The following is a 68,804-nucleotide window of genomic DNA, read 5'->3' as shown; positions in this document are numbered from 1 at the left end:
AGAGCGACCACATCAGGCAGTAAAAAGCAGACAGAGACAGTGGGGAGAAAAACAGCATGATGACACCTGGAAGAAGAAAAAGTGCAGACACTCAATTTCTAGAAAGCTGTCTTCTATGCTTTCTACCCTCTGCTCTCCCGTCCCCACCCTCCCATTCTTTATTTTTCACCCACAGTGCCTAAGAAACAAAAAGAGACAGGAGCCCTGTCTTCAAGTTCAGTTTGATAGAGATAGGTAAGTAACTAAAGAAGTATAGCCCAATGCAGTCTCAGGTTCCATTGTGTCAAATTCACATCAGAAGTTCCAGCCAAGAATAAATCTGAATTGCCTTTGTTAGGGAAAACAAAACAAGACAAAAACCGAAAAACTCTTGTTAGGAAAAAAAAACTTCCTCATTGTTTTAAATTTAACATGTGATAATGACCAATGCAATATGGTATGTATGCAGAAAAGAGTTTACATGCAGGCCCGAGACTGTTATCCTCAGAAAGGCCTTCTTGCAAGGCTGGCCCTTGGCTGATGGCTGGAAACTTGAATAGTAAACAGTTCCCCAGACCAACATAAAACTTTCCCCAACTGATAAGAGTGTCTCACTGTTCCTGGACTGTCCATATAAGCACAGTGGTAACACCTGCTTTCCTTCTGGGAGTCTGGAATTTTCGTATGTGGTAGGCACAGGGTGCTGACGTGACCATCCCCCAGTAAAATCTTGGGCACTGAGTCTCTGATCAGTTTCCCTGGTAGACAACACTTTATTGTATTATCACAATTCAGTGCTGAGGAATTAAGTGCATCTCGTGTGACTCTACTGGGAGAGGACTCTCTGAAGCTTGCACCTGGTTTCCCCTGAACTTTGTCCCATGCACCTTTTCCCTTTGCTGAGTTTGCTTTGTATCCTTTTGCGGAAATCAATCTTAGCCACGAGTACAACAACAAGCTGAGTCCTGTGAGTCTTCTCAGAGGTGGTCTTGGGGACTCCCAACACAATTTGCCTCTCAGATTCGCCACCAAAAGACAAAAGAGCACTCACGTTTGTGGAATATCTATTTTGCACTAGACATTCTGCTAGATATGTATATATATATATATTTTTTTTTTTGAGACGGAGTCTCGCTCTGTCACCCAGGCTGGAGTGCAGTGGCCGGATCTCAGCTCACTGCAAGCTCCGCCTCCCGGGTTCACGCCATTCTCCTGCCTCAGCCTCCCAAGTAGCTGGGACTACAGGTGCCCGCCACCTCGCCTGGCTAGTTTTTTGTATTTCTTAATAGAGACGGGGTTTCACCGTGTTAGCCAGGATGGTCTCGATCTCCTGACCTCGTGATCCGCCCGTCTCGGCCTCCCAAAGTGCTGGGATTACAGGCTTGAGCCACCGCGCCCGGCCTAGATATGTATATTTTTTTCATTTACACTTCACAATAATCCCGTGGTTTAGAACTAAGTCTGTTTTTCATAAGAAGAAACAGAAGTAACCCATGCAAGGTCCTGATTCAAACCCACTTCTGTTTGACTCTTAAAAACTAGACACACTGCCTCAGGGAGCTCAAACAGAGGACAAAGAGAGTATGAGCCAATGGTATTTCCATGGGAATGATCACCATGTATCCTGTAAGAGAAATCAGAACATATGATCTGATAGAAGACCGCTTCTAGGAGTAAGAAGCAGTTAACGATACGCATGGGCATTTTGGAATACTGCATTTCAAGAATAGTCATTGATCTGTTGAGACAAAAAGACAATCGTGAAAACCAGAGTTGTCTTGGAAAGTACCTGCCCAGTGCGTTGGCTCATGCCTGTAATCTCAGCACTTTGGGCGGCCAAGGCAGGAGGATTGCTTGAGTCCAGGAATTTGAGATCAGCCTGGACAAAAGAGTGAGACCCCGTCTCTACCGTATATATATGATACTGGGGTACTCTCTGTAAAAAAAAAAAAAAAAAAAAAAAAAAAAGAGTATATCCTAAGGTCTCAGAGTGCTGGTCACAGGCCAGTTCTCAGACGTACGAAGCTCTGTGGGGTAGAAGGGATCTCAGTCTAAGAAGGCGACTGGCTGCACTCCAAATAAAAGGAATGTCCACAGCAGCCATTTTGAAATCTACCCAGTAGGGCTCTGGTATTAACTGTTGTCAAAATCTGTAAGGTGCAGTTTCCTCCTTTACTCACACAGCAGGATAATCTGAGGAAGGCTGAGGCCAAGTATGTGGTTTACTTTGAGACAAGGGGGATCAGTAGTATCCACAGGAGTGAAGAACACTAAGAAATACTACTGTTATGAGATAGGAGAAGGGGAGGTGGAGGAGAAGAACGAGGCTAGAAATGGACACATCTGTACCAAAGGATTTATATTTATTATCTCATTTAATCTCAGTAATCCTGCAAAGTAGGGATTAGTGGCTTCGTTTTACAGATGAAGAAAATTGAGCTCAAAACAGTGAGGTATTAGCCCAAGTTCATACAACTAATATGTGCTAGAGTTAGAGCTTGGGCTCAGGTCTTCCTGAGAAGCTTCCAAACCCAGAAGCTTCTCACCACCGTTCTGCCTCTGCCACCTAAGGCGTAGGAGGAGCCAGCTCCTGGAACTTGGATAGGGCTGTTGGTGCTAATGTTACAAAAGGTATAAACCTTAAGAGAAAGGTCAGGATGAAACCGAAGACCCTATAAACTAGAGTGGACTCACACGGGAATAAAGGAAGGAACTCTGTATCCCCATAGATGTTTGTCTTGTTTACAGGAGCACATTTTAAGAGAAGAAAAGCTGATATTCCTTGAAGGAAGCCCTAAATCAGGGGAAGCTCTAGGGAGACTTCTGCAAGGTGCCAGTGTGACCAGGAACTCAGGGCCTGGAACCCAGTGCTCAGTTACTTCAACCCCAACCCTAAGAGTCATCCATGTCTCCTCCTCCTTCCTCAATGTCAATTCTATTTCCAACATTTATCTCAAATCCATTCACTTCTCTTTATCTCCACTGCCACCATCACCTCTCATCTGAACAAAAAGTTTGTTTTCCTACTTACATTCTCAGGCCTACAATCTATTCTTCACATTGCAGTCAAAGTGATCATTGAAAACTGCTGCTCCAGCCATGCCAGTTCCCTGCATAAATCCCTTTAGAAGGTCCTCATTTGCCTTTGGTCTCAAATCCCAAATCCTGCCAGGTCTGCTCACCTCATGGCCTCAGTCTTCGCCACTGGCTGTCTCAGCAAGTTTCAGCCACATTGCTCCACTAATGTGTCCAGCCCCTGTGGCCTCAAAGCCATCACAACTGTTCCTCTTCCTGAACCTCCTGAACCTCCCCATCCCCACCTGGCCACTCCTCTTGTAGGTCTCACTTAAATGACACCTGCTTAAGGATCCTTTCCTTCCCTTCAGATCATCCCAGCCTGAAGTAGGTCACCCTCTGACACTCTCTCAGAGCACCATGCACTTGCATAATACATACAGTAAAACTATGTTTCTAGTTATTTCTGCCATCATTTGTTTGGTATCTGTCTCCCCTGTGATCAGGCTCTAGATTCAGAGGCAGGGACTGTTTGCCTAGTTTACCAATTTGATTTCCAGTACCTGGCACACGGGGGGTGCTTCCTAAATCTCTTTTGAACTTATTAACATTTAGCAAATAGATACTGAGCACCTACCATGTGATTGACACACTTCTAGGCACTGGGGATTATATTAATAGCATGAATAAAAGAGAGTCCTCTATTGGGGGGTTGGTTTAGTGTTTATAGACAATAAGAAAACTAGAAAGTATGTCAGATGATCATCAGTTCTATGGGGAAAAATAAAGCAGAACAAGGGAGATAGAAAAATGCTGGGGTGAGGTACAGTGGCAATAAGCAACAGTGATAACAAACGGGCCATAGTGACATTTTCACTCACCTCCCATGTAAACCAATTTTTTCCAGTTCTCAGACTCCAGGATTTTGTCATATGGATAGTAGCTCTGGTCCATCATGAAGAGAATCATGAGTGAGGCCATGCAGCAGAGGATGAACCTGTTGCCTTTGGTCAGAAGAGAGGTGGAAGCCAAGATGCAGGAAGCATAGGGGCAGGGTAGACCCTTGTATGTGGAGGGGACTCCTGCCGGGAAGAACACTGGAGATTAGCTGCTTCCCTGTGCTCTAAAGATACCAAAATGACGCAGGCCCCTCTCTCTTTGGGTATTCCCCTACCCAGGATACAATATTCCCTTAAACCCAAAGGCAGTGGCAGGCTGAAAATCATTTATTCACAAAGATGATGCATGGGTTTTACATTGGGTTTCCAAGGGAAAGCAGACAGCCAGCTAGGACCAGGGTGTGCCCTGGCTCCTAGGAAGTCTCTGCTTTGAGACCTGCTAGTCTAAGTCCTGTGCTGTATCTGCTCTCCCTCACTTTGTGACCTTAGGCAAGACAATTTCTCTCACTGGAGCATGGTTTCTCCATCTGTTTTCAGGAACTAGAATATACCTCCAGTTCTAGTCCAAGAATCAGTGTGCTCCATCCAAATGTCACAGGTCATGCATTGAGAAAGAGGTACAGCTGCTCCAAGAAACAAAAGCCCTTGCCTCCCAGCCCAGGGCTCTGCCAATGCAGCCTGCAGCCTTCAATGAGCATGAGGCATGGGGCATGCAAGGAGGAAGGAAGAGGAGCTCCAAAAAAGGAGTCAGTAACTGCACCCCAGGCTTCTGGCATCCGACAGCTCCCCGTTCTGTGCTCCCCTGCCCTCTGTTCTAAGGCAACCTTGGTTCCACTCACCAGGTGAATAAAAGCACAAATGGAAAGAAGCAGCTGACACATAGATGATGGCCAGGATCCCACTCAGAAGTCCATCCACGCCTAGGAGCAGAGCAGAGGCCAGGCCGAAGGTGGTGAAGACGGCAAAGTCATTCAGCTCAGCTCCTGCCCCAGAGGGCCCAAAGTTAGAAGAACTTATACTCCCATGTCTTGCACCTTAGTCCCCCTCTAGTAGGGGAGCTGGGGTAGTGACAAGAGGGGTCCTGAGGTCCCAGAAAGCAACAGCTGCTCCCCTGGGGGGCAGTCTGTAGATCAAAGGCCAGGATTTCCTCCTGGCTCTGCTTTGTTTTGGCCAGTGGCCCTGGGCAAGTATTTCCCTCTCAGATCTTAGTTTTCCTATCCCTTAACATGCAAGGGTTGGGCTACAATCAGATACAAACTGATAAGCTATGGGACTTTTTTCAAGCTAAATCTTACATGGAAGCATTTTACTGTATTTTAAACCAGCTGCTCTGCTGGTTTAATTTTCATCTCCTCTCTGCCAACCTCCTCTCACCCCACCCCTACCCACTTCCACTCCAATACCTGGATGGGTCCAGAACAGGGAAGCAGGGCAGATGAGAAAACTGAAAGCCAGGACAAGGACTGCCCAAAGGTCGATAAGTGAGCCAGCAGAGGAGCTGGAGCTGGACTGCGGGGCTCTTGAACTCCTGCTCCAGGGCTGCTGCTGCTGCTCTCGGGGGGGTGTGAACAGGGGTGGATGCCTGATGAAGGCCTGCGGGATGTTAAGAGGATGGACGAAGGGGTGACCCCAGATGGATGCTACTGGGGACAAGGATTAGGGGCCTGGGGCCTGAACTCACCCCATTTGGAGCAGATGTTGATGTGGCTGGTCATTGCCCTGACTGCCATGTCCAACAGGAAGCTGACAAGGAGCATCCAGGAGGCATAGTGGCATTTCCTAAAGTGCAGGCCAGCAAGCCCGAATGGGGAAGCACTTTCGCAGTCTCCACTGGAGACTCTCCCCCGCCCCCCATTAGTATATTAGTATACACTAATATACTTCCTACATACCTCCCACACTTGCACACACACACACACATCCCTTCATGTCCCCCACACTCACATCCTTTCTGATATATGCTGCTTTTCACACCACACATGCACACACACACGCCTACATCCCTCACAAACTCAATCTACAGTCTTAAAGGGGTGCCCCAAATCCCCTAGAACATCACTGAGATCCCTTCCAACTCTAACTTCCAGGCATTTTTGATGGCACAGGGGACCTAGGTTCTAGCCCAGCCTCTGCCACCATCTCTCTATGAATTATTAGCTAAATCACTACCCCATCTCTAGGCTTGTTCCCCCATCTGTAAAATGAGGAGTGTGTGCTAAATGATTTGTTTAATAGATACAAACATATTCAGATGACCTGTTTCTCCTTGTGTGAGTTTTGGTAACTTATGTCTTTTTTTTTTTTTTTTTTTTTTTGAGACAGAGTCTAGCTCTGTTGCCCAGGCTGGAGTGCAGTGGTGTGATCTCGGCTCACTGCAAGCTCTGCATCCAGGGTTCACGCCATTCTCTTGCCTCAGCCTCCCAAATAGCTGGGACTACAGGTGCCCGCCACCACACCCGGCTAATTTTTTTGTATTTTTAGTAGAGACAGGGTTTCACCATGTTAGCCAGGATGGCCTCGATCTCCTGACCTCGTGATCCACCCGCCTCGGTCTCCTAAAGTGCTGCGATTACAGGCGTGAGCCACCGCGCCTGGCAACTTATGTCTTTTAAGGGATTGATTATTTTCAGCTACGATATCAAATTTGTGGGCAGAGGCTTGTTCATAGCATTCCTTTATTATACTTTTAATGTCTGTGGAATCAGTAGTAATGACCCTTGTTTTATTTCTGATATTGGTAATTTCTGTCTTTTCATTTTTTTAACTTGGTTAGCTTGGCTAGAGGTTTATCGATTTTATTGATCTCAAAGAACCAGCTTTTGGTTTCATTGATTTTTCTCTATTAATTTCTTGTTTTCAATTTCTTTGATTGCCACTCTAATTTTTATTTTATTTTTTGAGATGGAGTCCCTCTGCTGCCCAGGCTGGAATGCAGTGGTGTGATCTCCGCTCACTGCAACCTCTGCCTCTCAGGTTCGAGCGATTCTCCTGCCTCAGCCTCCCAAGTAGCTGGGATTACAGGTATGTGCCACCACACCCGGCTAATTTTTGTATTTTTAGTAGAGATGGTGTTTCACCATGTTGGCCAGGCTGGTCTTGAACTCCTGACCTCAAGTGATCCACCTGCTTCAGCTTCCCAAAGTGCTGGAACTACAGGCATGAGCCACTGCACCCGGCCTAATTTTTACTTTTTACTTTTTATGCTTACTTTGGATTTAGTTTGCTTTTCTTTTTCTAGTTTCCTAAGGTTAAAGCTTAAATTATGGATTTTAAATCTTTCTTTTTTGAATGTATGCATTCAATGAAATAAATTTCCCTCAAAGCAAAGCACTGCTTTCCCTGCATCCTATAAGCTTTGATAAATCGTGTTTTCATTTTTTTAGTTCAAAACATTTTTAATGTTTCGTGAGACTTCTTTTATCCATGTGTCATTTAGAAGTGTGTTGTTTAATCTCCATATATTTCAGGATTTTTCAGCTATCTTTCTGTTATTGACTTCTAGTTCATTTCCATGTGGGCTGAGAGTATGCTTCTTTTAAATTTGTTAAGGTATGTTTTTATGGCCCAGAATGTGATCTGTCCAAGTGAGCTGGAGAAGAATGTGTACTCTGCATGGTTGGATGAAGTACTCTATAGATGTCCATTTTATCCAGGTGACCAATGGTGTTGCTGACTTCAACTATGTCTTTGCTGATTTTCTGCCTGCTGGATCTGTCAGTTTCTGATAGAGGGGTGTGGAAATCTCCAACCTTGATAGTGGACTCATCAACTGTCCTTGCAGTTCTATTAGTTTTTGTCTCATGTATTTTGATGCTTTAAATTATTTCCATGAGCTCTTTCAGATCCCACATTCTTGATTCTGTGCCTCCATCCAGCACCTGTCCCCAGGTCCCTCTAAAAGCTGCCACCACAGCTCCAAGCAAACCTGCCCTGAGAGGCCCGTTCTCAAGTCTGCACCCGGATTGCAATGCTTAGGCAGCCCAGAAGAAGCAAAGGGCCTGACCTAGACCTCAGCTGTCTCCAAACAACCACAGCATTTCCTTTGTTTAGACCCAGTCCTATGTATCTAAAGGGGACTGAAGCTAAATAAAAATACTCAGGGCACCATTATGGCAAAAAAACAACACTCCCAGATAATTAGGCTGAACTAAGAAGATAAAGTTTTCTGGGCTGGGCACAGTGGCTCACGTTTGTAATCCCAGCACTTTGGGAGGCCTAGGCAGGTGGATCACTTGAGCCCAGGTGTTTGAGACCAGCCTGGGCAATATAGTGAGACCTCATCTCTAAAAAAAACAAACAAAAAAAAAAGTTTCTTTAAAAAAGATATTTTCTGCTGTAGGTGTGCCCTACTTTATTATAGTCGAAAAACCAAGACTTTAGAGAATCACAAAAATTTCCAGCTGCAAGGGAGCTTAAACATCATCAGGTAAAGTCATCTTATTTTATGGATGAGAAACAAATCCAAAGAGAAGTCACTTGCTGATGGTTATAGACAATCGAGTAGATTAGGAGGATGTTACCTGCATCATAAAGGATTTATCTTTAAAGGACTGATATCCCAAAAACATTGAAATGGGATTCAACTTACAGAAATAGAATTTGCTTTCAACATTTTGGGGGAACATATGCATGTCTCAGACCTTCCAGAACAGTGCTAATTTCAAATATTCTGCCAGGTCGTATGATCTAAGAATTAGAAAATATGAACTGTGGCCTACCCAAAGATTGTATAAAGGCCACCAGAACAGAATCTCTTGACTTTCTCATAAAAACCATTCTAGACTGCCACAGCTGGAATGAACTGGTAGAGTCTGGGATCTTGGCTCTTTGACTCCTAAGCCACTGCACTTTCCCCGGGTACACTGTGGATTCCTGTGCCTCAGTGCCTGCTCTCTAGACTCTCCCTCTCCTTCCCTCATGCCATTGGCTCCAGCTCTTGGCTAAGAGCTCGCTGGGCCCCAGACCTACCTGCTGAAGCTGAAGATGATGGAGAAGAGCCCCAGGACCATGTTGGCCAGAGATAAGGCATTGGTAACATCCTTCCAGGAAACCTCATTTATCTGGGAATGGCTCTGGTCATGGCTCAGGAAGAAACTGGTACCCTTACCTGGGGCCCAAGAGAGAGGGGCAAAGGGTTCCCAAGGTCAAGGAGTCCCAGAAGAGGTTCCCAGGGACCTGTTCCACTAGACCTCATCCCAAAATGGCACCCTCCCTACATTCGGTTTCACTGGCTGGACTAGACTAAGGGAGACAGGAGGTAGATGAAGGAGACTCAGGAGATGAAGACAAAGGTGCTGAGGATCCAGCGTCTTGGAAAAGCTCAATAGCAGAGTGGGTGAACCAACACAAGCATAGTTTCCACTCCCTCTCTGGCTGCACCTTTGCCCTGCAGCGCAGACATCCCTCCAGTCCATATGCCGACCATCCTGGAGCCCCATGGCCCAGAATGCAGGGGATATGGGCCTTTCTCCCATCTGAGAGGTGGGCCCTTGTCACTGACCAAGGGTTGGCCTGAGAGAGAAGTAGTGCCAGGAAGTCCTGTTGTCCCACAGTTCAAGCTCACTCCTCCTGAAGCACAGGGCTGCAGCCGAGGTGCCTTAAGGTCCTGGGTCTGACAGGCCCCAATCAAAACAGCAGGCCTACTTCCCACAAGGGAAGAGATGACAGATTAAAAATGAATGTGTAGCCGGACACGGTGGCTCATGCCTGTAATCCCAACACTTTGGGAGGCCAAGGCAGGTGGATCACCTGAGGCCAGAAATTCGAGACCAGCCTGGCCAACATGTTGAAACCCCGTCTCTACTAAAAATACAAAAATTAGCTGAGTATGGTGGTGCATGCCTGTAATCCCAGCTACTCAGCTTGAACCTGGGAGGCAGAGATTGCAGTGAGCCGAGATCACACCACTGCACTCCAGCCTGGGTGACCGAGCAAGACTCTGTCTCAAAAAAAAAAAAAAAAAAAAAAAAAGAATGTGTACAACACTGAATAGTTCACAAAGATCGTTTCACCATGTTCTCATTCCCGTGTCTGCTTCTCAGAGCCTGACAACCTCAGGAGATAGTGCTAGAATTCTCCCCTATTTTATGAATGAGGAAACTACGGTTAAAAGAAAGGACGGTATTTGCTCAAAGTCACACAGTAAGTAGAACCAAATCCCATCTGATTCTAAATCTGGTGTTTCTTCTGCTGGAGGCATAGATTTTAGCAGGAGGAGGTATATGGGATGTGGCAGGGAGGGAGCTCGATGGCCAGGTCTGCGAGACAGCAGCAGCCTCCCTGTGTGTGCGGCACCGTCCAGCCTAGGTCCCACAGCGCTCCCAGTCTCTCCCAGTCTCTCCCACAACAGGGAATTGGCTGGCCCTGCCCATCTTCACAGCCTGTCTTATCTCTGCTTTTACTCTAAGACCACATTTGTACACCTTACACATAATCTGCTTGTGCAACTGAGTCTCTTGGAGAAAGAGCCCCATTCCTCCTCAAAACTGAGAAGCCCCACTGGTTGGGGCAAATGTATCAGCCACAAATGTATCACACTGGTTGGGGCAAATGTATCAGCCACAAATAGATCCTGCACTTGAGTAAAATAAACAAGCTTCAAGGTGTTCCCAGATCTGTCTTCTCATTTAATCCTCACCCATTTCAGAGGTGAGGATTAATCTCACCTCTAGCTCTGCCTCCATCCAGCCCCTCTGTTCAGCCCCAGGCCCATCTGGTCTGGACAAAAGCTGAGACAAACCGTGGTCCTTTCTCATTAACCCGCCACAAAGATGCCAGCAGCTGGGAGGGCTGACTTGGAGTTTGGGACTAGAGTTTATCAGGACAGCACTGCTGGGCTCACTGCCTCAGTGGGCCAGCCTCACTCACCAAAGGGGATCAGTAGCTACATGGCCAGAGCCATTGGGATTCCTAAGACCTTCTTATGCCAGAGTCCCTCCAAACCTACGACAGGAAGCAATGCAAGCCAGGGAAATCTGGGAGGGGAAGGGGACAAAGGACTTGCTGCATACTCCCTCCCCGTGAACCTGCTGTAGTGGTCTCTCCTGGGTCTCTGGGATGACCCCAGCGAGATCAAACATCCCAGTGTCTGCTGCTCAGAGTCAGCAGGTGCCCAGGGTCTGTCTACCAGCTGTCAAGCATTGCTGCTGCCTCTGTGCTACTTCACAGCTGGTTAATTTTTAATTAATGGTCAATTGTCTAGTATATTATCTCTTTCGTTATCTCCTCCATTCACAAACCACTTTCACATTTAGGATTTCCACTGGCCCTGTGAGCACTGTCAGGCAAGGGTTCTAATCCCTACTTTCCAGGTAAAGCAAGGAAGACTCAGATGGGAACAACCTAGCTCAGGGTCACACCAGAAGTGGCAGAACAAAACTTACAATTTTGCCTTAAGTGTTCTTTCCCCTGTGCTCTGCTGTCTACCAACCAATAGGACTGAGCATTGTATTGGTTATATGCTGTGCCTGAGTTGGGTGCTGGTAGAAACCTTGGTCCCTGCCATCACAGAGTTTACAACCTATCCAAGGAAACGAGTCTTTTGCATACATGTGGAGACTTAGACTCTATTCATAGTGGTACCTTATCTTACAGATGGGGAAACTGAGGTTCAGGAGAGTTAAGTGACTTGTCCAGTAAATGGTGGAGCCAGGATTTGATTTGGGTCTCCTCTTTCCCAATTAAATGCTGTTTGCAGCAGAATGCACAAGTCCCAGGCGTGAAAGGATGTGGAACTGAGAATAAGGGCTATAGAAGACAACAGAAATAAGGAACCACCCGCCATTCATTCAGCAAATGTTTGGCCAGGGGCAAGATGTGGTGCCTGGTGCTTGGGACACAGAGAAGATTAAGACCAAAGGACACAGTTTAGCCACAGTACCTAACCCTGCACAGAAAAGAGGCGACCAGGCTACTAAGGGAGCACCGAAAAGGGGCTCAGCCTGCCAGGAGGTGAGAAGGCTCCCAGGAGGGGTGAGGGCTGAGGCTTGGCATAGCACCAGACTGCAGGTGATGTGGTCACTCCCCAGCTTTTTGAATGCCCTCAGGATGGAGTCCAACTCCTGTGTTTGGTATGCCAGCTCTGCTCAGCTCTCCCAGCTTCCTCTCAGTCCTCCCCACCCTTCTCAGACCCTCTCTTTGGTCTTGGGTTGGGTAGTGCTCCTCTTTGGGAAGCCCCTCTGACATCCCCCACCCCGCCCCGAGCATGTTAGGTGTCCCTCATCTGTATGGTTTCATCTTCTTGTGCTTACCATGTGATACTTGGCACTCTGTTTTGGCAGAGTTTTGGCACTGCCTACCCTGGGGTTCCTATAGGGGATGCAATTTGAGTGCTGGCCGAGGTCCCTGTGCCCAGTATGAGACCTGACAATAGAAGTTGTTCTGTGTTTGTTAAATTAACATCACAGGTCACTCTGGTGCTTCCCTGAGGCCCTCTGGTTGCACCAAATTTATTGACCCCCCATCTAACCCTGCCCAATGTGGCCTCCAAGAAGCCTTCTCAGATGAACGCCCAACAGTCCAGCCCCTTCCACATACCCAGCAACTACCCAGTTCTTATGATCTTCTACTTACTCATTTTTTAAAATGCTGTTTATTTATTGCTGATGGCTGCTCTGTGTCAGGCCTTGTGTAGGGGGGGATGGGGAGAAGAACAAGAGCCAGGCTGCACCCTCCAGCAACTCAGAGTCTGGTAGAGGAGGCAGCTGTGTGTAGGGACAAGTGTAATGTTGGACAAGGGGATGTGCCAGCTGTTGTGGAGAGACTAAGTCTGGGGTGGGGCAGAGGAAGGTTCCACTCCTGTGGTGACATTTTTCAGGGTCTCTAAGGATGAACAAAGAATTAGGAGGGGCATTCTTGGCCCAGGGAATGAGCCGCAGGTGCGGAAGCACGATGAGGAGCCTGGATCCCTGGATCCTGGAAGAGAGGGGTGACCAGAGGTGACACTGGCAGGTAGGCTGCAGGGGGTGGTCGTGCAGACGTGACCTTGAGTGGCAGCCCGTGGCGGGCACTGTGCTGTTCAGTAAGGGAGCAGAGTCTTGGTCAGACACCGGCAGGGAGCGCAGGGTGGCTTTGAGGGGACAAACTACAGAAAAGGAAACCGGCCAGGAGACGGGAGGGGGTGAAGGGGGGAGAGGGGCGGGGCGGGGGGAGCGTGGACGTGAGGAGGAGAAAAGCAGAGCTGTGACAGTGGGGCTGGAGAGGAGGGGAGAGTTGAGTATGGCTCTGAGGTTTCTAACTGAGTGGTGGGGCGGCGCCTCCGCGGAGTGAAATCATCCAGGCGGACTCTCCAGCAGGTGACACACGTGGCAGACACGGCAACACCGCTCATGCCAGTTCCAGACCCTCTCCCCTCCCAGCCCCCGCTCCTTTCCTGGAGGCTGGAAACCGTCCCCGGCCTCTGGGGACGGGACGTGGTCCCCTGGCCCACTCTGGCTGTCCCAAGGCTGCCCAGGCCGGGCTCCAGCCGCTACCACACCGGGAAGATGGAGCTGGGCTGCTCGCCAACAGCACCCGGGCAGCGGCGCTTCTTGTCCCTTCCACGCGGCCGCGGAGGCTCACCTGGGGGCTCACCCTGGGGACAAGGCATTCCTACATGAGATGGGGGTCCGCCCTTCTGCCCCGTTTCCTGTGCGGTGGAGGGGGCCAGCCCTGAAGAGGAGAGCCTCTTGCTCCCACCCTGGCTCTTAGCTCACAATCCCCAGAGCAGGGGAGGGGTTGCGGGTCTGTAGTCAGGGAGAAGGGCCTCAGTTTCCAGGGGAGCCCAGGTCTTGTTGTAGGGGCGGTGGGGAATGGAGGAGTCCCGGGGGAGGGGACGTCTTCTCTACCTGAGTGAGGCTGGGAAGGCTTCATGGTGGAGACAGCGGCCCCGGCGCGTGGGCCTGGAGTGGGGCGGGAAGTGCGCTGGGGAGGCGAGGCTGTGCCGGGACGCTGGGCCCAGCCTCTGCGGGGCCCCTAGAGGGTAAGCTCCATGCGGGCAGGGCTGCTTGTACGTTTGCTTCGCTGCTGTTCGCTGTGCCTATAAGAAGGGCATAGGCACATAGGAATACTATTTGGATGAATGACAAGCTAAGGAATTTGCACTCAATTCCTGAAGAAAAGTTTTTAAGTAGGAAGGTGACATGGTCAGGTTATTTCAGGAAGACTAACCTGGCAGCCATTGCGGAGGAAGGATCTGCAATCCTGCAGGCCAGGAGGCAGATGAGCAACAGACGGGATTGGAAGAAGGAGCCCCCTCAGGAGCCCATGTGAGATGGACTCCCAGGGGTGAGAGCGGCGAGAGGGAGGGGATAAGAGCTTCTCAGAGGTGACTATCTTTGGCAGTTAGGCTGACAGAGTGTTACACAAAGAAACTTTTTGGTATTGGGTAAGGATTTCAGGCACCGGTTCTCAGATACGGCCCCATCCTCACCAGCCCACCGGAAGCAACACTAGAGCAGGGATCACTGTGAGGACCCCACAGGAGAATATAAAAGGGCAAGGGAGCTAGGAGGTCAAGTGACACTTTGCCTCTCCTTGCAGCCAGCCTGGGAAAGAGGAGTGTAAGACCGAGCATGTTCTGAGGGGAACACCAGGCAGCAAGTACTGGGCTACATGTTGTACAGACATTCTCATCATCTCACTGGAACTTGTCCGCTACCCTGAGGTTAGTGTTAGCATTCCCATTCTACAGAAGAGGAAATAGGGGATCAGACAGCTGATTCTACTGGAGAATACACCATTAATAATTAGTGGAGCCGAGACCTGAAAACAGCGATACCAAAGTCAGACCTAGGGTGTGTGAGAAACCGGGCGGAGGCGACAAAAGGTGTGCTACACACCCCAGCCTGAGTCAGGCCAGCTTCCTTTGATCATCTATGTGTTTCTCTTCATTGCTCCCTGCCATGTGGCCCATTAAAGTGGCAAATTAGCCTGGCGCGGTGGCTCACGCCTATAATCCCAGCACTTTGGGAGGCTGAGGCGGGCAGATCACGAGATCAGATCAAGACCATCCTAGCCAACATGGTGAAACCCCCCCTCTACTAGAAATTAAAAAAAAAAAAATTAGCCAGGCGTGGTGGTGCATGCCTGTAGTCCCAGCTACTTGGGAGGCTGAGGCAGGAGAATTGCTTGAACCCAGGAGGCGGAGGCTGCAGTGAGCCGAGATTGCATCACTGCACTCTAGCCTGGGCGACAAAGCGAGATTCCATCTGGAAAAAAAAAAAAAAGAGTGGCAAATTAAAAATTGTAGCATAATGATTATACCAGCTTACCTTTAAACCAAGTTTACATTCCAGCGCTAACACTTACCAGATGTATAAATGTGAACAAGTTACTTTTTCTGAACCTGTTTCCTAATCTGTAAAATGGGATTGTTGTCAGAATTAAATGAGATTATATGCTTGGCACAGAGTAGAAGCTCAATTATTAGCATTATTAATCTAAGGATATGATCATATATCTATTAGCCTGGACATCCCCAAAGTTTCCTTCAGGAGAGGGGAAGGAAGCAGGGTAGCTGAGAAAGATACCCCCTACCAGAAGTTTCTAGCTTTCCTCATTCTGGATCTCACAGGAAGTACAGAACAGGAACAGTAAGTTAGGCTACTTACACTTGTGCTAATACGGTAGCCAGCAGCCACAAGTGGCTACTGAACACTTGAAAGGTGGCTAGTCCGAATTGAGATGTGCTGTAAGTATAAAATACACACCAAAGTTTGAATACTTAGTTTAAAAAAGAATGTAAAATAATTTTTTTTTAGTAAATTGTTGAAATGCTAATAGTTTGGATATGCTGGGTTAGATAAAATGTATTTTATTTATTTATTGAGACAGGGTCTCACTCTGTCAGGTTGGAATGCAGTGACATGATCATAGCTCAAAGCAGCCTTGACCATGGTGGCCAGGCTGGTCTCAAACTCCTGACCTCAAGTGATCTCCCTGCCTTGGCCTCCCAAAGTGCTGGGATGACAGGCATGAGCTACCATGCCTGGCCCACTTACTTATTCATTGTTAAGAGTATTTATCATGCGCCAGGCACTATTTTAGATGCTAGAAACAGCAGTAAACAAGACAGACAGTCTCTGTCCTCACAGAACTTATAACCACAGAACTTATAAACAGAAGCAAAACACACATCATTTCTGGTTGTGCTAAGTGGTGTGGAAAACAAAGCAGAATCAGAACCACTTTAATGTGAGAAGGGTTGGTATTTCTGATAGGGTAATCAGGGAAGTGGTATTTCAGCAAGGACCTAAAGGATGAGAAGACACAAACCTGCAAAGATCTTGGAGGCAATGCTCCAAACAGATGAGACAGCAAATGCCAATGAGCAGCAATGAGCTTGATGTGTGGGAAGAACAGCAAGGTCAGCAAAGCAGGAACATGCTGAGTCCTGAGAGTGGCAGATCACATAGAATCTAGGGAAGAAATGAGAAACTCTGGGATTTTTTTTTTTAACAGAGGTGCAATCTGGTTTGTAGTTTTAAAAGATGATGTTGACAATCTCTGTGGAAGCAGGGAGACAAGTTAGGAGATTACTGCATTGTCCAGGCTGGACATGATGGTGGCTTGGACTAAGGGGGAAAGGGGTGAGGTGAAGAGAAGCAGTCACATTTGGGATACATTTTGAAGGCAGAGCTGGGACTGCTGACTGGTATGAGGAGAACAAGAAGAATCAAGAATGACTTGGGTTCTTGGCTGCTACAACAATGTGAGACAGGTGCTGATGGAAAGAGAGAGGCCTGGTGGTGAAACAGGTTTTGGGGATGAACTCAAGAGTTTAGATTTGGACACATTAAATTTGTAATGACTACAAGTCAAGTGGAGACAGCAAGTAAGGCTGTTGGACAAACAAGTGTGCATGAAACTTGGGGACTGATGAGGGCTGTAGGTATGTATGCGAGTCAGTAGTGTGTGGACAGCATTTAAAGCCTGGGGAATGGATTAGACCACTTAGTAGAGATAAAGAGGAGAGGGCCACAGACTTGGCCTCAGAATGTAGATGTCAGGAAGAGGAGGATCAGGACACAGAAAAGGTACAGTCAGTGAAGTAGAGAAAAGCAGGAGATGATAATACTACAAATGAGTATGAAAAAAAAAGCTTTCAAGTACGGACTGCTCCACTCAATCAAATGCTGTTTAAGACTACAGAAATGAAATTTTTCCAGGCACGTTGTAGCTCCTTCCTCCCAAGCTCCAGCTCCTTAAAGGAATGAATGAACCCTATCTTCTGATGGGGGTTCTATATCCAGGCTTTAATGCCAGAGATATGGGCTCAATTGCTTGTAAGTTGTATAAGTTGTATGACCTTAAATAAGTTACTTAACTTCTCTACACCTTGATATACATCCTCTACATACCTATCACTAAACGCCCAAGTGAACTACTCCGGTAGTGTCTCACATAAACATCTCATTCTGCTTAAGGCCAGGAATTTGAGACTAGCCTGGGCAACATGGTGAGTCCTCATCTCTATAAAAAATTTTTTTAATTAGCTGGACGTATTGGTGCATACCTGTATTTCTAGCTACTTGGGAGGCTAAGGCAGAAGGATCGCTTGAGCCCAGGGGTTCAAGGCTGCAGTAAGCTATGATTGAGCCAGTGCTCTCCAGCCTGAGTAACACAGTGAGACTGTCTCAAAAACAAAAACAAAAACAAAAACAAAAAAACCTTACTTTATCACTTTTGTGATTTAACTTCTTTATACCTCTATACCGAGATCCCTTATGACTGTCTTAATTGGCCCAAACAGGATTAAGGTTATGGTCAGACTCAAACAGGACTGTGTCTGAATCTGACCTCTACCACTTCCCATCTGTATAACCATGGGCCAGTTTCAGAATCTCTGAGATGCTCCTGCTCTGTAACATAAGAATACTATATACCTCATCGATGGTGGGTTATGTGAAGATTAAAAGAGATAATGGATACACTTAGCAGAATAAAGGCTCACTAGACAGTACTTATCATCTTTGTATCTGTAACACTAATACTCTTCATGTTTGTGGACTGATAACTTGAGAAAGTAAGATACAAGCCAGCTCTCCTTTCCTCCTTCCAGAGCACTAGGGTGGAGAAAGGGAGCTATAGTCAACTGTTACTCACACCCAGTAACTTTGGAAGGGCCAACTAGGTGGACTATCAATATCACAGAATATCACTGATTATTCTGGAAAATAACAGGGATGTCCTCCTCCTCCTGCAAATTTTGTTGAGTGGATCCCCACTATTCAATGCACACACTCAAGCCAGAAATGCTTGAATTCAAGCATCATCTAAGAGTCTTTCCTCTCATCCCTCTGACATTTTATTAACAAGATGGCAATTGATTGTACTTTCAATGTGCCATGCTTCATCAAATGTAAGATGCTATCTGTTTTGATCTTTTTATGTAGCTCTAAGAAAGAAAAAATGCCACTTAAACTGTGACATGCCACTGACTTTTAGAAGTGTCCAGGTTTGAGATACCAAAATGTGGGGGGAAAAAGTACACCTTGCAATTGGTGAAATATAGGCCCTCTCATTCTACCACTGCTTAGTTCAGACTCCCATCATCCCTTGCCTTGATTAGGGATGGAAGCTCCTGTCTTCCCTCTACCCAGCCTCTGCTGCCAAAATGATGTTTCTAATGGCCAATATTACCAACCTACCCAAATCCTTCCATTAGTTCTTCTCCCATAGCCCCCAGTCCATATTCTCCTGTTTAACTGGCTGCAATTCCTCACATGTCGTATCACTTCTAGTCAATGTCCCTTCCATGTTATTTTTTGTCTGGAATGTTTTTTCCTTCCCCTCTTCATCTATCTCCTAGCTTTTAGACACAAGGATTTTCTAGCCGGGACATATCTCACTCCACCCCTCCTTGTGGCCAGGACTGCTTTGGTTGATATGGCTTAAATGGATGTCCCTTTCTGCATTCACAAATGAACTCCATCCAAAAATGAACCCTACCCCAACCCCCAAGAGACAAACTTCCTATGAAAGGGCAATTGGAGCCTCCAGAAAGTTCTAATTTGTATGGTTTTCAACACCAAGCAAGCATCAGCTCCTCCAAGAGTCTTCCCAAATTCTCCAAGCTCAATAAGGAACCCCTCCCCGGAGCTCCATAATATTCCACACGTACTTCTATCACACCCCTTCTTAGAGCATCTTGGAGTTGTAAACTTGTTTCCTTCCCTACCATACTGTGAGCTCCTTGGAAATAGTGATTTCTTATTCAGCTCTATTATTCCCCAGAACCTGGAACCTAGAAGGTACTTCATACTAATGAAATTATCAGGTGAACGGATGGATGGGTAAATGAAAAGTGATTACTGTATATAATCACTGGGTCCTAGTTTCCCATTCTCAGGTGCCCCAAATCACCTCACATTGCCACTAGCCCTTCCCAAGTGTGGTAACTGGCTTAACCAGGAAAGAGCAATGACACCCCTTGGTGGTCAGTGCAGGGAGTACATCTTACTGAACAAAAGGAAGTTTCTCTCTTTTCAATCACTGCTGTCCCGCTCTTGAGGTTAGGAAATGTCAAGAGTGAGGGAGATTTGCATCTTCAAATGATCAAGCTGATGACTGCATGCAGAATGGATTGGAGAGGGTATAGAGGAGGAAGCAGGGATCCCAGCTGGGAGGCTGACTTTAAAGTTAGAGTTGAGAGTGAAGTGCAGATCTGTGACTTTGACACCATCACACTTAACCACTTTGTAATATTGCCTTTTTTACCTAGAACTTTTCTTTCTTCTTCTCAACTGAGCCCTGTGGCAGATAGATTCTAGGATCTGTTCAATGATTCAGTGATGTCTGCCTTCTGGTATACATGCCTTTGTATAACTCCCTCCCTTGAATATGGGCTGGCCTAGTGACTTGCTTCCAACCAAGAGATTACAGCAAAGCTGATGAAATGTCACTTCTGTGATCAGACTACATGAGACTGTAACTTCCATCTGGCTAGCAGACTCTAATCCTTGCTTACTTTGCTTAAGAAAGCTGCCATGTTGTAGAGGCTCGTGTGGCAAGAAGTGAGGGCAACCTCCAGCCAACAGTCAGCTAGTGGAATCCCTGAAGCCAGCAACCCTTGAGGGTTGTCAACAAGCCTGATGCGGTGGCTCAAGCACCAGCACTTTGGGAGGCTGAGGCAGGTGGATCATGAGGTCAAGAGATCGAGACCTTCTGGCCAACATGGTGAAACCCTGTCTCTACTAAAAATAAAAAAATTAGCTGGGCATGGTGGCGTGTGCTTGTAATCCCAGCTATTTGGCAGGAGAATCGCTTGAACCAGGAGGCAGAGGTTGCGGTAAGGTGAGATTGAGCCACTACACTCAGGCCTGGCAGCACAGTGAGACTCTGTCTCAAAAAACAAAATAAAACAAAAAAAAAAAAGAAAAGAAATTCTGCTAACAATATAAGTGAGCTTGGGAGCAGATCCTCCCCCAGTCAGGCCTTCAAATGAGAACAGCCCTGACCAATAACTTGATTTCAGCCTTACAGGGTTTCAGAGAAACCATGAAGCAGAGGACCCAATGAAATGGTGCCTGAACTCCTAACCTATAAGCTCTGAAATAAATGGGTGTTGCTTTAAACCATTAAGTTTGTAGTAATTTGTTTATCTGATAACTAATGAAGTACCTATTCAAAATTGTCATCATCATGCAGGTGAGAACCTTCTGAAAACCTGGGAAACTTTCTGTAGTCAGACTCCACTGTACCACTAATGTCTCTTCCCTCCGACTCTGCAGCACCCCAGCAAAAGACCTCTGCAGCTGAGTCCAAAGAACATTCCCATGTGAACCGAGCGACCAAGTGTCATCTGAGTGAGCTTGTTAGATTCTAGCCCCATCCTGTGTGAGGCCTTAGGTGGACCATTTACAGCTCACAAGAAATGCAGTTTATGAGGAGAGACCATGAATAATGGGGGGCAGGGTATTACCAAGCAGATCAGCATAAGGAACATCCATTCCCAGAGAGAAACTTGGGCTATTGTCAGTTCAAGGACATATCTCTCCGTCCTTTTACAGCATATTGCAATAGATTATAGCCATGCTAAATCATCCATAAACGAGCTAATTCCACCGAACAGACAGGAAAGAAGGTAGAGTCCTACAACAGCCTAGTCGGAATAAGAACTACAGTAATTTTGCCAAAGGCCCTTAAGTTCTTGAATAATTCTTGTCAAAATGAATTTCAATCTGAGTTAACTCAGTCAACAATTTGGCTGTTTTTCTTGTTTCTCACTCTACTGCCATACTCTCTTCCACAGTATTTTTAAGTAGCCATTTAAATGGGTTTGTTCTGCTGCAGGTGGCTGAGCCTGGGAGCTCCTCCTTGGGAGACTACACAATGGATTCTATAATGATTAGTGGCAGCATCCAACGTCTCTTCCAAGTCTAAAATTTGTGAGTTTCAAAGTTGACTCTCCCCAAACCTGGCCTTTGCTGCTGCCTCAGATTCTCATTCACTCTAGCAAGGCAGAGAGAGCAAAAGGGGCAAGACAAGCCTCATCAACAGCACAGAAATCCCAGAATCACACACTCTCTGGTCCAGCAAAGCCAAGTGGTTTTTTTTTTTTGGGGGGGGGGGGGGTTTAATCACCCTCCATTACCCAACATTCTCATTCCCAGATGAATTTTAAACTGGAGTTGCACCAACTGTGAGACAGCCTCAACCCCAATGTTAAATACTACCAGTTACTAAAAAAAAAAAAAAAAAAAAGACTGAAAACAGTTCTCTCTGGAAAACGATCCACCAACCTTTTTATGGGAAGAAGAACGTCTTCTCTAACACTTTAACTTAAGGGAAGAAGTGATGGAGAGGAAGAAGGAAAGTACATTGGCCAATACTCTGAAACTGACTGACTTGGGTATCTGTGGTCCAGAGAGGATCCCGAAAGACAGTGTGACTCTGTCTCAGTGATTATTACCATCCCAATTAAAAGTCAAAATGACAGCATTTACATTCACACAGGGTCTCTTTCCAGGAAGTTTGTGATTCACCTACATGTCCTCAATTCTCAAGATAACAATGGGGTCAACAAGGAGGTGACAGCCAGGTCCTGTGAGAGCTGTTTGTCAGAGCCCACTCTCAGTGAGTCAGTCCCTGGAAGTTGGGTTCAGTGCATGGAGGCAGGGCCACTGACTGGCTTAGCAACTTGTCCATCATGCCGATTTTAGCATCTTGCTTCTCAATGTCCTCATACGGAGTCCAGGACAAGTCATGCTGTAGCTTGTAGGCACCAAGGAAGTCATGTGGACAACCTGTCCCCCATTCCTAGAGAAGGCAAAGGAGGCAGTTCCCATCAGGGTGGGTTGTGAACAAACTGAGCTCATTTCCTAATTATGCCACAATCTCTTTTTTGGCTTTTCACTTCATACCAGTCAGAACAATCTTTGGAAAGCAGTTACCTTACACATCAGATCCCTCCCTTGAGAAAATGAGTGAAATAATTTAAGCACAGGTATATTTTTTATAGTCATGTCTGGGCTCACATCACCCCCAGTTTTCTAAGAAACCATATACCAATCCACATGTCTACATTTTCACACATATACCAAGAATTTCTCAGAGGCTGGAGTAGATTTTTGGGCAAACAATGTATGTTCTTACCTTTGGAGAAATGATGGAAAAATACTGCTGACCACTCTCCCGTTTATAGAGGTAGTAAATGTTGCCAGGTTTTTTCACCATATTACAAGCTACATGGTGCAGGTCGGCATCTCTGTGAGCATCTTCCAGTACCTATGAATCACAGATATGTAATGAATTAGGTATTGGAGATAACGGGCACCCATATTCAGTGATCATCCCAATTAAAATTTGGAAACCATTCAATGCTTAGGATCTTGGTCCCCAATAGCAATGAATCACTTTTAAGATCCAGATTACTCTGAAGTAACAAAAATTAGACTATGCTGCTATGCTGTAAAAAAGGCTTTAAAAAATTATATTTCAAGCCAGGCACAGTGATTCATGCCTGTAATCCTAGCACTTTGGGAGGCCATGGCAGGCGGATCACTTGAGCTCAGGAGACCAGCTTGGGCAACATGGCAAAACCCTGTCTCTACTAAAAATACAAAAAATTAGCCAGGTGTGGTGGCATATGCCTGTACTCCCAACTACTTGGGAGGCTGAGGCAAGAGGATCACTTGAGCCCAGGGGGCAGAGGTTACAGTGAGCCGAGACTGCACCACTGCAGTCCAGCCTGGGTGATACAGTGATACCCTATCTTAAAAAAAAAAAAAAAAAGGTATTTCAAAATGTTGAGCAATAATGACTCCAGGTAATTTTTAAGTTTCTTTCCTATTTTTCTGTGCTAAGTACATTTCTTTTATAAATGAAAACATATTCCCCTGTTAAAATGCTTTACCTCATGAAACCTTCTCCTGGAAAAAACAAAACAAGGGAGGCTGAGGTAGGCGGATCACCTGAGCTCAGGAGTTCAAGACAGGCCTGGCCAACATGGCGAAACCCCATCTCTACTAAAAATACAAAAGTTAGCAGGGTGTGGTGGTGGGCACCTGTAATCCCAGCTACTTGGGAGGCTGAGACGGGAGAATCGCTCGAACCCAGGAGGCAGAGGCTGAAGTAAGCTGAGACCACGCCACTACACTCCAGCCTGGGCAACAAGAGCAAAACTCTGTCTCAAAAACAAACAAACAAACAAACAAACAAAAACTTATACTTAACCTCTTAAGCTTATTCCTTCTATTTTACTCAACACCTACCTCTACATTTCTAGGAGGCACTAAAGACATAAAAAGTCACAATGATTATAAACAAGTTCAGCCAATCCTGAGAACTAAAGAAAGAAAATGAAAGCCTGTCTAACAGTCATTCCTTACCTTCCTGGCTTGTTCCTGCAAATGCTGGATTTGCTCAGCTATGACTGTCAGCTTGTTGGTGGCATTTGCTCGGATGAATTCATCAGCCTACAGGTGAGAGAAAACTAAACTGTGGGTTGAAAGAGGAAAAGACTTCTATGATGTTCTTTTCTGGATCCCAGTGAAGAGGTTTATGCTAATATTTTGCTTCTGCCTAAAATATTTTTCCCATTCTCTCCACTGCCCCACAGCCTCCCACTCATCCTGAGGCCCCACTCAGATAGCACTGTCATGAGAAGGCTACCCTGACATGACTCCACACCACAGTTACATGCTCTCTTCTATTTCCCATAGCTTTCCACCCTTTCACTATGAACTGCAGTTACACTGAACTTCTCTTTTTTTTTTTTTTTTTTTTTTTTTTTGAGACGGAGTCTCACTGTGTCTCCCAGGCTGGAGTGCAGTGGCGCGATCTCGGCTCACTGCAAGCTCCGCCCCCCGGGTTCACGCCATTCTCCCGCCTCAGCTTCCCAAGTAGCTGGGACTACAGGCGCCCGCTACCGCGCCCGGCTAGATTTTTTGTATTTTTAGTAGAGACAGGGTTTCACCATGTTAGCCAGGATAGTCTCGATCTCCTGACCTTGTGATCCACCCGCCTCGGCCTCCCAAAGTGCTGGGATTACAGGCTTGAGCCACCGCGCCCGGCCAGTTACACTGAACTTCTTTGGTTCTCCAACATGCCTTCTCTCTTTCTCTCTCTCTCTCTCCTGCTACCAAATATATTGAATATACCCTCTCCTCCAACCAATCCATTTTTCCTCCTGCTCTTTACCTAACAAACACCACACACTTCTCAGGTCTCCATTTTCTCATGTTTAAACCCTTGTGAAATCAGGGATGGATTTTAAATAATTAAAAGACACTTGTGATCTGGCCCTTATCATCTGCTAAGGTAGAAATCTAGATACACACAGAAAGTATTCGGGTTTTTCTATGTGACCCCCACACCCCCAGAACTGAGAAAGTATGTGTTAATCTGACCATTTCCTCAGTTATTTACATCACAACTACTTAAATTTTAACTTATATGTGCATTTCTAATTATTACTTAAAACGTATTTTAAAGGACTGCATTATGATGTGGACCCGAAACAGAGTTATAATGTGCACACAAGACTGCCTGTCATGTGCCACAAAGTGCAACTGAAGGCAATGGAAATTTTTTTTTCTTCAGAGTTTTCACCCTTACTGTCCAGGCTGGAGCTCAATGGCGCGATCTCAGCTCACTGCAACCTGTGCCTCCTGGAGTCAAGTGATTCTCTAACCTCAGCCACCCGAGTAGCTGGGATTATAGATGCCCACCACCATGCCCAGCTAATTTTTGTATTTTTAGTAGAGGCAGGGTTTCACCATGTTGTCCAGGCTGGTCTCGAACTTCTGACCTCAGGTGATCCACCCACCTCGGCCTCCCAAAGCGCTAGGATTACAGGTGTGAGCCACCGCGCCCAGCCAGGACATTTCTTAAAATAGATCAAATTCTCAAAGTTAGGAGAGACTAATGTGATCAATTCATGTGCTGGGAAGGATTACCACTCAGGCAATAGAAATCTGTCAAAAATTTCCAGCTTACTTTTACGAAAAGCTGATTATACACAATTAAGGTAAAGAAATGAGGAAATTAAACTAGAACTTGAACTAAAAAATATTAAAGAGAATTTGTTGGTTAGCTGAGGAGTCTTACGGCAAAATTCAGGTATGAACCAGTGTTATGAGTGAACAGAAACCATACAAGTAAACTGAGTCATTTATCTGTCCCACAGATGTATATTAGGCAGCTACTGTGTGTCAGACACCACACTAGGCACTGGGTGTACTGGTTAACAGGAAAGAGAAATCCCTGCCTTTAAGATGGCAAGTCGAGTCTAATATAGTTTAACAGAAATATGAGGCAAGTCGCATATAAAATTTTAAATTTAAATTTTCTAGTAGCCACGTTAACAGTAAATTAATTCTAACAATACTTTTTTTTTTTTTTTTTTTTGAGGCAGAGTCTCGGTCTGTCACAGACGCTGGAGTGCAGTGGTGCAGTGGCTCACTGCAACCTCCACCTCCTGGGTTCAAGCGAATCTCATACCTCAGCCTCCTGAGTAGCTGGCACCACAGGCATGTGTCACCATGCCCGGCTAATTTTTGTATTTTTAGTAGAGACGGGGTCTGGCCATGTTTGCCAGGCTGGCCTCGAACTCCTGGCCTCAAGTAAGACGCCTGCCTCAGCCTCCCAAAGTGCTGAGATTACAGGCATGAGCCCCCGTGCTCTAGCTAACACATTTTATTTAACCTAATATATCAAAAACATGTTCATTTTAACATGTAATCACTATTTTTAAGTTGTTAATGAAATATTTTGCATTTTTTGTTTGTTTTTGTTTCTTTTTTTGGTCCTTTGCAGTCTAATCCATATTTTGCATTTGATATTAAGCCTTCAAAATATAGTGTTTATTTTGTACTCACAGCACATCTCAATTTGGACGCTAAATTTTCATCAGAAATACTTCATCTGCATTTAGACTTAATAAAATTTATATGTGAAAAAGTTGATTCACATACTCAAATTGTTCCAATATACTTGAGTGCCAATACTTGAAGTAATTATTGTTTTTAAATTCAAATGAATTAAAATCAAATAAAATATAAAGTTTGGTTCCTCAACCACACTAACAACATAAGTGCTTAACAGACATAATGTTGCTAGTGGGTACCATATTTTAAAGCACAGCTCCAGTGAGTAATAGATACCAAAAAGTAAACATGATTAAAGTTAATATTATATGTACACATAATAACAATGCACTATTATGAAGGAAATAATCACAATTATGTGGTAGAAGCAGGTTAAAGATAACAAATAAGTAGAAAAGCTACTTCATTTTTATGAAGTTTAATAATAGGGAGTGGTGGGGAATTGGAAAGTATATGTAGCCTAGAAGTATTTGAATTCAATTTAATAATACTGTCATTTGGATGGGGTAGGGTAAGGCCTTTTTCAGACAAGAAGGCCTCACTAAGGATGTAACATTAGACTTGGGTCTAAATGAAAGGAGAGGACCGACCATGAGAAAAGCTGGGAAAAAAAAGTTTGCAGGCATTTGAGGCCAATGCAGTTGAAGAGTAGTTAGTGATAGGCAATGTGTAGAACGGGGTTGAAAAAGAGAGCAGAGACCAGATCGTGCCGTCTTGTAGCCCACGGTAAAAGAATTTGCATTTTGTTCCAAGAATGAAAGCCCAGGCATGGTGGCTCACACCTGTAATCCCAGCACTTTGGGAGGCCGTGGCTGGTGGATCACGGGAGGTTGGGAGTTCGAGACCAGCTTGACCAACATGGAGAAACCCTGTCTCTACTAAAAATACAAAATTAGCCAGGCGTGGTGGCACATGTCTATAATCCCAGCTACTTGGGAGGCTGAGGCAGGACAATTGCTTGAACCCAGGAGGCAGAGGTAGATGTGAGCCAAGACAGCGTCATTGCACTCCAGCCTGGGCAACAAGAGTGAAACTCTATCTCAAAAAAAAAAAAAAAAAAAAAGACAGAAAGAAAGGAGGAGCCATATATGGCCAAAGAGACAGTAGGTATTTCCAGAGCTAAGGTAGTTCCAGGTTAGGGGTAGCCTTATAATAACCCTCCCTTTTCTTAAGGTGCTAGCAGTAAATCTCGTAAACAAAATTTGAATTTATATTTTGAAGAGTTAATATAAAATGCAAAATATGGATTAGGCTGAGGTCCAAGAAAAGGAAAAAAGAAACAAAAAATGCAAAATATTTCATGAACAACTTAAAACCAAAAAAGCCTCATAAAAAATAAAGGAAGAGAAGAGTACCTACAACTACTAAGCACTAACCCTAGCCTCAACTACTGAGGCCCTTTACATTCATCTCATTTACTTCTCACAACACCTTTATGAAGTTGGAGATGATAACCTCACTTTCTCATTTTAGCAATTAAGACTCACAGACATGAGGCAACCTGTCCAAGGTTTCACAGATAATAAACAGCAAAGGATCTGAACACAGGTCAGTCTGATTCCAAAATTCATGCCTTAATACCAGGCCTCCTGAGCTTTCTGAACACACACCAAAACCCGGGTGAGTCCTGCTAAAAAAAATAACTTTTTTTTTTTTTTTTTTTTTTTTTTTGAGATGGAGTCTCACTCTGTCGCCCAGGCTGGAGTACAGTGGCACAATCTCCACTCACTGCAACCTCCGCCTCCCAGGTTCAAGTGATTCTCCTGCCTCAGCCTCCTGAGTAGCTGGGATTACAGGCGCCTACCACCACGCCCAGCTAATTTTTTGTATTTTTTGTAGAGACGGGGTTTCACTATGTTGGCCAGGCTGGTCTTGAATTCCTGATCTCGTGATCTGCCCGCCTCGGCCTCCCAAAGTGCTGTGATTACAAATGTGAGCCACTGGACCTGCCCCCTCCGTTCCTTTTTTTTTTTTTTTTTAAGACTCGCTCTGTCGCCCAGGCTGGAGTGCAGTGGTGTGATCTTGGCTCACTGTAACCTCTGCCTCCCAGGTTCAAGCAATTCTCCTGCCTCAGCCTCTAGAGTAGCTTCAGACTACGGGCACACACCGCCATGCCCAGATAATTTTTTGTATTTTACTAGAGACAGGGTTTCACCATGTTGCCCAGGCTGGTCTCCAACTCCTGAGCTCAGGCAATCCTCCTGCCTCAGCCTCCCAAAGTGCTAGGATTACAGGTGTGAGTCGCCACACCCAGCCTCATTTTTTTTTTTTTTTAAGAGTCTCACTCTGGGCCGGGCGCGGTGGCTCAAGCCTGTAATCCCAGCACTTTGGGAGGCCGAGACGGGTGGATCACGAGGTCAGGAGATCGAGACCATCCTGGCTAACACGGTGAAACCCCGTCTCTACTAAAAAAAATACAAAAAACTAGCCGAGCGAGGTGGCGGGCGCCTGTAGTCCCAGCTACTGGGGAGGCTGAGGCAGGAGAATGGCGTAAACCCGGGAGGCGGAGCTTGCAGTGAGCTGAGATCCGGCCACTGCACTCCAGCCTGGGCGACAGAGCGAGACTCCGTCTCAAAAAAAAAAAAAAAAAAAGAGTCTCACTCTGTCCCTGATTCTGGAGTGCAGTGGTGCAATCTCGACTTACTGCAACCTCTATGTACTGGGCTCAAGCAATTCTCATGCCTCAGCCTCCCGAGTAGCTGGGACTAAAGGCGTGAGCCACCACACCTTTTAGTAGACACGGGGTTTCACCATGTTGGCCAGGCTGGTCTCGAACTCCTGACTTCAAATGATCCACCCACCTTGGCCTCCCAAAGTGCTGGGATTACAGATGTGAGCCATGGCACCTAGCCAAAAAGTACATTTTAGATAGTAAATATGTTTGATTCAATTTGTTTGTCTCTAAAGTTGTTTTTTTCTTCAGCTTCTCAAATACAGATTGTATTGGGGAAACAGAGGCAGCATAATAATGCATCCTCTGTATTTCACAAGATTATAGGATGAAAGGCAAAAACTGTTCTTTATTCCATCTGTTCAGGCCATTATAATAAACATGATAGTCATTCGACAGCACATGAGTATGTTGTGTGCACAAGATTCTATCCCTATCAACCGCCCTCCCAATAATAGTGATCTGATTAGCATATTCTCTTAATCCATAAAAGTTGCACTTTGCTCCCCAGTTCTTCAAAAAGAAGAAAGTACAAGTTTTGAATTAAAACAGCTTTCCTACGTATCTGAATTTTTCTTAATTAAAAAAAAAAACGGATTCGAAGGATTTCTAGGATCATTGGGAAAAAAAAGACGTGAGGGAATTTGAGCACATTAAATAATTTTGAGCAAAGCAAAGACCTTAGAACATAATCAAGGCTAAATCTGATAGTGTATACAGGGGTAAGGGGCCATCATAATCTTTAAAACAGCAGGACTCTCCATCTGTGCACACTGAAGAGGGTGTATAACTGGAAGTCTTAACAAGAGATAAGAAGGAATCTGGTTTTTCATTGAATAATGACAAAGCTTTAGATCTTGGAGCTCTCCTACTTCAAACCTTTCACTTCACAGATAAAATAGTTGAGGTCCAGAGAGAAGTAATCTGCCTGAAGTCGCACTGCAAGTTTGTATCAAAAGTGGGATTAATAGTCACGTGTCCAAACTTCCAGTGTTTTTTCCATTATTTCACATTTCCTCCTTATTTGACTTATTTTGGCCATCCATATAAAAGCACTGGGCTTGGGAATACTATGTTTAATAAGGACTAAACTCGGAGTCCTTGCCCTGCTAGATGTTTAAACTCTCAGTTAACAAAGATCTTATGGGAAGCAGCTTAAAAAAAGCGGACCTTGAAACTTCCTGGGGAACTTTTCTTTGTCAAATGGGAAGATAACTCTGTACTGCCTACCTCACAAGGCTGTCCTAAAGTGCAAATGAAATAATGAACACTAACGTGTTGTGTAAACCTTCCCACGAAGGGAGATTATGGGCACTCAAGTTGCCGTTAGAGGGGCTTTTGGTCACAGAAGGTCATTCGAGTCAGGCCACCGACTCACAATGACAGTCGGCTTTACTCGTCTGTAAAATGGAGACAAGAGCAATTGCCACCCCCACCCTAGGTGGTAGTGAGGTCTGAGCCGAAAGACGCAGAGCACAACGTGAATGAAGACGGTTATTCGCTGCCCCGGTCGCGCCTCCTCACCTTCTGCACCTGCTCTGCGAGCGCCACGAGGTCTAAGGGGTCCCCGGCCCGGTGGGTGTGGTAGGGGCTCACCAGGGCCAGGCCGCCGGGGGTCGGGGTGAGCTCCACCAGGGCTCCTGCGACACACAGCCAGGAACAGGCCGTGAGCTCCCGCCCTCGGCCTCCCGCGGAGCCCCGAGACCGGCTGCCTCGCTGGGGCTGACTTCCCCTTGCTGACTCCCGCCCCGCATACCTCCCTGGCCTGCAGCTGGCTGCGGTCCTTGGCTTTCAAGGACCCCCTCGGTCCTCCCGAGCGCTGCGGCGTCCTCCATGACAGCGACTTATCCTCCCCACTCCCTGGGCGGTGCGAGTCGGGAGAGCCTGCGCATAATGGTGCGTGGGCGGAGCTTCCGTATTTCTTGTCCACTGGGCTTCAGAGCTACTGAGCAAAGCCTGAGCTCGGAGGCGGGGCTCCGGCTGACGCGCCGGGATTCGCTGAGGGCCGGTGGGGGTATCTGGGTTGACTGAAAGGAAAAGAGGCGGTGCAAGCCTCGTGGGCATGCGCCGCCCGGCTTGGGAGGTGGGGCTTCGCCCGGGGGCGGGCCTTCTCCGGGGGTGGGACTCCGGCCTCCGTGTCGGGTGGCTATCGGTCCCGTTAGGTCTGAGGAGACGATGGCGGCACGCGCGTTGAAGCTGCTGACCACACTGCTGGCTGTCGTGGCCGCTGCCTCCCAAGGCGAGGTCGAGTCCGAGGCAGGATGGGGCGTGGTGACTCCTGATCTGCTCTTCGCGGAGGGGACCGCAGCCTATGCGCGCGGGGACTGGCCCGGGGTGGTCCTGAGCATGGAACGGGCGCTGCGCTCCCGGGCCGCCCTCCGCGCCCTTCGCCTGCGCTGCCGCACCCGGTGTGCCGCCGACTTCCCGTGGGAGCTGGACCCTGAATCGCTGCCCAGCCCGGCCCAGGCCTCGGGCGCCGCAGCCCTGCGCGACCTGAGCTTCTTCGGGGGCCTCCTGCGCCGCGCCGCCTGCCTGCGCGGCTGCCTCGGGCCGCCGGCCGCCCACTCGCTCAGCGAAGAGATGGAGCTGGAGTTCCGCAAGCGGAGCCCCTACAACTACCTGCAGGTCGCCTACTTCAAGGTGCAGACCAGCCCGGAGCCGGGCGGCCGGGGTCCTTCTGGGGAGAGGAATGTTGCAGGGGACCTGGGGAGCCAGGGGGATCGGGGAAGTGTCCGCAGGGAGGGGAAAGTGGCCCCCTGGCTGGGGAGCTCTCCTCGGAGCCGGGGAGAGCTGCTCCCTGGCAGGAGACCTTCCTCGCCCAGTTCGCATGGGCAGTTGCTAACCCCAGAGGTCCAGCCTGGGGTTAGGGCACAGGCCAAGCAAAACTCATGGCCATTTTGTTCCCTGGGAAATCTCCTGCGGGGAATTAAAGCGGTAGTTTGGGTCTCCCATCCTAATGTCATTTTAAGTGTCCGACTGAGAAGCTAGTAGCGGTCTACAATATGTTCCTTCCGGTTGGTTTTCCAGTGGTGCTTTTCCTGCTGTTTGATTCAGCAGCTCTGTTTCAGGATGTGAGGTTGCCACGTCGCCAGCAGGGGCTGCCTGGCCCTGCCTGTCGGGGGGACCCTCTGGCTAGTCTGTCAGGTTTACAAAGAACATGAGTATTTTTAGGAATGCCAGAATGCCATGTTTTCAAGTGTACACTTGGGCTTGGAGGGTTCCAGGCTTGTTTGGTGGTGGTGATGGTTTCGATGATGATGATAATGATGATGATGATGATGATAGCCAGCGCGTACTTCAGGCAGTATTTTAAGCAGTTTGCCTTTATTAACGCATTTGCCCTAATCTTCACAATATCCTGTCAGGTAGATGCTGTTATTAGTCCCGCTGTATTGGGGGTGGGGGGAGAAAGAGCTGTGCATTATATCTGTTATATCTGTAGTTTAAAAGACCTTCGATTCGACCTAAAGAGAGACTGAGAGACTCTTGGGGACCTCAGATTTCCACCCCTCCACAACATTCTGCCTACACAGTTCCCTTCATTTTTCCTAGTTACTCGGAAGAGCGCTGGACTTGAAATCAAAATAATTGCATTATGTCTTTGGTTATGCCGCTTCATCATAGCACTTTCTAAAATTATTTGACAAACATTTATTGCATGCCTACTGCATTCCAGTTCTTGTACAGGTACTTAAATGCTCGACTAACATCTTTGCTTTGTCTTGCTTTGATGTTAAGAGTTACTGTAGTAAGGGATACTGCAAGGGCATATACTTAGGGCTGTGGGAGCACAAAGGAGGGAGACTCTAGCTTTATCTCAGAGAAATTAGACTTCAAAGAAGAGGTAATATTGAAGCCCGTCCTAAGTATTGTCAGGGGGAGAGGAAGGAAGGCTCCTCCAGATAGAGGGAAAAGTAGAACCAAAGCATGATGTATTCAGGAAAAAAAATGAATTGTTGTGATTGCAATGTCGAGGTGTGTGTGGGAAGTAGTAGGAGAAGAGGCTAGAATGGTCACTGAGGCCAAAGTTGGAAGAGAATTCTGCGGACTGCAGGGAGCCATCCTCAGATTTGGGTTTTAAAACACTCATTCTGGAAACCATGGTGAATGAGCCTTGGAAGAAGGAGAAACTGGTGGCACATGATTAGGAGACAGGCATTTGTCCACAAGAGAGGAGGTTAAGTACCTCAGTGCTTAGGGAGTAAAGAAGACTGGGGGTGGAGAGAGGAGTGAGGACATGAGGGAGAACAGAGACAGGCAGGAGCAGTGCTGAAAGATACAAGAGATAGAGTAATTCCATAAAAGGGACAGACCTGAGAAAATTTCTAATTTTACAGTTAAAGAAACTGAGGTACAGAGATGGGGAGTTATTTACCTTGGGTCACCTAACCAGGGCTGACTCCTTTAGTGTGCCTTTACTAGTACCAGTGATAAGGAAATAAGTTTTCTTAGCATATTAATCATACCATCTAAAATTTATGGAGCACTTGATCTGTGCCCAGCACCATGTATTACAGGCTGCATGTATATTATCTCTTTGAACTCTCAACAATGCTAGGAGATAGCTAGAGAATGCTATCTCCAGATGATAGATTAGGGAAACTGAGTTTAGAAAGTAAACTTTAAATATCTTGTCTACTGCCCAGCCAGTCAGTGAGTCATTAAGCCCAGATTTGCTGCCGGCTGCTCTCTTTTCTTTTTCTTTTTTTTGAGACAGAGTCTTGCTCTGTTGCCAGGCTGGAGTGCGGTAGCGATCTTGGCTCACTGCAACCTCTGACTTCCTGGTTCAAATGATTCTTCTGCCTCAGCCTCTCGAGTAGCTGGGATTACAGGCACATGCCATCACACCCAGCTAATTTTTGTATTTTTAGTAGAGACGGGGTTTCACCATATTGGCCAGGATGGTCTCGATCTCCTGACCTCGTGATCCGTCCTCCTCGGCCTCCCAAAGTGCTGGGATTACAGGCATGAGCCACCACGGCTGGCCCTTTTTTCTTTTTTTTTTTTTTTTTGAGACGGCGTTTCGCTCTCATTACCCAAGCTTGAGTGCAATGGTACGATCTCAGCTCACTGCAACCTCTGCCTCCTGGGTTCAAGCAATTGTCCTGCCTCAGCCTCCTGAGTAGCTGGGATTTCAGGCGCATGCCACCACGCCCAGCTATTTTTTGTATTTTTAGTAGAGACGGGGTTTCACCATGTTGGTCAGGCTGGTCTCAAACTCCTGACCTCATGATCCGCCCACCTCAGCCTCCCAAAGTGCTGGGATTACAGGCATGAGCCCCTGTGCCTGGCCATGGCCGGTCTCTTTGATACCAGTGTCCACCCAGTTAAATACTAGATCATCAGTGATTTATTTGGTTGGATTCTATATATGAAACCTGTGTTACTTTGATATGCTGGAGTCCATTGCTGTGGGTATTGTTGTAGTCTGTAGCCTGTTTCTTTCTCCCCCTTGGATTGCTTTTTTTTTTTTGAGACGGAGTCTCACTCTGTCACCCAGGCTGGAGTGCAGTGTGGCGATCTCAACTCGCTGTAACGGCCACCTCCCTGGTTCAAGCGATTCTCCTACCTCAGCCTCCCAAGTAGCTGGGATTACAGGTGTGCGCCACAACACCCAGCTAATTTTTGTATTTTTAGTAGAGACGGGGTTTCATCATGTTGGCCAGGCTGGTCTCAAACTCCTGACCTCAAGTGATCTGCCCCCCTTGGCCTCCCAAAGTGCTGGGATTACAGGCGCAAACTGCCGCCCCCGACCAACCCCTCAGATTTCTTAGACATATTTGTTTGAACCTCATGAGCCCTGAGCTTTGAGTCAGAAAGTACATGTCTGGACTTAGTAAAGGACCTTAGAATTTTTAGCCATCCACATTTTCCCTAAATGTCTCAAGAATGCTTCATTTTATTTTATGCACACACACAAAAAAATTCTAGGAAAATTCTTAGGCATAGTCTGTTAGCTGCTCTTTTTTCTCTACCCCTAAATCCTTGAAGCCACAGAATTTTTTCAGGTCAGGCATTACATTTGAATCATGAAATATATATATGTATTCTTTTTTTTTTTTTTTTTTTGAGTCAGGGTCCTGCTCTGTCACCCAAGCTGGAATGCTGTGGCACCATCTCGGCTCACTGTAACCTCTGCCTCCCAGGCCCAAGCAATCCTCCCACCTTAGCCTGCAGAATAGCTGGGACTACAGACATACAGTACCATGTAATTTTTGTATTTTTTGTAAAGACAGGGTTTCACCATGTTGCCCAGTCTGGTCTTGAACGCCTGAGCTCAAGTGATCCACCTGCCTCGGCCTCTAAAAATGCTGGGATTACCGATGTGAGCCACCGCGCCCAGCATGAAAACATATCATATGGGCAGTCAGTCTTTCACAGCACTCCCCATACAATATGACCTTTGTTTTAAAATAGAACATTGCTACTTCCTATAATCTGGGGAACCCCTAAATCTGACTTGGGAAAGAGCTACAAATCTGCCCAGGGCACTGTGCTCCTAATCTCTGGTGGGTAGTTCCTGCAATAGGTGTGCTTCTTGGGGCTGGCAGGGCTGGGCATGCTGAGTGGAGGGCTCAGGGAGCAGGGATTTCCTGTTTATGTAGACTGCTCATGTGGACACAAACATTCAGAGTTTGGATGTGAGCATTACCTTCTCATGCTTCGTTCTTAGATCAACAAGTTGGAGAAAGCTGTCGCTGCAGCACACACCTTCTTCGTGGGCAATCCTGAGCACATGGAGATGCGGCAGAACCTAGACTATTACCAAACCATGTCTGGAGTAAAGGAGGCCGACTTCAAGGATCTTGAGACTCAACCCCATATGGTGAAAAAAACTTTATCCCCTTCTTTCTCTCTTTCTTTTTAAGTTTATTTTAGAGACAGAGTCTTGCTCTGTCACCCAGGCTAGAGTGCAGTGGCTTGATCATAGCTCACTGTAACCTCAAATTCCTGGACTCAAGAGACTCTCCAGTCTCGGCCTCCTGAGTAGTTGGGACTACAGGCATGCATTCTTTCGTTTTTTTTAAATGACATTGCTAAGGTTGTTTTCTAATTACATTACAGAAGTAATAAATGTTCATTGTATAACATTGTAGAAATGTAGATAAGTATAAAACAAAAAGTAATCATTTGTAATACTGCCACCTTAAGAAAACCAGTTTAGATAGTCTTCCGTATATAATTTTTTTCATCTAATTTGGTGTTATATTGTGTATGCATTTTTTATCATCTTTTTTTATTTTATTTTATTTTTGAGACAGGGTCTCACTTTGTTGTCCAGGCTGCAGTGCAGTGGTGTGATCATGGCTCACTGCAGCCTTGACCTCCTGGGCTCAAGTGATCCACCTGCCTCAGCCTCCCAAATAGCTGGAACTACAGGTATGCACTACCACACCCACCTATTGTTTTTATTTTTTGTAGAGATGGGGTCTCACTGTGTTGCCCAGGCTGATTTCAAACTCCTGGGCTCAAGCGATCCTACCACCTTGGCCTCCCAAACTGCTGGCATTACAGGTGTGAGTCACCATGCCTAGCCCTGTCATCATTTTTTAGCTAACATTAGTATCATGAGCCTTTTCTCATGTCTTCAGTTTTATTTGAAAACATAATTGTTTATGGCTGCATGATAGTCCATCTTATGCGGAGACTATATTCATTCACTAGTCACATTTTTTTGGTCATGTACATTTTTGATTTTCACTACAATAAATGTTACAGTAGCCCTCAATGTTCTTATTCTGTTTGTTTAGCAGGAAAAGTCTATTCCAAAGGAGAGATTGTCTGTGATGATACAGCATTTTATAGAGAGCTTATGGTTCCTTACATTTTAATTATGAACCAAGAATATTAGAAACAATGTAAGAATGACTTTTAGGCTGGGCACAGTGGCTCACACCTATAATCCCAGTACTTTGGGAGGCCGAGGCGGGTGGATCACTTAAGGTCAGGAGTTTGAGACCAGCCTGGCCAATATGGTGAAACCCCATCTCTACTAAAAATACAAAAATTAGCCAGGCACGGTGGCGCACGCTTGTAATCCCAGCTACTCAAGGTGAAGGCAAGAGAATAGCTTGAACCTGGAAGGCGGAGGTTGCAGTGAGCTGAGATCGTGCCACTGCACTCCAGCCTGGGTGACAAAGCAAGTCAAAAAAAAAAAAAAAAAAAAAAGAAAAGAATGACTTTTAAAGGTAAATTGTGGCCGGGTTCAGTGGCTCACACCTGTCATCCCAGCACTCTGGGAGGCCAAGGTCAGGAGATCGAGACCATCCTGCCCAACATGGTGAATCCCTGTTTCTACTAAAAATACACAAATTAGCTGAGCATGGTAGTGTGTGCCTATAGTCCCAGCTACTCAGGAGCCTGAGGCAGGAGAATCACTTGAACTGGGAGGTGGACGTTGCAGTGAGCTGACATTGCGCCACTGCACTCCAGCCTGGGTGACAGAGTGAGACTCCATCACAAAAAAAAAAAAAAAAGTAAGTTATGTCGGCCAGGCATGGTGGCTCATACCTGTAATCTCAGCACTTTGGGAGGCCGTGGTGAGTGGATCACTTGAGGCCAGAAGTTCAAGACCAGCCTGGCCAACATGGTAAAATTCTGTCTCTACTAAAAATACAAAAATTAACCAGGTGTTGTGGTGCATGCCTGTAATCCCAGCTTCTCAGGAGGCTGAGGTGCTAGAATCACTTGAACCCAGGAAGTGGAGGATGCAGGGAGCCAAGATCACGCCACTGCCCTCCAGCCTGGGCTGTCTGTCTCAGAAAAAAAAAAAAAAAGACTCTGTCTCAAAACAAAACAAAAAAAATGTAAGTTGTGTTTATTTGAAAACTGTTAGCCCTACAAAAAAGTGCAAGAATCTGGCACAGGCGCGGTGGCTTATGCCTGTAAGCACTTTGGGAGGCCAAGGCGTGTGGATCACCTGAGGTCAGGAGTTCGAGACCAGCCAGACCAACATGAAGAAACCCTGTCTCTACTAAAAATACAAAATTAGCCGGGCATGGTGGTGCATGCCTGTAATCCCAGCTACTCTGGAGGCTGAGGCAGGAGAATTGCTTGAACCCCAGAGGCAGAGGTTGCGGTGAGCCAAGATTGCACCATTGCGCTCCAGCCTGGGCAACAAGAGTGAAACTCCGTCTCAAAAAAAAGTGCAAGAATCTGTTACTAATTTGGTGGGGGGCCGGGGGAGGGAAGAAAAGTAAAAGAAAATCATAATGAACTCCCAGATATCTTTCATCCAGATTAAGAGTTAAATGTTTTTTGGCCAGGCACAGTGGCTCCCACCTGTAATCCCAGCACTTTAGGAGGCCAAGGTGGGAGGATTGCTTGAGCTTAGGAGTTCGAGACCAGCCTGGCCAACATGGTGAAACCCCATCTTTACTAAAATACAAAAATTAGCTGGGCACGGTGGTACGTGCCTGTAATCCCAGCTACTAGGTAGGCTGAGGCAAGAGAATCGTTTGAACCCAGGAAGAGGAGGTTGCAGTGAGCTGAGATTGTGCCACTGCACTCCAGCCTGGGCAACAGAGTGAGACTCTGTCTCGAAAAAAGCTAAATGTTTTCAAATTTCCGGAGGAACATGTAAAGACCATTTACAAAAGGCCTTCATTATATAGTGGCACCCAGGTCACCCCTTTCCATCCGTAACCTGAGGAACAGGAAATTAGGACCCCCGTGAAGGTGGCTGAGGTCAAGGAGAGTGGGTTCCTCCTCTGTGGCCTGCGTTTGAGTGCTCCTTCTTCCCAGTAGCAAGAATTTCGACTGGGAGTGCGACTCTACTCAGAGGAACAGCCACAGGAAGCTGTGCCCCACCTAGAGGCGGCGCTGCACGAGTACTTTGTGGCCTATGAGGAGTGCCATGCCCTCTGCGAAGGGCCCTATGACTACGATGGCTACAACTACCTTGAGTACAACGCTGACCTCTTCCAGGCCATCACAGGTGGGTGCCGTTCAGAACCAGACCTTCAGCCTCCTGGGCCTCCTGGGACTCTAAGGTCACCATCTGATAATATAAATGGAGAATCTTCACCCTCATCCCTCAATTTATTAAATCTGAGAAGCCGATGAAAAATTGCTTCCATTTGAATGTGTTCATTTTAACCAGAATTTGAGTCCTAAAGAGTGACCTCATAGTTATTCCCCCTCTTTGATTCCTTTCAGATCATTATATCCAGGTCCTCAGCTGTAAGCAGAACTGCGTCACTGAGCTTGCTTGCCACCCAAGTCGAGAGAAACCCTTTGAAGACTTCCTCCCATCCCATTATAATTATCTGCAGTTTGCCTACTATAACAGTAAGGCCTGCTTTCCTTCCTCTTTCTCTGCTGGCTAACTAAGAAGCTAAAGGCAAGGTGGACAGGGATTACAGCCACTTACTTCCTCAAGGTGTTTGGCTTCTTTCAGTAGCTATGGGAGGCACCATGCCAAGTGATCCTTGGGTAGTTTGTTATAAGCAACTGGCCTAGGAAGCCAATACCAGCAACCCAAAAAGCTGGGGGAGGGAGACTTAGGACCTCATCTCTTGTGCCTTCTATAACTTGTAATCTATTTTTGCTTTCGAATTAAAGTTAATAGCAAAAGTAAGGGTGTGCCACTGTTTAGCTCAGAGGACATTTGCCAGCCCTCTCCCTGATATAGCACTGATGCTTTTGTGGGGCTGCCAGTTAATACCCAGAAAACCAACTGTTTGCAGAGTTCCCACTGTGTGCTAAGCATTACAAACATATTGATGAGTGTACAATATTTACAGTTGAGTTGAGGTGACTAACAAATATCAACAAGAACTATTCTGCCAAAGAGACAGTCTGCTATTGTAATCTTCCCCGTCTTCTGAAAATCTATAGAAAAAAGAAAGTAGGAAAACAGAGAAATTGATCTAATGATTGAGTGTATTGAGGCAGAATATTAAGGAGTATTTGAATTATTTGTGCATCTTTAAAGATGTGGGCATGCAGAGAATTCTGATTCTTTTCTCTTTCATTGTTAGGCAGCCCTGAGGACACTGACCACCTCACCTTAAAATTAATCACACATTCTATGTGTATTCCATAACTTCTGCCCCTGAAATCAGGCCATCATGTTAAGTAGCAGGCACCACCTTGTCATGTTGCCATTGCCTAAGCTTTGCGGAGACTGAGAACCAAGTGGTCCCTGGTGCCAGGATTTGATCCTTTCTTTTTGACCCTTTCCTCTCAGCCATTCTTCTTTCCACTTTGCAGTTGGGAATTATACACAGGCTGTTGAATGTGCCAAGACCTATCTTCTCTTCTTCCCCAATGACGAGGTGATGAACCAAAATTTGGCCTATTATGCAGCTATGCTTGGAGAAGAACACGCCAGATCCATTGGCCCCCGTGAGGTGAGAGACTTCCTTCTGTTATGACAGCTGCCAGCTGAACTCCTGAATGCAGACCTGAGGGCGGAAGAGTGGGGTAGCAGAGGGGAGTCGGTGCTGCGCGTGCAGGGCAGGAGCCAGGTGTCAGTGTCGGGGTCAGATGTGAGTTCACCCACTCGGCTTGTTATTCAGAGGAGAAAGGAGCACAGCACAGGAGGGAGTGTGGGGAGTACACAGGAGCCTCAATTAGCGTTATCTGGGCCCAGAAGTCTGTTCTCTAAGTCCTGTAGAACTGCGCGGCGGGCAGTTCTTTCCCCTCTTGGCACTCCTAACTTGGACACTCGATATTGTTTGGCCAAGATCTATCATTTTTCACTTAATGCTGGGTTATTTGTTTTTTGGTTTTTTTTCCTGTTCACCTGTTTTCTGTCTCCATTTTCTTTCCCATCTCTTCTTCTTCCTGCCATTGTTTGTTCTCTCTCCCATCTTTCAGCATTTTCCTTGTCTCACTCCAAAACCGGGAGAAATATCTGTAAAACACAAAGGCTGCTGCGCTGAAGGGAAACACCCAGGCTCTTCCTTCCCAGCCCTGGGGAGTCTGAGAGGCTCCAGTAGAAACAGCCTCTTGCTGTCCCTCCCGTGTGTGTTGTCTTTGTAGTTGTCCTCTTTGGCCACTAGATGGTGACCATCTGGCTTTAAGATGGCACTTCCAGTCTCTTTCGTCTTGCTTGGTTAATATCTTTTCCCTGCCTTATGGCCATTAAGGGGAGCCTGAGGGGAGTGAGGGGAAATAAACCCATGTGGCCAATCTCGCATTTGTAACTAGAAGTCCCCTTTTGGAAAGATGGTAACTAACATTTGTTGAGCCCCTGTCCAGGTGAAGCTCTGTGCAGGGTGGGCTGTATCCATCATCCCATTTAATCATCACAGCTGCCCTGCAAGGTGGGCAGTCTTCTTCCCACTTTAGGGATGAGGACTGTTAGCATCTGAGAGAGGAAGCAACTTGTGCAGTGGCTTGTGGCCAGTCAGTGATGACCGGAATCTGTTCCCTGCTTGGCCCCAGTGCAGGCACAGCTCCAGACACATGGCTGACACTCAGTAAATGAGCGTGGAATGAATAAAGGATGGAAGTGGGGTTTGCTTCATAGCAGCCTTATAGGGTGATTGGAGAGGATTAAATGAGATAACATAGCACTTGGTGACAGAAGCCAGTAATGTAAACTCCTGAGGAGAAAACGTCTCTCTTCCTCTTAGGTAAATATAGTAGATGACATAGGATTCATTGACTCCTTTAATTCCTCCTTGAACTGCTTCATGTTTTATTTCAACTGATGATGTCTTCTTTTTCTCTTCCTTCCTCCTCCTGCTGCTTGGAGATTAGCAGGGCACCTAGGGAAAGATGTGACCCTGGAAGGTACTCAGTTTCCTTGCCCTGGGTAAGCCTTGCCCGGGAGTCCACGTGGGAAGGCCAGAGTGCCAGGCCCTCCCACTGCAGCTGCTCATTCTCAGGGAGGGGTGTGGCCTGGTTAGGGTCTGAGAGGAGGCAGGTGGCAGAACAGAAAGCACATGGGCTTTAGGACTGTAAAGACCCGGCTCTGTCTGTCCAAATGCACATTCTGCTATGAAAAAAAAAAAAAAAGATAACAGAAGACCTGGGTTTGACTGTAGGTCCCTGCTCTCCCATGTCCTGTAGTGTCACCTTAGACAGTGGTACATCTCCTCTGTGCCTCAGATGCTTCCTCTGTAGAATGAGCATACTAGTATCAACCTCAGATGTGGCTATAAAGATTAAATGAATAACATGTCAGTTGCCTAATGCCTGATTCCTTTTCCTGCTTTGTGGACTCCTGTAGAAGTCAAGAAGGAATTCTCCTTCTTTGAAGAATATTTCTACTTCTAAGAATCATCAGATTTTCTGTCCTAGAGACTAATGGGGGTTGAGATGGGGGAGGAGCAGGGCTTTTTCCCTTAAGTAAAGCCTGGTTATTCCAGTACCTCAGAGGTACTATTGCTTGTGCCAGGCAGAGGAACCCTTGGACAGAGAAATTAGACTTTTGTCCCAAACTGAGGAACAGACAGAGAGCATTGGTAGGGAGAAGGAGGCCTCAGGTCACATGAGAGCGTCAGTGTGGGGTGCCAGGGAGGGGAACCCCCAGAGGTTAAAAGCCAGGGCTGAGTTCTGGGGGACTTGTTTGCCTTTGTACCCGCAGAGTGCCAAGGAGTACCGACAGCGAAGCCTTCTGGAGAAAGAGCTGCTCTTCTTCGCTTATGATGTTTTTGGAATCCCCTTTGTGGATCCGGTGAGCTAGGGTACAGGAGCTGGAAGGGCGCAGGGACAGAGTGAGCGGGGGAGACGAATGGGGACGAGGGGAACACTGTGCGATTCTGACAGAAAACTTGTTGGAGGCTGAGCCTAGCCTGGGATCTGTGCAAGGCAGGGATGAGAGACAGATGAAAGGGGAACACTGGGCAGCTAGAAGTGACTTAGATGTGGAAACCTCCCATTTTGTCTCCTGAAAGGAAGAGGGTGATGAGCTGGATTACTTCTGTGGGCCTATTTTATGCATTGAGACACCTGGAAGATTAAGTAGATCATCTTACCTTTTTCATTTCTTCCGGACCTACTTAGGATTCATGGACTCCGGAAGAGGTGATTCCCAAGAGATTGCAAGAGAAACAGAAGTGAGGACCTTGAAGAAACTGCATGGTTGGATCAGTCTGATGAAGCACTTGAGGCTTCCTGAGCCCAGGCAGATGTGAACTCCTGGCAAGGGGTGGGCAGGTCCAGTTTGGGAAGTTGGGGTGGAGCCCAGGGCTGGCCTTCGAATACAGTCCTCAGAGCGGCTGTGCCCATAGGTCAGAACGGGAAACAGCCGTACGCATCTCCCAGGAGATTGGGAACCTTATGAAGGAAATTGAGACCCTAGTGGAAGAGAAGACCAAGGAGTCATTGGATGTGAGCAGACTGACCCGGGAAGGTGAGAGGACAGAGATAGGGGCATGTCTGACTGTCGGCAGGGAGCCAGGCGGGTCACCCCACGTTTGCCAGGCAGCGCTGCACCCCAGCATTACAGAACTCACCATGAGGCAGCCTCAGGGTCCCAGTTCAGTGGGCATCCTTCCTAGCTCACCAGCGGGACTTTCAACTGGAAAGAGCACTGAGAATTGTCCTTTGGTTCAGAAATCAGACTCCAGGATGTAGTGGTGCACACCTGTAATCCCAGCTACTCGGCAGGCTGAGGCAGGAGGATCGCTTGACCCCCGGAGTTTGAATCCAGCCTGGGCAATATAGCAAGACCTCATCTTTAAAAAAAATAAAAAAGAAAGAAGACTCCTGTGTCACAGAAACACGAGTGTCTAGTGTTGTCCACTTCTATAGGTTATTAACTCATCCTGTCTCCCCACTCCCAAGCTCTTTTCTCCCAGTTTTCACCATTTGTCCTGTTACCGAGACTCAACGCCTTCAGGCCTCCTTTGACTCCTCTTCCTCCTGTGCCCGTCCCCTGCAAGCTGCTGGGAAGGCCTACTGATTGTGGCTCTGCTCTGCAGTGCTGCTTCTCAGCTCTCTCCCCAGCCTTTTCTGTTTTTCATTGCCTCAGGTCTCCTTCAGGGCCTGGCACTTCCTATCCGTACCCACCCTCTCCTCGCCTGGCCTGTCCTTCCCTCTGCCTGCTCATGGTAGCTAGGCCAGTCTTCCACACACTGGCCTCTGACCCATCCTCCGTGCCTGCCCCTTAACTGAATGTTCTACTGTTGTCCTGTTTACACCTTCTCTTCACACAGGACTGCATCTTGTTCCATAAGCCTGCCTGCTGCCCACCAGTCTGTGTTTATGCCTGGCTCTCCTAGTATGCTTCCCACCATCCCTGCCCATGAGGGCATCTGAGATACACCCTGCAAAGCCTCTCTTTTTCCTTTTTGGAGGCGGAGTCTCGCTCTGTTGCCAGACTGGAGTGCAGTGGTGCAATCTTTGCTCATTGCAACCTCCACATCCCGGGATCATCAAACAATTCTCCTGCCTCAGCCTCCTGAGTAGCTGGGATTACAGGCATGTGGCACCATGCCTGACTCATTTTTTTGTGTTTTTAGTAGATACAGGGTTTCACCATGTTGGCCAGGCTGGTCTCAAACTCCTGACCTTGTGATCCACTCACCTCGGCCTCCCAAAGTGCTGGGATTACAGGTGTGAGCCACCATGCCCAGCTGTAAAGCCTTTCTTAACCTCCCAGATGATTGGAGTGCCCTCCTTTCTTTTGAACTTCTTAGGGCATTTACGATCTGTCTTGTGCTAGTTATTTGCATAATTGTTAGAGAACAGGTACTGCTTCTAGGATTCATCTCTCACCCTGTCTGGCACAGTTCCTGGTACACACTGAAGCCTCAGTTATCGAGTGGAGTTGAACTGAGTCTCTAGTATTAGTATGTCCCTAGCACAGAGAAACACCATGAGAACTGTAAGAGAGAAATGTTGACCTTTGCCCTATAGTTGCTTAAATTAACAGAGGTTAATTAAACAAGATTAGTGTATGAAAATAATTTGTCCAGCATTCCTTTGTTTTCAGACCACTTTCACTTTGTTATTTCTCTTGATTCTTACAATTGTCTAAGAGGTGGGTCATGCAGATTGCAAGATCCTTATTTTAAATGAAAATGATGATATCATGGTAGCCAAACTTTTGAGGACTTACCATCTGCCAAATATCGTGCTAAGTGTTTAACTTGCCTTCCTTGTTCTTAACATTATACTGGCATCAAACATATAAGGTAGATGCTGTTTGACCGATGAGAACATTTTAATTAATTAAAATTAACCTCAGGGAGGTTAAGTAACTTGCCAAGGTCACACAGCTAATCAATGGAGGATCTAGGAGTCAAAGTCAGTTCTTCCTCATTCTCGAGCTCATGTTTTAGGATTGTGTTTCTGATGTTTCCTCAACAGTGTGTCATGGCCCAAGAGCTAGCAGCTATTTGGTCATGGAGCTGGGACTGGGAGTCTCATCTTTCAGCTCTATGTTCTGTCCTCTGGACTATTCTGCCTTTGAAAATGACCTAGCGGGAGATTTTGCTGGTGAAAAGGAAACAGCTGGAATTTCTGTTTATGACAAGGAGGCAATATCTAATGGAGAGTCTTTGGTCAGAGCTGCTGCTAGATTTAGCTAAAGTTTTGTCAATGCTTTGCAGGTGGCCCCCTGCTGTATGAAGGCATCAGTCTCACCATGAACTCCAGACTCCTGAATGGTTCCCAGCGGGTGGTGATGGACGGTGTAATCTCTGACCACGAATGTCAGGAGCTGCAGAGACTGACCAACGTAAGGGAAGCCCAGTGACTGCACTTTCCCCTGAGGGTCCAGCTTCCCCCCATCAAGTGCCCCTTGGGTGGCAGCCTTCACCTTCCTCTTGCTGGCTGCAGTTGACCACCTCTTCTCAAGCCCTCAGCTGTCGTGGCTAACATCACCTTGTGTTTTGGGCCTTGTAGGTGGCAGCAACCTCAGGAGATGGCTACCGGGGTCAAACCTCCCCACATACTCCCAATGAAAAGTTCTATGGTGTCACTGTCTTCAAAGCCCTCAAGGTAAGATCAACACTTGGCATTCTAGAGTGTGGAGAAAGGGGTGGGGAAGGGGGAAGCTCAGGCTTTGAGGAGGAGTTGGGGCTGGTGCCAGGAAAGGTGAAGAGGGTCCACCTGCCAACATTCCTGTTGCCAGGAAGTGGAAGATGAGTTACGTTGAGTGAGGTTCTCTTTCGAATCCTCGCTGTTCGACCGAGTGTAATAAAAGCAAAGTGAGCAGTTAAGACTGCTGGCCAAAGCTATGAGAATGCTTTCCGAAGAAAAGCTGATTTCAGAGGGCTGTGCTTCTGTGCAGGATGCACAGAGTGCTCATAGAGAGAGGAAGGAGAGGAGGAAGAGGAATATGGTAGAGGTATTGGGCATGGGCAGCAGAGGCTGCAGCTTCAGTGGGGGTGCGGGGATGTGAGATGAGCCTAGTCCTTATTGTCTCTGGCAGCCCAAAGAGGGGCGTTGTATTTGTCCGTTTTCACACTGCTAATAAAGACATACCCAAGACTGGGCAATTTACAAAAGAAAGAGGTTTAACTGGACTCTTACAGTTCCATGTGGCTGGGGTAGCCTCACAGCCTCCTTGGAAGGCAAGGAGGAGCAAGTCACGTCTTACATGGATGGCAGCAGGCAAAGGGAGAACTTCTGCAGGCAAACTCCCATTTTTTTAAAGCCATCAGATCTCGTGAGATTTACTCACTGTTATGAGAATGGCATGAGAAAGATCCACCCCCATGATTCAGTCATCTCCCACTGGGTCCCTTCCACAACACATGGGAATTATGGGAGCTACAAGATAAGATTTGGGTGGGAACACAGAGCCAAACCATATCAGGCGTTCAGGGCAGCTGACCACCTGTTTCCTTGGCAGCTGGGGCAAGAAGGCAAAGTTCCTCTGCAGAGTGCCCACCTGTACTACAACGTGACGGAGAAGGTGCGGCGCATCATGGAGTCCTACTTCCGCCTGGACACGCCCCTCTACTTCTCCTACTCTCATCTGGTGTGCCGCACTGCCATCGAAGGTGGGACTCATCACCCCCGCAGGCCCCCACACATGCTGCATCTCAGCTCTGTACTGGATGCTGAGGACACAGAGAATAGGATGCGATCCCTTTTCTCCAGTTGGGGAACCAATGTAAACAAATGAGTGGCATCCCAGTGTGATGCATGCCACAGTAGCATGGAGGAAGTTATAGTCAACCTACCTGGCGATCAAGAAGGCTTCCCAGAGGGAAACGGGGTGCAGCCAGAAAGGTGGCCTCCCCTCACTCGTCACGCAACGCACGTTCATGGGGAAGCTGGCGCTAAACAGAGGACCTGCTTCCCGGTCGGGATTTCATACAGAGCTGAGCAGCTCCCTCACTGCCACCTGTTGAAAGTCAGCCCTTGACAGAAGGGTTTGTTAAAAGCAAAAATAATAACAACAGCAAAAAGAAGGCTTCCCGAGGAAGCGATGGGAGTTTTGCAGGATGAATACGATTACGGAGTACACTGGGTGGTGGGATGGTGCTTGCACAGGATTGGAGGCATTGTGCAGCCCGGTAGTCAGGGGAACTAAGAAAGCTGCCAAATCCTGGAGAGCTACCTTCAAGGACTTTTTATCCTTTAGCTCAACCATAGCTGTGTGGCAGGTTCTCTTTTACTAATTGTTAAATACCAAATTTGTGAGAGAGCTGCGTGATTTACAAGTGAGAGTGGCCTGGAGCTTACTCCTCATTCCCTCACCCACCCACATTCCCTTCTGCATGTCTGAGAAGGCGAGAGGTTCGGCCAGTGCTGCAAGGATCCCATGTGGCCCAGAGCCGGCTCTGTCATACTGGAGCCTTCAGCAGGCCCCTGGCACTGACGGCCATTGGTAGGTGGCACAGATCAGACAGCTTTCCTCTGCCTCAGGATGTTTGGATTTCTGTCAGAATCTGGGCACACCCAAAGGGACCAGTCAGACACACAACCGGGTGTGTCACAAGCCCCCGGTGGGAGAACACAGGCACAGGCCCCAGGAGGCCAGAGAGGCCTCATCAAGCAGTGAAGGACGTGGTGAGGCCTTGACTTTTAAAAGATTCATTTTGCTGCTGTGTGTGCGGAGAGATTTCAAACCAAAAAGGGAAGCTGGTCGTCAGTGACCTCCGTGGACAAGGGTAAAGCCCTAAACTCAGGAAGGGGCAGTGGGAGGAGGGAGAAGCGAGGCCCCGGGAAGGTGCAGGAGGTGGATGGACAGGACCTGGTGACTGGCTGGACAAGTGGGAATGGAGAAGGAGGCACCCACCACGACGTGATGGTGCCTACACAAAGGTTTACATTGGGGAAAGACGTGGTCTGCCTGGTATTTGACAGTGAGCCCAGTCTGTTCCCTTTTGTGACCTTCTCCCTGCATGGTTTCTCCACCCACCCCACCCCAGAGCCCCCCTGAAGTTCATGCTTTCCCTTTGCTAGGCAGCTCTGCCCCACTTCCTCCCACTCAGTCCCATCTTCTGCCGTCCTGATGGAAGGCTGACCACTCTGCCCTGCATCTCTCCCACCTCCTGACCCCTCATTCTCGCTTCCCTGGGCCTTTGTATTTTGTAAAGTGCAGCTACAAACAAGGGTTGTGCCATTCTGCCCAGGATCTGCCCTTGGTTGGAGCCCTTCATTCCTGCTTGCCACACCCTGCTCACCTCTGCCAAGAACTGTCCTAGGAAGCCTGCAGACTTGTCCTGGCCCCTAGGCTTGTGGCTTAGCCAAAGACACCCCCCTAGTTCATTGGGCATTCCATAGACTCAGACACATTTTGGGAAGCACCTCCCCTGCCAAGAAGAGAGCTGTGCCATCTCCCGAGGTGCTGCCGTGCTAACGTGTGACATTGGCCCCAGAGGTCCAGGCGGAGAGGAAGGATGATAGTCATCCAGTCCACGTAGACAACTGCATCCTGAATGCTGAGACCCTCGTGTGCGTCAAAGAGCCCCCAGCCTACACCTTCCGGGACTACAGGTGAGTGTGGGGCAGGTGCAGGGTGAGGAAGTCTGTGCCCTCCTCAGAGGCCCCACAGTGCCCTGCACTCTACTACCCCACCCTAGCACACACACATACTGGTTTGGGCTAGCTGTTCCCAGAGTCCAATCCTGTATCCCCAAACCTGCTGGATAAGAAGATAGGCAAAGAGGGAATCATAGCGTGGTGTGACAAGAACAGTAGTGTGAGTGGACTTGGTACAGAAGCACCCTGAGAAGGGCACAGGGGACTCTGAGGCGAGGGTGGAGAGTGGAAAGGTGGAGTTTGTGCGGCATCAGTGTAGGTTCTTAAAAGTCTTCCCTCCCACACAAACCCACCGTCCTGCTGCTGGTTGAGGGCACCTGGAGGCAAAGACTCTGGGGAGAGGGAGGTGGGGAAGGGCCGTGTTGAGATGTCTCTGCCTTTCCCAGCGCCATCCTTTACCTCAATGGAGACTTCGATGGCGGAAACTTTTATTTCACTGAACTGGATGCCAAGACCGTGACGGTGAGTGCTCCTTTGTCCTTGTCCCTGGGAGATAAAAAGTCCATTTTCTACAGCTAATGTTCCCAAAGTGCGGTGGACAAATATAACCAACTGGACTTCCCAGTGGGCAGTACGCTTCCCCCAGCCAGAGGGGCTTTGAGACGTGTCCATCACTCCTCTCGCCGGTCACCCTTTCTCTTTAGTTCTGGCCTTAGGGAAGCCAACCTGAAGAGCTGCCCTCGGTCCTGAGCCCTAACGAGCCCATGTCTCTTCTGAGAGTGGACTACAGTCTTTGTCCTGTGCAACCCCCCCTTCCCTTTCTGTCCCCCTTAGGCAGAGGTGCAACCTCAGTGTGGAAGGGCCGTGGGATTCTCTTCAGGCACTGAAAACCCACATGGAGTGAAGGCTGTCACCAGGGGGCAGCGCTGTGCCATCGCCCTGTGGTTCACCCTGGACCCTCGACACAGCGAGCGGGTGAGAGCAGCCGGTGCTGCAGTGACCCGTTCCCAAGTGCCCTGGCTTTGCCTCTCCCTTCCCCCAATCCCATTGCCAGTGGCCGAGACACAAAAGGAGCACTTGGGACACCAGCTCCAATGCCCTGTCATTATGGTCACATTGCCTTGTCCTCCCTGGGCCTGCTGTGAACGGGATCCAGGTGGGGAAAGGGGTCAAGACAGGGAGCGATGCTGAGTTCTTGCTTCCGTCCTTGGGCCCCACTTCAGCTGTCCTTGTCCGGACAGTAGGACCTGCTGGAAAGGAGATGAGCCTGGGGCCATTAAGGAACCTTCCTTGTCCCCTGGGAAGTAGCAGCTGAGAGATAGCGAGTGCCTGGTCCGGAGGCCTCTCTGAATGGACAGGGGTTTGTCCTTGCAGGACAGGGTGCAGGCAGATGACCTGGTGAAGATGCTTTTCAGCCCAGAAGAGATGGACCTCTCCCAGGAGCAGCCCCTGGATGCCCAGCAGGGCCCCCCTGAACCTGCACAAGAGTCTCTCTCAGGCAGCGAATCAAAGCCCAAGGATGAGCTATGACAGCGTCCAGGTCAGATAGATGGGTGACTAGACCCACGGAGAGGAACTCTCCCACACTCTGAGCTGGCCAGTCCCTCAGGGCTGTGGAGCAGTGAGCCTATGTCTGCCACTCAGCCGAGGGGACCCTGCTCACAGCCTTCTACATGGTGCTACTGCTCTTGGAGTGGACATGACCAGACACCGCACCCCCTGGACCTGGCTGAGGGCTCAGGACACAGGCCCAGACACCCCAAGGGGCCTCCACAGGCTGCTGCATGACAGCAATACAGTATTTAAGTGTCTGTGTAGACAACCAAAGAATAAATGATTCGTGGTGTTTTTTACTTGGTTTGTTCGGACAGTGGAAATTTGCCCAGAGACAAAAATTCTGTCCCAGAGGTCTCACTTGATAAAAATTGCTCTAGGCAGGACCCAGTGGCAGGTGCAGGACGAGAAGGCCTGGCTTGGCACCTGGCTCAACCACTTGCTGTGCAGCCACAGGCCAGACACTTAACCTTCAGCACCTCAGGGTTGTCATCTGTATAATGGGGATCATAGTCCTCCCTCTGCTCACCTTCTGGGGCAGCTGTATGGCCCAGATGCAGTATCGGATGTGACAACACTTGTAAACGGTAAAGCTCTGGGTGAATGGTTGGGATTATGGTTAATCCTCTTCTGGCAGGGAACAGTGGTCAGCAGTGCCCTGGCACGTTGCCCCCATGTCAGCCACATGCTTCGTGCTCTGCTGTCTGTCCTCCGTGTCCTGTATCTCAGCCTCCCTGTGCAAAACGACACACTCTAGGAAACACTGGAAATGGAGATTTAGCTCCTCTGGCTACATCCCTGGTACTAGGTCCAGAGCTTTTACTGTGCTTGAGATGCTACAGGGCATTGAGTGTAGGAACCTGCACCTGAGTGTTCACTTCTTCCATCAACCAATGTATATTTACTGAGCACCAGCTAAGTGCCTGGTCCTGGGAACATGGTAGTGAACAAAACAAGTCCCCACCTTCATACAGCTTGTATTTTGTAGGAGAAACAGATTACACATGTAAAGTGTGTGTGTGTGTAACCCTTTGAGGTAGAAAATAAAACAAGTCAGGGCCCAAGGTGGAGGAAAAACAAGGAAGTCAATGTGGCAGTGTAGATTGGGCAAGAAAGAGTGTAGTGACATTAGCCAGGAGAGGTGTCGTGCGCCTGTAGTCCCAGCTACTCAGGAGGCTGAGACAGGAGGATCGCTTGAGCCTGGAAGTTCGAGGCTGCAGTGAGCTGTGATCGCCCCACTGCACTCCAGCCTGCTCAAAAAAGCAAGATCCCAGCTCTAAAGACAAATAAAAAGGAGAGTGGTGGATTGTCAGGGGTGTCTGGGGCCTATTTTTAAAGTAGAGCCAACAGGCATTGCTGATGGATTGGATGTGAGGTGTGAGAAAAGGCATCAAGAAGCAGCTAGGCCAGGCTCAGCAGTTCACGCCTATAATCCCAGCAGATTGGGAGGCCAAGGCAGGTGGATCACTTGAGCTCAGAAGTTCAAGACCAGCCTGGTCAACATAGGGTGACCCTGCCTCTAAAAAAATTTTTAAAAGCCAGGCATGGTGATGCACACCTGTGGTCCCAACTACTAAGGAGGCTGAGGTAGGAGGATCACGAGCCCAGGAGGTCAAGCCTGCTCCACTGCACTCCAGCCTGAGTGACAGAGCAAGACCATGCCTCAAAGAAAGAACAAGGCTGGTCGTTGTGGCTCACGCCTGTAATGCCAGCACTTTGGGAGGCCGAGGCAAGTGGATCACCCAAGGTCAGTAGGTTGAAACCAGCCTGGCCAACATGGTGAAACCCGTCTCTACTAAAAATACAAAAATTAGCTGGGCTTCATGGCAGGTGCCTGTAATCCCAGCTACTTGGGAGGCTGAGGCAGGAGAATCGCTTAAACTTGGCAAGTGGAGGTTGCAGTGAGTCAAGATCACGCCACTGTACTCCAGCCTGGGCGCCAGAGTGAGACTCTATCTCAAAAAAAAAAAAAAAAAAAAAAACAGCCAGGCACGGTGGCTCACGCCTGTAATCCCAGAACTTTGGGAGGCCAAGGCGGGTGGATCACCCGAGGTCAGGAGTTTGAGACCAGACTGGCCAATATGGCAAAACCCCATCTCTACTAAAAATACAAAAATTAGCTGGGTGTGGTGGCAGGTGTTTGTAATCCCAGCTACTCAGGTGGCTGAGGTGAAATAATCACTTGAACCCAGGAGACGGAGGTTGCAGTGAGCCAAGATTGCGCCATTGCACTACAGCCTGGGCAACAAGCGTGAAACTCCATCTCAAATAAATAAATACGAACAAAAACAAAAGTTCCAATTAAAAAAAAAAGGTTATTGGGCTGAGCACAGTGACGCACACTTGTAATCCCAACATGTTGGGAGGCCAAGTCAGGAGGATCACTTAAGCCCAGGAGTTCAAGACCAGCCTTGGCAACACGGGAAAACCGTATCTCTATTAAAAAAGAAAAATTGATTTTTAGGAAACGATTATTTTTTGAGCTGGGAGATAGCACTGCGTGTTAGTTGGCTGATGGGAATGATCCAGTCAAAATAGTCACTCCTCCTTTTATCATGGTTGATCCCCGCTGTCCTATTTGGGTGACTCACTCGGCATACAGAGAGGACCACATTAGTGCAAAGAGCATGAACTTTACTCACACACTGAGCTGGGTGACACCCCCACTTCCACCACGTGGAGCTGTGTGACCTCCAGCAAGTTAGGGAACCTGCGTGTGTTTCCTCACCAGCGGAATGGAATCACAGTCCTTCCCAGGATGGTTGAGCAAGGGAATGCTCACAAAGCAAAAAGGACGAAACGCTTAGCCCATGGTAGACATCAACATTACAGGAGACTACATCAGCCTGATTCTGGTTTTCCAGAAGTTTCCACATCAAGGCAGATGACCTTTACAGTTTCAGCTTATGCTAACCAGATACAGGCAGCAGCCTCTTAACTGAGCTCACAAAAGGCCAGATGTTTTCAAGGCAGCAGGCCCAAGAGAAGTATATATAATTAGAGTGGGGCGAGTCCTCCTGGAAGCATGGGGTGATGGCAGCCTGGCTGAGATGCGACTGTGATGTAGGTCTGTGTTTGGTAAGGCACGTGCAAGGGCGAGAAGAAAGGAGAGAGCCCATGGGAGGGTTGGAGGGGACGAGAAGCAACTCCTCAAACTCGGTGAAGATTCAGATATGGAAGACGCCACTAGTCTCTGGTGCCCCAGGCATCTAGCAGAGCTCTCAGGAGGGGCATCAAGAGACAGATCCTGTACTCAGTGTGGTTAGCACAGGAGATAAGACAAATGGGACGGCCACATGTGTCACAGAGGCGCTAGGCCCGGGCGAGAGAGTGGAACACAAAAATGTGTCTGCTAACACAGTCTCAAGGTGCTCAGGGACCTCAGGAAGGAGGTAAATGATGTGCTAAGTGCAGCGAATGAAAAGATGCCAAGAGTATGATGGGATTGCAGATCAGGATGCTTAGCCGTGCCTGGGCAGGCAGAATCGTTGGGGGTGGCCACACAGCTGGCTGTATTGCTTTCTAGCTGTGTGCCCTGAGGCAAGTAGTCTCCATTCCAAGCTTATAGTTCCGGGAATCTCAGACTCTGAGTTGGCAGGGTGATAAGAACTCCAAAATTTCAAATGATGATTGCAGAGAAGGTGCTAGATTGCTAAAGACTGAATCAGACCCTCCTAACTGGCAGTGAGAGAAGGCGGTGGAAAGGTCTCCGATTTTTCACAGGGAAGGAGGCAAAAACATTGAATCCTCATACCAATCAGTCAGTGATCACCACATACCTAGCGAGGCCGGCTCTCAGTCAGGCACTGTTGCAGAGGAAGTGGCAGTGGGTCTTCAGCCACAGGCAGTCTGCCCACTCCCAGGGTGCGAAGGCTGGAGGGGCAGACGGTGCGGGGAGTCTTTTTGGAACAGAGCTTTAATTAGCCACAGTTCTGCAGGCGTTTTACGATTTCAAACGGCATTTCTCACCTATCATCTGATCCTTGTAAACTCCCTCATGCATCAGACAGGGCAAGTGTTATTATCCCTACTTTTCAGTGGAGAAACCAGGTCCAGGGAAGCTGAGGACTTGGCTGTCACATAGCTTTTCAGTGGCAGGGATAAAGCTAGCACTGTAGGCTTCTCGTAGCCTGAGTGAAAGCACAGTGTGGTGTGCCACCCCAGGGCAGTTTCAGTGAGCTCTTAATGGAGGCTGGGCTGGGTCTCTGAGCCTTCCTGTTCTCCCCGCATGCCTGGGAGTCACTGGACTGCAAGGGGGGCACCAGGAGTGGTAGGTGCCCTAGGTGGAGAAGCTGTGCCAGGTTACAGAGTGCCACTCCAGAAGCAGAATCTGAATTCCAAAAGGCTTTGGAACAAGAGTGAGGGAAGGCCATCAGGGTAGGAGAGACTCAAAGCCTCAAATAACAAAGAGAAGGGATAAACAAAAGCGCTTCAGAGGAAGAGGAGAGCCCTGTTCTGGATCACGAAGAGGCTCTGGGAACGCCCAGGATGGAGGAGCATGCAGGCCTCCTGCTGGCTCTGGGGCCCTTTCCCTCTTTGGCTCTCAAATTGTCAATGGAGGGGGCCACAGCCCGTGGTCTCTGAGGCGTGTTTCTGACTGGCCTCTGGGCTCCTGACCCAGGTCCCCCTGAAACCAGAATGACCCCTGGATCTTCCCTACAGAGAGCACTCCGGCAGATGGCAGGGAAAAGGCGCCAAGGCCCAGCGTGGGGAGAAGGAGGGCTTTGCCTTTAGAGAAGCATATGAGGAGCAGCTACCCAGCACCAGGCCCCTGCCCTCCCCAGACATCGCTTACCTTAACAGACCACAACTCCATGCAGCAAATCTCCCATTTACAGTGAGGACCCTGAGGCACCACAGTCATTCGGGTCACCCCTGGGGAGCATCTTGTCACTGCCCGTGGCCCCCTTCAATCTGGATCCGGTGCCTCCCTCAAAAAGGGAGGAGTGTGGTAGAGAGACCGTGGGGGCGAGCACCACACAATTTCAAGCGGAAAACTCTTCCTGCTGCTTCCTAGCTGGGGGCCTATCACCTCCCTCCGCCGTGGAAAACTCTTCCTGCCGCTTCCTAGCTGGGGGTCTCTCACCTCCCTCCGCCGTGGAAAACTCTTCCTGCTGCTTCCCAGCTGGGGGTCTATCATCACCTCCCTCCGCCGTGGAAAACTCTCCCTGCCGCTTCCCAGCTGGGGGCCTATCACCTCCCTCCGCCGCGGAAAACTCTTCCTGCCGCTTCCTAGCTGGGGGTCTATCACCTCCCTCCGCCGTGGTCTCCTTACTGTTAGGAGGCCTGCTGCCTGCAACGGTGGCCCGCATGCTTAAATTAATGCACTGGTCGCAGGGTGCCCATTGTGGCCCCAGCAGGATGGAGGAGGCTCCCCTCGATCCTACTGTCTTGTCATTGTGGCAGAGGAATTTGAGCTCAGGACTTACTTCTTTGCCACTGTCCTAGACCCCATTTGCTCTTTCCGACCCGCAGGTTATGCAGGAAGCAGGTCTGTGAGTGCTTGGATCCACGTGGCTCTGACCCTCCCAGCACAGAGAGCCTCAGAGGGTCGCAGTGTGGGCCACCACAGGCCAAGCAGTGCCCACCCTTGACCCTCAGACGGCAGACCACTCCCCCAGCTCTGGCCAGAGCTGCAGGCCATACCAGAGGCCTACGCCCTGGGCGGGCACCCTGGGTGGGCACACAGGGCTGCCATTGTCTGCTCAGCGCCTGGCACCCTCTCGTTTGCATAGCCACGTGAAGAATGCGAGGGAGCAGGCTGGGGACTTGTCCCTTCAGAGGGGGGTTGGGCTGTAGGGGAGGAAGCCAGCAGGGGTCTGCAGCAGGACCCTGCCTTCCCGCAATGTAGTCCAGGAAAGGTGGGTGGGCTACTGGGGACGGAGGGGGCGGCCGGGGGCTGGCAGGAGTGGGAGCAGGGTTGTGACATTCCTCCTGCACCCACGCAGCAGTGGGGCCCAATTGAACGTGAGGGGATTGCTAATGAGGTGGAAGAGAGTTAAACATTCCCCTACTCCTGAGGACTGAGAGACTGGGAGAGAGAAGAGGGAGGTGGGGGTGCTCGGAGGGGGCAGCCTGAACCCCAGGAATGTGCAGAGGCCACTGCTCTGCACCAGGCTGCTCTAGAGCTGGGGGCCAGGGCCCAGTGTTCCAGTCCCAGCGGGAGCTACTAAGCCAGGCAGCAAGGGGATTAAGGGGCTGAGCAATCCGCCTTCCTTCAGGCTGATGCCAGAAGGTCGGGGCTGTCTCCCCAGCTCCCCAGCAGGCCCCTTGCTGGCCGGCAGCCAGCGCTGGCCCAGCCTTGATAGGGCCCCTTTTCTGTCCCCCTCAGATCTCAAAAAGACCCCACAGTACTTATTTCCTGGTCTGGCCTCCCTGATTTTTGGCACACACAGCTCCCAGGTACCCATGACCCCTCTTCCCAACACCCCACCCCTAGCTCAGCCTCCCCACATCCAGCTTCAGAGCCCCTGCCAAAAAGTTATCCGTGACGTCTAACTCTAGTTTTACCTGCTGCAAACTGGCATCCCTTTCCCTTCTGTCCTAAAGTCAAAGGGCAGAAAACCCCAAGGGTTACATCAGCCTTGCAAGAGCGAAGCCCATCCTCCCAGGGCTGGTGTTTGGGTGAGCGATTATCTGAATTTTAGGGCAACCAAATCAGGTTCCTAAAGGGGTTTCCCTGGGGGAAAAGGCCCTGAGGGCAGCTGGGTCATTCCTCTCAGCCCCTCCCTTCCCTATCCCTGGGGAACGGGGCGGGGCAGGGACACCACCTGGGCCATGGGCCGGCCCTCCGCCCCCAGGGGGCTGGGCATGAGCTTTGCTGGGGACCCTGCTCTGGCTTAGGCGGCTGCTGTGGGCGGGCCCTGGCCTTTTCCAGCCCCTGGGCCTCCCCCTGCATTCTGGAGTCCAGAGCCACTGCCTTTGCTCCAGCCGCTGCCGCCCCACCACCTCTCCTTCTCTGCCTCTGACCCTCCTTCTCACTGCTCCCCCTGTCCAGTTGCTCCTCCCACCTGGCCATGACCACAGCCCCTGCTGGGACCCTGGCCCAGCTCTGAGTCCCGGGACCCTCGGTCCCCTCCCCCAGGCCATGGCCAACTCAGGCCTCCAGCTCCTGGGCTACTTCTTGGCCCTGGGTGGCTGGGTGGGCATCATTGCTAGCACAGCCCTGCCGCAGTGGAAGCAGTCTTCCTACGCAGGCGACGCCATCATCACCGCCGTGGGCCTCTATGAAGGGCTCTGGATGTCCTGCGCCTCCCAGAGCACCGGGCAAGTGCAGTGCAAGCTCTACGACTCGCTGCTCGCCCTGGACGGTAGGCCTGAGGCCGGCGGGGTGGGAAGTGGGAGGTGGGAGGTGGGAACAGCAGAGGGGTCTGAAGCAAGCTTTCCTCACAGTCTGCTGTCTGCACTGGGCTCCATCCTCCAGCCCCCACTCTACAATTCCCCACTACTGCCCTGTGCCCATCGACAGTCCAGGCCAGCCTGCCGCCCTGCAGGAGGGGAGGGCTCTAGGGTCTGGCAGCTGTGGGTCCAGATTCCTGCTCTGTCACTGTAACTTTGAACCAGTCACCAAACCTCTTCCCATTGTGATGTTCTCGTCTCCAAAGGGGAATACTAATACCTGTGGCACTCTGAAATGCTCAGTTAAGACCCTTCACCCACTTCTCCCCACACTCAGCAGACAGACACACACTGTACAATGCACATCTGCTCCCCAGTCCTGCTCCCAGGCCTGTGTGCCAGCATATGGGTGCACGCACACGCATGTGAACACACATGCACACGCAGGCACACAAACACGCTCGTGCACATGCATGCACCGACAGGTGCGTCTGCATGCAGTGCCTCTCCTTCTGGGGTGTGGAGTTGAGCCTGACAGGCACCGCCGAAGCTCTAACTCGGGTGGAGGTGATCCACCTGCAATCTGCCCAGGACCCCCCAGGGCAATCTGCTCCCCATGGGAGCTGGGAGCAGAGCGGCCATCAACCAGCCCCATTGTGCCAGTTCAGGCTGGTCAGTTCAGGCAGGTCGTCTAGCCTCGCTGAGGGACCCAGGTCTCCTGAACGCCCCCCCCGGGCCCAGGCCGGACCCACGCACCCATGAAGAGGCAAGCTTCTAGCTGCCATGGGCAGAGGGGAAAGTGACCGTTGTCTGAATGGCTGCTGGGGAGGGGTTGCTGCGGAGCTCAGGCTGAGTTGAGCTGGGCCTCAGATGCCCCCAGCTCTTCCATCTACCAAAGCTGAGGGGACCCTGGAGCTGCCCTCAGCTGCTTGGGAGGATGGGTCAAGCCCAAGAGGGAGTCCCCAGGCCAGAAAGCAACAGCAGAGTGAATCATACCACCAGAAAAGCCTGCAAGGGCGAGCAGACTCTACCCCCACACCCTGTCCTCCTGACGCAGGCTGTCACTCCTCACTATCCCACACCTGCCAGCAGTTGGTCTGATCTGCAGGCCAGCTCCTACTCAAGCCTCTGTCAAGCTGGGCTCCTTCCACCAACCCCAGGCACCGACCCAACCCCCATCCCTGCCAGCCCGACTCAGTGTCACCCTGCCCACCCTAGGTCACATCCAATCAGCGCGGGCCCTGATGGTGGTGGCTGTGCTCCTGGGCTTCGTGGCCATGGTCCTCAGCGTAGTTGGCATGAAGTGCACACGGGTGGGAGACAGCAACCCCATTGCCAAGGGCCGTGTCGCCATCGCCGGGGGAGCCCTCTTCATCCTGGCAGGTGAGTGCCCCTCACTCCTCCACAATCACAGCCATGGCAGGCAGCCCCAGCCCCAGTGGCCTCGGGGGACCAGAGCAGAGCTGAGCGCCCCTCTGCTTTGTCCTTAGGCCTCTGCACTTTGACTGCCGTCTCGTGGTATGCCACCCTGGTGACCCAGGAGTTCTTCAACCCAAGCACACCTGTCAATGCCAGGTGGGTGCCAGGGCTTGGGTCTTTTGCTTCACCTCCTCTGGGACCACTGACCTTTGTCCACTGGATCACCTGGCGGGGGAAGTGGGGGACAGGGTCCAGCTGCTGTCCCAGAAGCTTTAAATGGGGGCGCCAGGAGTAGTGTGCTGGGGCCTCCATAGGGGCGGGAAGCCTTTGATGGGCCCCCAGGTGCAGCAAGGACTCTCTAAGGACCTAAGTGCCCTGACTCTGGGTTTCAATCCCACCTCTGGCCAGGTGCAGTGGCTCACGCCTGTAATCTCAGCACTTTGGGAGGCCAAGGTGGGTGGATCACCTGAGGTCAGGAGTTGAAGACCAGCCTGGCCAACATGGTGAAACCCCATCTCTACTAAAAATACAAAAATTATCTGGGCGTGGTGGCGGGCGCCTGTAATCTCAGCTACTTGGGAGGCAGAGGAGGCAGGAGAATAGCTTGAACCCGGGAGGCGAAAGTTGCAGTGAGCCGAGATCATGCCACTGCACTCCAGTCTGAGTGACAGAGTGAGATGCTGTCTCAAAAAAATCAAACGATCAATCAATCAATCCCAGCTGTGCATGCACTGTGTCACCTGGGCAAGTTACTTAATCTTTCTGTGCCTAGTTTCCTCCTCTGTAAAATGGGGCTAGAAACTGAGCACCAGTTCACGCATGGTTGTCCGTATCCAGCAAGACGCAGGTGAGGGTGTGGCATTTCTGCTGGTGGCAGCAGGGCTGAGATGACTTCCTGGAGGAGGCAGCAGTTATTCTGAGCCAGGAAGAAACTTGAGAATAAGGGCAGATCGTGGAGGGCCTTGCAACCATAGGAAGATTTTGTTCCTCATCTGAGTGGAGGCAGCGGCAGTCCCTCTGGCTGTGATGTGCAGAATGGTGGGGAGGGAGTGACACCAGGAAGGCGGCTGTCCCAAAGGTCTGAGCAGAGGGTTTGGGGCGCCAGGGAGGGAGCAGTAGAGAGCAGGCTGATATTCAGGAGATAACCAGGACTTGTAAGGCTGTGGGCATGGGAACGGAAGGGGATGCTCTGCAAAGGGCCTGGGCCTACCTTGGCTCATCCCTCACTTCTCAACCTAGCCAGGAGCAGAGAATGGGACAGTCTCAAACCTAGACATCCCAGTGGGCTTTGGGCCTTGGAGTGGAGAGAGGATGAGAAAAGATGCCTGGGCTGTTGCAATCGGGAGGGATCCCTGGAGGAGGCAGAGATGTGGAGAGGGGAGGGGAGGGAGGAGATCTCAGGTACAAGGTTTGTTCCCTGGGCGGCAGCTGCAGCCACAAAATCTGCCAAGCAAGGTCCAGCTTAGGCATGTCAGGATAGGACTCGGCCCCCGATCCTTTCAACAGTCCCCAATGCCACTTGGGCTGCCAGGCCCTGTGCTGGGTCCTGGGGACACTAATGGCTCTGTCTGCCCTCAAGGGGCTTCCCAGGGGGCCGGACAAGCAAGGGGCTGAGGCCTCCTGAAGAAAGCATGGCAGTGGAGTCACGCAAGGGGCAGTGTGAACACAGAGGATGTCAAGGAAAGACCCCACGAGAAGGAGGCATCTGAACTGGGCTCTGAAGGCAGAGAAGGAACTGGGGAGGCACAGGAGTGGCAGGCTGGGGGGCTTGATGCCCCAGGAGGGGGTGCCTTGTGCAAAGGCACTAAGGCAGTGAGACCCAAGATCGGGGCTGGACTGGCCAGCAGGGCCTGGGTGTGGAGAGCCCAGAGTGCCTTCTCCAGAGGGCAGCGGGAGCAGTCCTGGCTGGGAGTTCTGTGGGCCTGACTGTGACTGGGAAGAAAGATGGCAGGGATTGCCCCACTCCTCCCGCGCAGACCTCTCAGGCCCTCCCATGCCCCCTCCACTGGCCGGATCAGGAAATGAGCCCAAGGTTGCCCAGAGCAGGAGCTAGAGGCCAAGCCTCTGGCCTTCACGCCCACCCTGGCCGGGTCACCCTGTGTGGTGTGGATCTTCTGGGCTGGCGGGAGGCAGAAAGGAAGAGCATTCACCTCAGTTTATCTGGACACATGGAAGAGGTCGTGCGGCTCCAGCCTCCAGCTCCACACACTCTGCCCTTCCTCTGCCAGGGCAGGGACTGGGAACAACCTGAGGCAGCAGCCGCACCTGATGCCATTCTCCCTACCCCTTGCAGGTATGAATTTGGCCCAGCCCTGTTTGTGGGCTGGGCCTCAGCTGGCCTGGCCGTGCTGGGGGGCTCCTTCCTCTGCTGCACGTGCCCGGAGCCAGAGAGACCCAACAGCAGCCCGCAGCCCTATCGGCCTGGACCCTCTGCTGCTGCCCGAGAGTACGTCTGAGCTCCTCCTGCCCTGGCCAGCCCCCCACCCGGTGGCCCCCTCGTCCAGCATCCAGCCAGCCTCGCAGCACCCTGGGCAGGGCCACTGCGGCATAGGATGGGCATAGGTGCTCTGAGTAGCTTGTCCTCAACGCAAGCACCCACCTTGCAATCTGAGACCCAGATCCTCAGAGAGACCAGAGGCAGGACCCAGCCCCCAGGCACACACACGGATGCAGGTCCAGGCACGGTCCTGTCTGCACAGCCTGGTGGGCACCAGCATGCATCCCTGGAGACAGGCCCTCAGGCACCAGCCCGGCTGTTTACTCACTGAAGAGCCGCGAGGGTGTCTGCTATGTGCTGGGCCCTGGAGTTACAGCAGTGGCCAAGAAGTACCTTAGTACCCAGGTCCTTGGGGTGAGCAGAAACCTTCACCCTCCCCAGTCCCATGGGCTCCTCACAGCAACCCCACAAGGGCAGTGCCGGGATGCTGAACGTTCACACGAGGACAGGGAGGGTCTGAGTTTAGGTCTCAGGTTCTTCCGGTGCACCCAGGGCTGGGGGCTACCCACACAGATGGCTAGGTCGGACCACGGCGCCCCCGCCCCCGGGAATGGGCCCCAGGCAGGGCTGCTGTGAGGGCCAAGGTCTCGCCATGCTGGCCAGTACCCATGTCCAGGCCTGAATGCACAGCCCCTGTCCTCGACCCCACAGCTCACTCCACTAACCAGCTCTCTCTCTTTTGACTTTCAGACCAGTTGTTAAATTGCCCGCCTCCGCCAAGGGCCCCCTGGGTGTGTAATGTCCAGTCCCCAGCCAGGCTCTGTCCCCTGCCATACCTAGACTCTGTGTTTCATATTTTTTGGAAAGAGAAGTGAACATCCAGCCCCAATCATGGTGTCATTCAGTCTGTCCTCGGCGTGACTTGGACGGGGCCTGGGTCAGAGTGGTCAGTGCTGACCCCTGGGGCTCTTGGGCAGAAAGATGAGGAGACAGAGGTCCAGGGTGGGTTACACAGCACATCCAAGGCTGAGCAGGAGACAATTCAGGGCTCCTACCCCCTGTCTAGGGAACCCCCTCCCAAGCCTGGCCTTGGCCTTGGCTCGAGGTCCTCCTTGATGGGAGACCCCACCCACTCCTGGAGGCTGCCTCTGAGGCCTGGCCCAGCTCTGGGAGCAGGCCCCTGGGTCACGGAGCCCCTGGTGTGGAAAGAGGCCCCAAGGTAGTAAACCCTGCCCCTGTTACTGTGCTCCAGAGACCTCCTAAGGGAAGGGACAGTTCCTGGAAGGCCCTCCAGCTGGATGCTGGGGATCAGAGATAGATGAGGGAACACAGTGTAGGAGCTCCCTATGTAGAAAAGGGAATGTGGGGAGGGCGTTAGGAGCTTGCGGGCATCAGGACTGTCCTGAGCAAGGTCTGCAGCCCCCAGCTCTGCTCACCCCGAATCCTGCCCCTTGTTTCCACACCTACCATTCTTCCTCTCCTGATCCCCAGCATCCAGCTGAGGTCCAAGGTATTTTCCTAGAACCAGAGTGGGGAGGGGACAGCCTGAGGCTGCCCAGAGACTGTGGCTGGAACTGCTTGCTGCACCCAGCAGTACTGTCAGAGTTAGAAGGGCTTTTGGTCTTGAAGTCCAGGTACCATCCCCGCTTAGTATAGAGGGGGAAGGGCCGGAGAGGAATGTAGGGAAACCAGCCCAGGTCAGTCCCAAGGCCAGAGTCCTTTGTCCTACATCTCCCGGAACCAAAGTGTGCCAGCCCCGCCCCTCATGCTCAGACCTCTCCCACTCCAAACCCTCTCCAGTGTATCCAAGTCTCTTTGGCCACTGCATAGCAGGCTTCTGGGGAGAGCATCCATCACAGAACCTCCCCTTCCCTGCTATGCACCTTCCTTGGCCAGCCCCATTCTGGCCTCCACCACCTGCCTTGTGACCACATCTCCCACCAAGTCCCCAGATCTTAAGAACGCCGCTCGGCTTCTCCTTCGAGCTTGACTCTGAGAGGGAAAGTGATGGAAACCAAGTCGGATGAGATGACTGCCACGTACACTGCAGTCGAGGGCAGGGGCAGGAGGAATGACACAAATGGCAGGGAGCTGCTGGGGGACTGACCCCTCAGCGCCTGGCCTGGCCGGCCCTGCACATCCACCGGGGCACCACAGGGTCTTGTCCAGTCTCTGGTCAGAGGGTGTGGCCACCCGACCCTAAATAGGCTCCCCAGAGTCCTGCCTCCCTAATCATGAATGATAACTGCAAAAGTTTTCCTCTGGGTGCCTGAAGCTACAGTGCAATGGTTCCCAACCCTGCGTGCACATTCAAGTCACCTGGGGGCGACGCCCAGGCTCCAACCGCAGACACTCTGACTTCATTGGTCCGGGTGGACCTGCCATCAGAGGTCAGGTAGCTCCTCAGGGGACTGTAGTGTGTGGTCAGCACTGAGGGCTCCTCTATGAGGCCTCAAGCCCAGGTCTCTGTGAGGCCTGCAGACGGAGAAAAGAACCCACAAGAAAAGAGGTGGAGTCCAGGTGTGGTGGCTCATGCTAGTAATCCTAGCACTTTGGGAGGCCAAGGTGGGTAGATACCTGAGGTCAGGAGTTCGAGACCAGCCTGGCCGATATGGTGAAACCCTGTCTCTACTAAAAATACAAAAATTAGCTAGCTGTGGTGGTGGGCAGCTGTAATCTCAGCTACTTGGGAGGCTAAGGCAGGAAAATCGCTTGAACTCGGGAGGTGGAGGTTGCAGTGAGCCGAGATCACACCACTGCACTCCAGGCTGGGCGACAGAGCGAGACTCCATCTCAAAAGAAAAAAAAAAGAAGAAGAAGAAAAAAAAAAGAGATGGGTAGAGGAAGCCCCAGCTCACTCCTGCCTTTCCCGATACCAGGCTGTTCTGTGACATGACCACATCTTTCCAATCAATTCCCCTTTTGGCTGAAAAAACATTGAGTTTGAGTCCTGTCCCACACAGCCAGAAGAGCCCTGCCTAACAGGATTTGGAACCTGGAAACTCAGCGCAGCCTTGCGGAGTCCTGTTGTATGGTGCCAGCGGAGCAGGGATGGGATCATCCTCCTATTCTAGGCTGGGTGTTGGGCAATCCTTGCTATTTGGTCATGAAGCAGCTGGCCAGGAAACCACACGTCATTCTCTCTTGAGCTTCAGGGTCCAATGGAGAATGCCGGGATAGAGTGCGCTGGCTCCTTCTTGTGGGTTTCAGGGACAGACTGCAAGAGAGACAAGATACATGCAAGTGGCGGGGGGCGGTGGGGGCGCTGGAGGGGGTGCCTGACGGCAGAGTAGGAACAAGCTTCAGTCTGTTCCTTTGTTAGGGGAAGCCCTTTCTGCCTATAGCCAGGGATTGGAGAGGCAGAGGGTCAGAGAACCACACCTCGCTGAATTGAACAACCAATTAATACACTGATTTAAAATGTTGTGAGATCCTGGCAATGGGAAGATATTTGGGAAAAAACTAGAGGAATTTGAAGCTAAAAGACTTTGAGATGCCTGGTCCCACAGGCTTCTCCTGAAGCAAACCCACTCCCATATCTACAAGGCCACCTGAGCTGCCAACCAGAGGCAGGGCCGATAATCCAGGCTTCATGTCCAGGCTGTTGTTTACTGTCCTAACCTTAAGGCTACAGGACTGGGGAGAGACCCAGGAAGGTAGGGCTCAGACTCAAAAGGCATGATTCTAAAGCTTTTGCCTTATTCTAGAGCATTGTGTACTAGCAAACAGAGTCCCCCCACCCCGAGAAGGAAATTGGCAGGCCATAAAATACGGTTGTAGGATGAATACACCCATGTACTCAGCCCCAGGGCCAAGGAACACAGCAACATAAGGTGTTCAGCAAAAAGGAGTGAACCTGAGCCACCGGAGGAGCTGACCAGGAAAATCAGCTACTGCTTGGGAAGAGGCTCAAAAACCGTGCAGCTGAGAATACAGCCTATGGACTGACTATTAGATTATGAAGGAGTTATTGCCGGGCGCGATGGCTCACACCTGTAATCCCAGCATTTTGGGAGGCCGAGGTGGGCGGATCATGAGGTCAGGAGATCGACCATCCTGGCTAACACGGTGAAACCCCGTCTCTACTAAAAACACAAAAAACTAGCCAGGCGAGGTGGTGGGCGCCTGTAGTCCCAGCTACTTGGGAGGCTGAGGCAGGAGAATGGCGTGAACCCGGGAGGAGGAGCTTGCAGTGAGCGGAGATCGTACCACTGCACTCCAGTCTGGGCAACAGCGTGAGACTCCGTCTCAAAAAAAAAAAAAAAAAAAAACGATTATCAAGGAGTTATTGTTAATTTTGTGTTAGAAGTATTGTTAGTTTTGTGTGATAATGATACTGTTTTTTTGTTTGTTTCTTATTATTCTTATCTGGTAGAGGTGCATGCTGAAATGATATAATGGTTGCATTTGCTTTCAAATAACAAAGAAAAAGTTCAGAGGCAGCGAAAGTTATAAAAAAAGATTGGTGAATCCCAGTGGTACTTAGGGGTTCTCCTTGTGTATGTTCATAAATTAAAAAAATAAAAAATTTAAAAATACCTCTAAGGTTTGCTGGTTTTATCACGTAATAGAATCCTCCTGACCAGGGGAGTAAGAATGATGGACACCCCAGAGATTTGCTACTCAAAGCACAGTCCTCAGATGGCAGCAATGCATCACCTGGAATCATTAGAAATGCAGATTTGCAGGCCCTGCCCCAGACCCCGTGACTCAGACGTGGCATTTTAACAAGCTCTCCAGGTGATTGAGACACAGTGAAGTTTGAGAAACACTGATGCAGCTGGTGAGAGCTGTGTGGTGCTTCTCCTTTTTGAGGGGAGAATTTCAACGGACCTTATCCTGTTTTCCTCCATCATTTGCATATTAGGTATATTGAAAGTGGTTCATTTTATGATTTTTGTCTAGAGCTGGCAAATTATGAGGAGCTACAACTAAGCATGATCCAGGCCAGGTGGGTGGCTCACACCTGTAATCCCAGCACTTTGGGAGGCCGAGGTAAGACGATTGTTTGAGGCCAGAAGTTTGAGACTAGCCTGTGCAACAACCCTGTTTCAGTTATTTAAAATTTAAAAACATTTATTTAAAAAACAAAAGTTAGCCAGGTGTGGTGGTGTGCACCTGTAATCCCAGCACTTTGGGAGGCCAAGGCGGGTGGATCACCCGAGGTCAGGAGTTCGAGACCAGCCTGGCCAACGTAGTGAAACCTCGTCTCTATTGAAAATATGAAAATTAGCCAGGCGTGCTGCCAGGTGGCTGTAATCCCAGCTGCTCGGAAGGCTGAGGCAGGAGAATTGTTGGAACCTGGGAGGCGGAGGTTGCAGTTAGCTGAGATCATGACATTGCATTCCAGCCTGGGTGACGGAGCGAGACTCTGTCTCAAAACAAAAAAAAAACAAAATAGATACAGGCAAAATTTCAAATGAAGACAGGCAACACCCAAAGTAGTACTTCCCAATTTTTTCTTCTCATCAAACACATAAAAATATATTTTGTTCAGCTTATGAAAATACTGCAGGCAATTTCATTCTGGCCAACCCTCCTGTTGAAAACAACTAAAAATGGGTGAAGTGTAAAAAATTCTTCAAAGCATCAAAGAGCTGACAAGGATCCTATGGAATCACCAAGTCAAAGCCTCAGGAGCTTTTCCTCTCCCTCTCAGCCACATGGTGGCCCACGAGGTCACCACAACGCTGAGGAGTGGTTGGCTGGCATGGCTGGAGATTAGTTACATATAAGGGGATTAAACAAACATGTAAATATACTGAAGAAAATGGGAGCCAGGCTTCCAAAGATGGAAAGGGGGAAAACTAGAGTAAATTCTGTGGTGTTGGATTCAAATTGGGGGTATCTGGATGAACTTGTGGTTTTTAACATATGTAGATACATATTGAAATAAATACAGGGGTGTGTGTGTGTGTGTGTGTGCACGTGTGATGCATATACATGCATGTATCTATGAGCCGTACCCCCTAGGAAGGCCTAGCAGTAATGATACCCCAGTAGCAATGGGCACACCTAAGCCACTAAGCCATAGCTTGGTTTCTGAATACCATTCTCCACTAAAAGTTATCAGGCTCCAAGGAAAAATGACTGATTTCAGAATTGGAGTAGAGAAAGTACAAAAGAAACTTGGAGCATCTCCGTATTCCAGAAGCAAAAAGTGCTCAAGAATGATGATAATATGTCTAAAGGATCCAGAAGCTGGATTAAAGGTGGTCCCACTTGCTTTATCTGGGACAATTTGAGCATCAAAATAAATAATAATAATGAATAATAGGTTTCAACTCACTGGATACAAATAAGAATCTACTAGTCCTTACCAATTTGAATAAGTGGGGGAAAAGAAAAAGTTCTACCGTACAGTAAAATGACTATATGAATAACTTATTAACAAATAAGTAAAAATCATGACTTTATAGTGATGAAACATAGCAGACATATATATTTTTTTTAAGACAGAGTTTCACTCTCGTTGCCCAGGCTGGAGTGCAATTGCGTGATCTCAGCTCACTGCAACCTCCGCCTCCCAGGTTCAAGCAATTTTCCTGCCTCAGATTCTTGAGTAGCTGGGATTACAGGCATGTGCCACCACGCCCAGATAATTTCATATTTTTAGTAGAGACAGGGTTTCTCCATGTTGGTCAGGCTGGTCTCGAACTCCCGACCTCAGGTGATCTGCCCGCCTCGGCCTCCCGAAGTCCTGGGATTACAGGTGTGAGCCACCAGGCCTGGCCAACACATATCTTAATCAAGTGATAAGAGTTACTACCAGGAATGGGACAAATCGAAACAGATGCCCCTTGCTGGAGTGCATGGAGAAGAACACAGCACAGCATCATTTGCACGATATTCCTGCTATAGGTGCATAACCTGAATCAATCATGAAGAGACAGAAAAACACAATTAGGACTGTTTTATAAAATCACTGGCCTGTACCCTTCAAAACTGTCAAAGCTAAGAACCACAAGGAAAGACTGAGGAGATATTACAGCAAAATGCAGTGAGTCATCCTGGATTGGATTCTGGACCTATAAAGGACATATTGGGATGACCAGTGAAACTGGAATGATAGCTGTGGTTTAGATGGTAGTATAACAGCAAAGTTAATGTCCTGAGCTTGACAGTTACCCTGTGGTTTTGTAGAAAAGTGTCCTTGTTTTTTTAGGAAATATAAGAGGATAAAGAGGCATCAGAAAAAAAATATGCAGAAATGCACAAGAAGAGTTATATGAAATATTTGCAGTATAATACTAATTGAACAATCTAAGTGAAGGACGTACGGGAATTCTTTGAACTGTTCTGGCAACTTTTCTCTCTGTTTGAAATTATTTCAAGATTAAAAGTAA

The 68,804-nt window shown here is 49.2% G+C and overlaps 4 protein-coding genes across 6 annotated transcripts in view; 2 read left to right on the top strand and 2 right to left on the bottom strand.

Annotated features, from left to right (window-relative positions):
• TMEM269 (transmembrane protein 269) overlaps positions 1-13,479 on the bottom strand; it is a 13,541-nt gene extending 62 nt beyond the window's left edge. The window contains exons 1-6 of the mRNA XM_025380995.1: positions 13,452-13,479; positions 8,862-9,000; positions 5,575-5,672; positions 4,733-4,876; positions 3,876-4,076; positions 1-66 (exon numbers count right to left, since the gene is read on the bottom strand). The exon at positions 1-66 is cut by the window's left edge and continues 62 nt beyond it. Of these exons, the coding sequence (XP_025236780.1) occupies positions 1-66; positions 3,876-4,076; positions 4,733-4,876; positions 5,575-5,672; positions 8,862-9,000; positions 13,452-13,479 (676 nt within the window). The remainder of the gene's footprint in view (positions 67-3,875; positions 4,077-4,732; positions 4,877-5,574; positions 5,673-8,861; positions 9,001-13,451) is intronic.
• Positions 13,480-21,592: 8,113 nt separating this feature from the next.
• C1H1orf50 (chromosome 1 C1orf50 homolog) lies at positions 21,593-30,773 on the bottom strand. The gene is made up of 5 exons (XM_025381009.1): positions 30,628-30,773; positions 30,396-30,511; positions 23,702-23,788; positions 22,467-22,598; positions 21,593-22,130 (listed from the first exon to the last, which is right to left on the bottom strand). Exons 1-5 carry the CDS (start codon positions 30,704-30,706, stop codon positions 21,945-21,947), a joined length of 600 nt encoding a protein of 199 aa, XP_025236794.1. The 5' UTR covers positions 30,707-30,773; the 3' UTR covers positions 21,593-21,944.
• Positions 30,774-30,795: 22 nt separating this feature from the next.
• P3H1 (prolyl 3-hydroxylase 1) lies at positions 30,796-50,563 on the top strand. 2 transcript variants are annotated; one of them, XM_025380971.1, is made up of 15 exons: positions 30,796-31,511; positions 35,545-35,697; positions 38,619-38,808; positions 39,030-39,161; positions 40,086-40,225; positions 42,412-42,501; positions 42,831-42,883; positions 43,058-43,179; positions 45,383-45,510; positions 45,678-45,773; positions 46,630-46,780; positions 48,608-48,725; positions 49,157-49,232; positions 49,545-49,681; positions 50,085-50,563. In XM_025380971.1, the coding sequence occupies exons 1-15, from the start codon at positions 31,047-31,049 to the stop codon at positions 50,110-50,112; spliced, it is 2,079 nt and encodes a 692-aa protein (XP_025236756.1). In that variant the 5' UTR covers positions 30,796-31,046; the 3' UTR covers positions 50,113-50,563. The 2 variants fall into 2 exon arrangements, with proteins under 2 accessions (XP_025236756.1, XP_025236747.1); XM_025380962.1 differs by having other exon boundaries at positions 49,545-49,685.
• Positions 50,564-57,166: 6,603 nt separating this feature from the next.
• CLDN19 (claudin 19) lies at positions 57,167-62,347 on the top strand. Of its 2 annotated transcripts, XM_025404069.1 has the most exons (5): positions 57,167-57,574; positions 58,821-58,985; positions 59,093-59,177; positions 61,315-61,467; positions 62,209-62,347. In XM_025404069.1, the coding sequence occupies exons 1-5, from the start codon at positions 57,352-57,354 to the stop codon at positions 62,255-62,257; spliced, it is 675 nt and encodes a 224-aa protein (XP_025259854.1). In that variant the 5' UTR covers positions 57,167-57,351; the 3' UTR covers positions 62,258-62,347. The 2 variants fall into 2 exon arrangements, with proteins under 2 accessions (XP_025259854.1, XP_025259862.1); XM_025404077.1 differs by lacking the exon at positions 59,093-59,177 and having other exon boundaries at positions 61,315-62,347.
• The last annotated feature ends 6,457 nt before the right edge of the window (positions 62,348-68,804 follow it).

This window comes from Theropithecus gelada, chromosome 1 (assembly GCF_003255815.1).
Source record: "Theropithecus gelada isolate Dixy chromosome 1, Tgel_1.0, whole genome shotgun sequence".
Taxonomy (NCBI): Eukaryota; Metazoa; Chordata; class Mammalia; order Primates; family Cercopithecidae; genus Theropithecus; species Theropithecus gelada.
Note: the sequence above shows the minus strand (reverse complement) of the source record. Positions and strands in the feature narration are given on the sequence as shown.

Excerpts from the sequence above, each read along its gene's own strand:
- CLDN19 (XM_025404069.1), top strand. The coding sequence starts at position 57,352 with ATGGCCAACTCAGGCCTCCAGCTCCTGGGCTACTTCTTGGCCCTGGGT. Across the intron at positions 57,575-58,820 it reads CTCGCTGCTCGCCCTGGACG|GTCACATCCAATCAGCGCGG; the intron begins GTAGGCCTGAGG and ends TGCCCACCCTAG. Across the intron at positions 58,986-59,092 it reads AGCCCTCTTCATCCTGGCAG|GCCTCTGCACTTTGACTGCC; the intron begins GTGAGTGCCCCT and ends CTTTGTCCTTAG.
- P3H1 (XM_025380962.1), top strand. The coding sequence starts at position 31,047 with ATGGCGGCACGCGCGTTGAAGCTGCTGACCACACTGCTGGCTGTCGTG. Across the intron at positions 38,809-39,029 it reads CCTCTTCCAGGCCATCACAG|ATCATTATATCCAGGTCCTC; the intron begins GTGGGTGCCGTT and ends GATTCCTTTCAG. Across the intron at positions 45,511-45,677 it reads AGCTGCAGAGACTGACCAAC|GTGGCAGCAACCTCAGGAGA; the intron begins GTAAGGGAAGCC and ends TGGGCCTTGTAG.
- C1H1orf50 (XM_025381009.1), bottom strand. The coding sequence starts at position 30,706 with ATGGAGGACGCCGCAGCGCTCGGGAGGACCGAGGGGGTCCTTGAAAGC. Across the intron at positions 30,512-30,627 it reads GCCAGCTGCAGGCCAGGGAG|GAGCCCTGGTGGAGCTCACC; the intron begins GTATGCGGGGCG and ends TGTGTGTCGCAG. Across the intron at positions 22,131-22,466 it reads TTTCCATCATTTCTCCAAAG|GAATGGGGGACAGGTTGTCC; the intron begins GTAAGAACATAC and ends TGCCTTCTCTAG.